This window comes from Cibotium barometz, chromosome 10 (assembly GCF_041138505.1).
Source record: "Cibotium barometz isolate CiBa-2024 chromosome 10, ASM4113850v1, whole genome shotgun sequence".
NCBI classification, from domain to species: Eukaryota; Viridiplantae; Streptophyta; class Polypodiopsida; order Cyatheales; family Cibotiaceae; genus Cibotium; species Cibotium barometz.
Genome location: NC_141055.1, coordinates 34447794 through 34519882, shown reverse-complemented (window position 1 = coordinate 34519882; position 72089 = coordinate 34447794). Strand labels below are relative to the sequence as shown.

The 72089-nt window shown below is 39.9% G+C and overlaps 1 protein-coding gene across 1 annotated transcript; it reads right to left on the bottom strand.

Moving 5' to 3' along the window:
• Positions 1 to 36574: 36574 nt before the first annotated feature.
• LOC147634826 (histone H3.3-like) lies at positions 36575 to 38266 on the bottom strand (the record flags this gene model as incomplete). The annotated part of the gene is made up of 4 exons (XM_086803305.1): positions 36575 to 36869; positions 37295 to 37385; positions 37549 to 37625; positions 38123 to 38266. Coding segments are annotated over 4 exons (483 nt in total), but the record flags the coding sequence as incomplete, so codon positions are not given.
• Positions 38267 to 72089: the final 33823 nt, after the last annotated feature.

Genomic DNA, 72089 nt, shown 5'->3' with positions numbered 1-72089 from the left:
GTCCCATCGTACCACTCACCCATATTTATGTGTATTAAGGCTTGCTTTTTCAAAAAGATAACTTCAAAAACAAAGTAGTTTTGTACGTCTTGAAGAAATAATTAAAAACTCACAAATTCGTCAAAGACTAAAGCATAGGCTTGCATCAAATTGATATGAAAGAGCAAAACATAGCATAAACAAGAGAGATAGAACAACATCACCATCAAGACAATATTGGGTGCAATCTCCCCTCTCATGCGTGTAGCTCCACTTCCACGACATGAGTATTTTGAGATTACTATTCAATAAATAGCGCATAGTTGTGCATACAAAATTGGGCTTTGATTTTCTACCTTTTACAAAAATAGCTCAAGCACTAGTGCTTGTTTCACACACTAAGTGTAAATAATCAAAACTCTTCTATCATATGTGTAATCAATATAGCAACGCCGTGAACAAGCGTGCATAAATAATTTGTACAAACATTTGGCATGTGGCCAACAAAAATAACTCATAAAATAACCTTGTACACATTCGCACATTCCATTAAGCTTATTTCTGCACACATTAAATCAAGCATATTTTTCTACGATCATTATGCATAAAAAATATGATAAATATATACATGTACCAGTCCTCCCATTTGAGGTAGCAATTGTCCTCAATTGTGTAGAAGAAAATGCTACAAGAATAAAACTCGTGCGACACCTAAATTGGTGAATATGATATAGACAAGATCCCTTATGTGCGACACACGCACTGCTCATCACTTAATTTCTATAAACATATCCCAATTAATTACCCTTCTCTACAATTAATCCCAATATGAAATGTTGATAGGCACAAACACAATATATATTCACCATTTGTTTCACTATGATGAGAGTATCATTATACATATCATCTAGCATGGTGTGAGTTACCACTTGTTACACTCCAATGAGCATGGCACATCACTTGCATAAACCAATTGTTTCACTTTGACCGTGTGTAGTTATCTAGCCTAGTCCACTTGTTTCACTTTGACCACAATATATTTGTCAAGCATGGTACTACTTGTTACACCTCAATAACATACACCCACCAAGCATGGTCTCAAGCCATGCCAATACCACTAGGTAATCAGTATTTAATGTGGAGTCACCCACGATACCAATTCACTAGGATGGTACACTAGCATCCGGGCGTCCTCGTATAACTAAAGGGTGGACATTATGTAACATCCCTTTTGCTTGGATATGCAACTAACCTCAGATGTGTGTTTTCTTATTCGAGCAAAGGAGATCAATTATCTTATGCTATATAAATTATGTAACATCCCTCTTGCTTGGATATGCAACTGACCTCAGATGTGTGTTTTCGTATTGCGAGCAAAGGAGATCAATTATCTTATACTATATAAATTCAAGTGTCTTCTCTAATTTATAACAAAAGAAATTGCATCAAGGACTTCTTTGTGTAATTAATTCTAGTGTCCCATACCACCAGAAATTATCCCACACGGATCTAGAGATAAGTATGCATCGGTATCCTTCACACAAGATTAATCTCGTGTCCCATACCACAAGACTAATACATAGTGAAAAAAAAATCATACAGTATAGTTCAAGATAGACAGGCCAGTTCCTTCAAGAAGTTTTACTTTTGATGCATAACAACTCTCCTTGAAATTTACAAAAAAAGTTAAATAAAATTTTTGTAGGAACAATCAAATGAAATAAATATGTTACCTCATCAAGAGTCCGATATGAAAAAGGATACAAATTTTTCAAATGGTCGAATTCATATGAAACTGGTTATTTGTATTCACGGCCACAAAAGAGACCTTCTAACAATACTATAAGAAATCGGTTTACCTCAAAAATTAGTCGATATAACTACAAACTTTTTTAATAATTAAATTAAAAATATTATACTTGTTAAATACAACAAGATTATATTTAAAGCATGCTCACTATTGCAAGGATAATAATGAGAAGCTTACTTGGAAGTGCTCGAATCCTTGTCTAAAAGGTCAAGCTTACGTAAAAATATTGGAGGAATTATTTACTAAGTTACAGAGGGTAGCAACTTACCTACAAGTGTCGAATAGCTTTGCTACAAAATACATCATTAAAAGGACAAAAATATCACAAGCATATGTGACATTTTAATTTGTTGATGATTAAAATTATGGAAATTGGAGAAACTTACTTAGGTTGGACTGCAAAATATTAGTTAAAAGAAAATGAATTGACAAACAACAATTTTTATTTTATGCAAGTAATCAAATTAAATCATCGAAGATTTTGCATATACTAATCTGCAGGTTAGTTTCAATTCATAGTATAATATCAAACTTCAATTGTTACTTTATAAAGTTTAGAAAGTGTACTTATTAATTAGCTTTCACGCGGAGTTCGTAAAAAAGTCAGAAGCTCGTATGTCAAAGAGTAAGTAGTGTCATTAAAAAGCCTTGATTTAATATGAAAAAAGCAATTCTAACAAAATAATGAGACATTGTTGATTTTATAGAGTTTTGATGTTAAGCCTTGGATATTCTGATATTTAATGAAGCTACAACTGTATGTTCGAATCTTCTTCAATAAGATTTTCCTCTTTTAAAGAGGATCGTGCATGGCTGCTCCCGTAGCTCGCTGAAGCTCCCGCCTCCACCCTGCACTGCACGCCCGCCTGTTCACCCCCCCTCCCTCTGTCGCCTGTTCGCCCCTCCACCCCCCGCCTACCATCGCCCCCTTCTTCTCGCCGTTGCGCCCCCCCCTCCTGCCTCGCTGCTGCGCCTCCCCCCTCCTCGCCATTTCGTCCCCCCCTCCTAGCCGCCTCTTCGCCTATTCGCCCCCCCCCCTCTTCGCCTGTTCGCCCCCCCTCCCCTTTGTCGCCTGTTCGCCCCCCACCTCTCCGCCTGCTCGCGCCCGCCTCCCTTCAGCAGCGCCCCGCCTCCCCTCCCTTTCGCGTTGTTGCCGCCCCGCCCTTAGGGCTTCTCCTTCGTTTTCGCCCCCTCCCTCCTCTTTCGTGCTGTTTTTCACCCCCAGGGGGTTTTGTTTTTCTTCATTTTCATCCGGTCTTCCGCCTCTTTGTGTGCAGCCCGCTTCTTGCAGGTTTTCCGCTTTCGCCTCACCTTCGCCTGAGCTTCAGACTCTGATGGAGACTCCTCCCGCCAGAGGGACTCATCCGCAGCCCCCTCGCCCGCCCCCGCCGAGGACATCCCCATCAGGCTTTCTCTTTCGCCGGAAGAGGAAGCGAGCCTCACCGCAGAGGTGAAACGCCTCCAGGCTCATTCCACCATCTGCCGTATAGTCGGCACTCGCCCCATTAGGGGAGATCAGGGATCTTCTTCAGGCTCGCCTTCTTGCAGATGTGGGCAAGATCCTGGATGTACAGCTCCTGGGCCGGGGTCATTATCAGATCGAGTTCGAGGCCGCCCAGAGCGTTGCCAAGGTCCTTGCCATGAGTCCTCTGGACATCAGGGGTGCTCGGGCTTTCTTCAGACCTTGGCAGCATGGATTTGACCCAGCAGCGGCGGAGCAGGGAGAGCGCCTCTTCCATATTACAGTTTGTTTCCCTGGTCTCCGCCGGGAGTATCTTCCGCTCCTCTCCAGGCTCGGAGCATTGGTGGGCTCGGTACTAGAGACGGGCCCCTCAGCAGCTTCAGTGGTGGCCAGAGCAGCTGGGCTACCTTCGGTTAGAGTGTTGGTGTCTGACATCTCCTCCCTTCCTAAGGTCATTCAGCTACCTAGGATAGGGGGGGTGGATAGATCAGAGAGTGGAGTTCTCGGGGCTCCCGAACCAGTGCTTCATTTGCAGGCAGGTCGGTCATCTGGCCAAGGCCTGCCCTCGCAGGAGACCTCGACCCTCACCACAGCAGGCTACTGATGGCCCGCCCACAGATTCGGCTCGGCAGGCTGCCTCAGGGACGCTTGCTCAGGCCACAGAGACCTCGGAGTGGCAGCCTGGACAGGGGCGCCGCCGAGGGAGACAGCCACAGCAGCACGCCCAGAGACCGCTGCAGCAGCAGCCATAGTCTCAGCCTCACTGGGTTCCCGTGAGGAACAGCTTTGCTCCCCTTCAGGAGGAGACCCTTGCAGCGACCGAGGACCAGGAGATGCCAGCTCCCCCTCCTTCACCCCCCCCACCCCCATCCCCTCCCACCGCCTCGCTTCCACCTTCGCCTCCTCCCACCCCCGGTTTCGGCAGCAGCTCCCTCTCCACCTCCTTCGCCTCCCCCTCCTCCCCCTCCGCCCGCCTCACCTTCCCGGGAGACCCTGGCAGTTCCCTGGCGCTCACCTGCAGTCCGGAGAGCGCTGAGCACTGACCTCGCTCGAGCATCACAGAGGAGACCTATGCCGATTAGGGCCTCACGGATTTCATCTATCCGCAGTCGGCTGAGTCGCCTTGGCATTAGACAGCGCTCGGAGGCCTTTGATTATACCTTTACACGGCTTTTTGGAGCAGAGGGCCCCCATGAGCCAGCACCCATTCGAGTCCATGTAGTGATACCTCCGGCCCGCGGGGAGGAGGCACTAGACTCAGCGGTGGCCTTCTCGTTCCCTCTATGTGGACCTTGTGATCGGGAGTGGACTCTAGAGCTCGCTCTCAGCACTTTGAAGACTCAGGCAGTTGAGTTTTCTCACCACATGAGCGATCTGGAGGTGACAGATGTGATAGGTCAACTTTGGGAGTTGGCTCATTTTTTCTTGGATCTCGGGAGTGTGGATACCTCAGGGATTCGGCATTTGGTCGTGCGCATAGTGGCAGACTTGGCACGCGACCCTGGATATGTGAGTATACACGAGGTTTCTCTGTCAGAGCAGGAGGCAGTCGCCATCACTGGCGCCTGATCCGGGATTCTTGTAGTACACCACCGGGTGGGCAGATTCGCAGCCGTTCGGATGGGGACTACTCTCCATCCAAGCCGCTTACGAAGGCCCGCCGCACCGCTGAGACAGCATCCACCTCAGCAGGGCATCGATGAGGATCATCTCATGGAATGTACAGGGCCTTGGCGGAGCACACTTTATACGCTATCGAGGTTGCTTGAGGCAGGAGCTTCAGAAATGTCTGGTTGGTGGCAGCATTGACATTTTGATGATGCAGGAGCATCACTTGGGTGAGAGCAGGATCCGGAGATATGGTTCGGTGATGCCTGGTAGATGGGACACTTTTTGGTCTGCAGGGTTTGGTCCCTTGGGTGGACAGGGAGGAGTATGCATGGTTATTGCATATGTATGGCGGCAGGCCATTGTGGATCGAGGGATCATTGTGCCTGGTAGAGCACAGTATGTCATTCTGAGGATGCATGATGAGCTATTGGGTGTGCTCAACATCTATGCGCCCAATCATGCTAGTGCCAGAGCAGAGTTCTGGACTCAAGTTACAAATGCATTGCCAGAGGCCGCACATTGGTGTGTTGGGGGAGACTTCAACATGCTTGAGGACCCGCCGGCAGATAGGGTGGGAGGCAGTCATGTTACAGTGCACGGCACGGAGCTTGCAGCTTGGGACCGGTTTTGCATGTCACTGAGGATCACTGATGCATGGCAGCATGGGGCTTTCTCCCGGTCTCAGGACAGTCTTAGTTTCTCTCGGTCGGATTGCCGGCAGGGAGGGACTAATCTATCACGGATTGATCGCTTTTATGTGGGCGATTGGTTAGGGGAGCGAGGGGGCTCCGTCGGCATTCTCGCTGGCACCTCATTTTCAGATCATGCGCCAGTTATATTGACATTGGAGGAGGGGACACGGGAGCCCACAGCTTGCAGTTGAGGATCCCAGAGAGGGTACTTGCAGATCCCAGTCTCGCTGAGGACATTGAGAGGATCTGGCATGATAGTCAGTGCTCTGACCAGGATGCAGCGGGCCCAGTGTGCCCAGGGACTCATTGATCTTAGCTCTTTTCTGCACGCTGCAGCTTTGACACGACTGGGAGAGATTCGCGAGCGGGAGCAACGGCGGCTGAGACGCAGCCTTGCTTCGCTACAGCGCCTTCAGGAGCAGCAGCCTGCATGTGAGTGGGTGGCGTCCCAGTTGAGCCAAGCACGCCAGGAGGTTAGAGAGGTAGAGGAGCAGAGACATGAGTTTTACTATCGTCGTTAGGCCTCTCAGTGGACGCAGCTTGGTGATAGAGTGACTGGGGAGTTTTTTGAGATCACTGGACCCCGTCATGCGCGAGCAGGAGTCCGCTAGCTTGGTAGACCGGATGGATCGGTAGCTACTGAGCTCGGGGAGATCAGAGCCATTGCCACTGCTTTTTATAGTGACCTGCTTTCAGCGGAGCCAGCCACTGAGGATTGAGATGTTTGCAGACAGACTGTGTGGGCCCATGTGCAGAGGAGGGTCACAGACCATATGCGTACAGTTCTAGGTGCGCCTCTGTCAGAGATTGAGCTTGCCGAGGCCTTGAGGATCCTGCCGCGACATAGTTGCCCAGGGGAGGACGGACTGACGCCGGCCTTTTTTATGCGCTATTGGGACCTTTTGGGGCCAGGCCTCCGCAGGGGCTTTCAGCATGTGTTGGACACTGGGGTGATGCCGCAGAGCTTTTCAGAGGGCTTGATCTATCTTATCCCCAAGGGGGAGGGAGTATCAGATGACATTCGGCATTGGAGGCCTATTACGATCCTCAATACTGTCTACAAGGTCTTAGCAAAGGCCTTGAGTTTGAGGATCCACCCTTCCTGGGGGAGTTGATTCATGCTACTCAGACAGGATTTGTCAAGGAGCGCAGTATCCTTGACAACATCTTTACTTTCTGGGAGGCGACGGCCCGAGCTAGATTTCTTGGCGAGGACTTGGTCGTGATGCTTCTCGATTTTGAGAAGGCATACGATAGAGTTGATTGGGGATTCTTAGAGGGCACTATGCTTTGCCTGGGCTTTGAGCCCGGATGGATCAGAGGGGTGGCAGATCTGTATTCCACAGCTCGCAGCCAGGTGCTGATTGCAGGAGGACGGGGGCCGAGTTTTGAGCTGACCAGATCAGTCCGTCAGGGGTGTCCTCTCGCCCCTTTCCTTTTTCTCTTCTTTGTGGAGGCTATGAGTATGTATTTGACGGCAGAGGAGGTTGGTTTGAGAGGACTTCAGCTCCCAGTCCGGGGGGAGGATTTGCTTGATGCTGAGTTTGCAGACGACACGGGCTTATTTTTGCATGGCCAAGAGGCCAATCTTATTTGGACTGAGCAGTCGCTCCAGGTTTTTAGTGCAGCTTCGGGAGCATTGATCAATTGGCGCAAGACAGTGGCCTTTTGGATTAGTAGTGCTCCCACTCCGGCATGGAGCCTGGACCCCGGTTTTAGATGGATTCCTCCAGGCACAGCAGTGCAGTATTTGGGATGCCAGATTGGCCTCGATTTGTCACCTGAGCAGCAGATTGCCCCGCTTCTTCTGAGCATTCGGAAGAAGCTATTGTATTGGAGTACAGCTCGACTATCCTTGGCTGGGAGGGTGGTGGTGGCAAATCAGGTGCTGTTAGCGACCATGTGGTACATTACGTCTTGCTGGATTTTCTCGAGCTCTTGCATCAGCCAGGTAGTACAGAGGCTGATCAGGAACTTTCTGTGGTCTGGGCGGGACGGTCAGCCAGCTCGGGCAAAGGTTGCATGGGCAGTTATTACACTTCCGCTGGCTCAGGGCGGTTTGGGCATTATAGATCCAGTCGATCAGAGTAGAGCCTTATTGGGGAAGCTTATTGTTCGGGGGTTGCTTCCAGGCGCTGAGCCTTGGAAAGAGCTCCTCTTGCAGTGACTGCAGGCTCGGGCGCCCCCTGCAGGGGGTACTTGGGCACCAGAGATTCGCTGGATCTTCATAGAGATGAGGAGGATAGGCCTCAGTAGAGGATGGGAGGACAGATTTGCTTTGAGTATCCTGAGAGCTTGGGAGCTGCTGAGACCGGGGCTCTCTCAGCGGCCTCCTTCTTGTGTTGAGGAGCGGGCCAGGCAGCCGCTCATCTGGAGCCCAGCGGTTCGTACGGAGCAGGGTCACATGCTGGGTTCTCGGCCTCGTCTAGCCTGGGGACCTTTAGCGGCAGGCCCAGCTCGTAGTTTTGGAGACTGGCAGGCTTTCTGCAGTCTACCAGAGGAGATCCAGGTGGAGAGGCTGAGTCACTTCAGAGAGGGGTTGATTATGAGGGATGATATTCAGGAGGCACTTACAGAGGAGTGGTTCACACCTCTCGAGCCAGTGGCCCCACGGTGGATGGGAGCCTTTACACAGTTGGAGATCCTGATTGCTGTCAGAGCTAGCACTGAGGATGGCAGATGCCTCTACTATGAGATTCAGGATGAGGGCAGACTCCAGAGAGTGGAGGTGGAGTCGCCTTTGGTTGCAGAGTGCACCTTTCAGAGGATTCGGGTAGTGGCTGTCGCTTCTCGGAAGTGGCATATTGACCCCGATCCTGCTAATGTGCTCCCAGATTGGCGCATATGGGCATATGCAGCGCGCCCCTTGTGGCCCGGCTACTACAGTGGGACCCCGGGGAGTACGAGTGGCATGATCCTTATGCATCCCTTGAGGCCACAGAGATCACCTTTTTCCAGTATACTATTCGGCTGGGACGGCATATTTTGATGGCAAGGAGGACGGTTTCTCCAGCGGCGGGACATTGGCGATTGCAGGGACTCTCACAGGAGTTCCTGGAGGATTTCTGGGCTCGGCTCTGGGCTAGTCGGCAGGCCCGCAGGATCTCGGCTTTTCAGTGGCACAGGGGCTCAGCAGTTGGCACTTGGCTTGTTTACAGCGGTCTTCAGGCGGCCTGCGTCCGATGCGGCCACCCTATGGAGACACAGAGACACTGCCTTTGGGACTGCCCTCAGGCACAGCAGATTTGGCTACGGATACTGCGTATTCTGGCCCCCCTCTCTCCAGAGGGTATGTTTACGTGGGGTGCCGCTGCTTGGTCGACTTCGTCAGGGCCTGCTATGGGCTATGAGATGGAGCAGGGCAGTCAGGCCATCAGATTTATTAGGGGCCAGCCTCGCCTGGTTCCGGCACTGGATTTCTCGTCCGCCAGCTAGACACAGGAGAGGGATTTACGATGGGAGCTCCCCAGCAGCCTCACCATCTGGTTCACCTGGAGGGCCCGGTGCTTTACGGCCTTTGAGGGGAGATTAGAGCCACCAGCAGAGACTGTTCGGGGGATTTGGCAGGAGTTGATCCATACCCTGCGAGGACAGTACGACCGCATCCCCGGGGAGACTCGGATGAGGCGATCTTACGACACCAGGCCTTTCACACCACTTGGCGCTGTGGCCCGTTCTACACCTTACACACGGGATCCCCCCGTTGGCACTACAGGCCACCTGTTTGGCTCTTCCCCCCCCCCCTATTGTATGATTTAGCCGCTCAGTTCTTTATACTGATGCTTGTATTTTGCAGCACCTAGGGAGAGTCTCCCGGGCTGCCATGATGTATTCACTGCTCTTCTCTCTCTTGGAGCAGGAGAGATCTTTTGTAGCCCTACGGGCGTTTTTATATAACTAATGAAAGGATCTTTTCTCGGAAAAAAAAAAAGATTTTCCTCCTTAATGAAGCACTATGGTGGTACAATTGAAATTCAAATAATAAACCACTTTCATACACCCTTTTTCATCTTTACTCATAAATGGAGGATTACAATGCAAGTAACCCTTGAATTAACTAGATTAATCAAGAAGATAAAAAGAAAAAGTATATGATCTGCACATTGATCTTGATAGTGAGGATGAGTCCATTCAAAAGCGCATAAAAAACTATGCAATCCTCTCATCAAACCATAAGGAAAACATGAGAATGGCAGGGTTGCCACCCATAGATCTTTGGTGTGATGGTTGAATTTACCCTTTCAACCCTATGACCACTTCCCATCCTCCTTTCTCAAACCCAACTACTCTGTTACAAATATAAAGCTTTAGAACATAAGGTTTTAATATGTGTGTGTGTGCGTGTGTGGAAGCTTTAATAATAATTTTTATCTATATATATATATATATATATATAAGTTTATAAAAAAACTACAATAGGGTCTATATGAAACAACCATGGTTAGCGTATAAAGGGGTTTTGTCTTTCTTTTTTTTGTTTACTCCCAAAATTTAAAACTTATAATAAGGCCTTTTAAAGCTTTTATAAGCTTATATATTATAAAGCTTATAATATTAAGCTTTCTCATCAAAGCTTATAAAGCTTTTAAAGAAAAGTTACACTCTCTATTAAGAACCCGGCCGCCTAATGGAGAGAAGGGGGGAAAATTCACGCAACCAGTAGTGCCGCAGTTGGAGAGGATGGACACGAAGGTGGTGAGAGTAGAGGGAGATAAAGAGAAAGGAAGGAGATGCAACAGCGCATGGTTCTCTATTTTTTAAAATAAAAATAATATGTATATATATAATTTAAAGCTGTTGCTTACAGATTTGGTTTAAAAAAGGGCGATTAGCGCTCAATGCAAAAGGGAGGAAGAAAAAAGATATGAAAAGATAAATTGGGAGAAGAAAAAAAAATAAGTATTCACAACCCTCATCCGTCCATGATAGATTTCTTGCTCTTTGAAGATCAAAGAGTGGGGGCTAAGGGTTTTGGCTATGGTGAATCCATCCATACGGTTGGATTTGAGGGAGATAGAGTAATAAAACCACTTTCAATCTTGAAGCGTGGTTTTCTACTTGTGCAAGGTGGTTTCAAGAAGAAGGTGATGATTTACTCTCGTCTCTTGATCAAGACCTTCATCGAAGGGTTCACACATTTCCCATGAACCTTCCAATTTTTGTCAAAAGGTCCTTGAGGCTTTCACTACTTTACCCCATGGATTCTTTTGAGCTTCTTGTTTTTCTTCAAGTGCAAGTACCCATGGCTCTCTGATACCACTATCACGGGACCTTTTTGTACTTCTTGAAGAAGTAATTGAAAGCTCACAAATTCATCAAAGACTAAAGCATAAACTTGTATCAAATTGATATGAAAGAGAAAAACATAGCATAAACAAGAGAGATAGAACAACATCACCATCAAGACAAGATTGGGTGCAATCTCCCCCCTCATGCGTGTGAATGATCGTATAAAAATATGTGTGAATCAATTTTATTTTAGATGTGCCTTTTATTTTTAACTCATCCTTGTGAATGCAATCTTCCACATATACCTCCTCCTTGTGTATATACAAGAAGCTCATCTATGTCAGAGGTAGAGCTTTGTCACAAAAGGCACGAGCACATAAGTATCCTCGATTGAAAGAGATAGCATACAAAGGATCGGTAAGGGATTTGCCGAATCTTAAAGGATAAGCATTGTCTAAACTCTGTGAGCCTTGTGAAAATGTAATGTCATTAAGAAAGCCTTTCAACAAAGAAGGATAAGTCCATCAAAATCCTTTAGAACTCATACACACGGATCTAAATGATCAACCCAAACTCAGAGCATTGGAGGAGCAAGATATTACATAGCCTACTTTGATGACTATTCAAGGAAGGTTTGGATATATATTTTGAAGGCTAAAAACGAAGCTTTTGATAAATTTCAACAATGAGAAGAAGTGACAGTGGAGGAGTGTATATGTCATAGGAATTTTACAAATACTTGAAGCAATAAGGTATCACAAGGAAGTTGAATCCAACACATGCCACAAAAGAATGGAGTGGCAAAAAGGAAGAATCGGCACATTGCAAAGATGGCAAGATCCATGCTATATGAGAAAATATGCTAGACTACTATTAGGCAAAGGCATGTAATTATGTGGTCTTCTTAATTAATCGATCTCCTACATTGATTGATCCAACCACCAATCCGAAAGAGAAGTTCATTAGACAAAAGCCTAATGTGGAAAACTTGAAGATCTTTGGTTTCTTGTGTTATCCACATGTTTTGGATAAGATACGAACAAAGTTTGAGACAAAAGATTTGAGATAAGTTTTGGATAAGATATGAACAAAGTTTGAGCTAAAAGCTTTGAGATAAGCTTTGAGATGTGTGTTCATTGGAGTTTATTCACAAAAGGGTGTCTACAAGTGCTATGATCCAACAAACAAAGAGATGTATATGAGTAGAGATGCTGACTTTGATGAGATGCAGTGATGGTATGACAAGCATGAAGAAATATTCATCAAATATAAGCCAAATGTCACACAAAGTAGGAAAAGAAGAAAAAGAGGAGAAGATGTCTCCATGGAAAAGAGGACTTCGCATTACCACTAGTGAACCAAGCACAAGTGGTACTCAAGAAGTGATCCCCCAAATTAATCAAGGAAGTGAAGATATGGAAGAAATTCAACCTCAAAGGTCCAATTGAAAGATTGACCTATGACTCTTTTATGGTCAAACATTATGCTTACATGACAAAGGTGACAGAGTTGGAGGAACCAAAGAGGTTTGAGAATGTTGTACAAAGGCACGAGCAGAAATGGATGAAGAGATTAATACTCTTCAAGAGAATCAAACATGGGATCTTATCCCACATAAGGATATGGCATGAAAGCCATTTTATGAAAATGGGTTTACAAGATCAAATACAACTCAGATATGGAAGTCTAAAGGCAAGACTTATACAAAGGGCTATGCATAAACACATGGAGTAGACTATGAAGCAACCTTCTCACCCATTTTAAAGAGGCTAAAATAAGAACCATTATTGCTTTAAGAGAAAATCAAGGATGGGTGTTTCATCAAATGGATGTGAAAATGCCTTTTTCAATGGTTACTTAAAGGAAGAGATTTACATGGAACAACCACATCACTATAAAGATTTACATCAACCAACATATGTGTGTAAGTTAAAAAAAGCTTTCTATGGATTACATAAAACACCGCAAGCATGGTTTCTCAAATTCGAGAAACATTAGCTTCAACAACAGTTACGCAGATCCTTCACTCTTTATGAAGATAGAAGGAAGCAACAATATAATTTTGGTGCTTTATGTGGATGATCTTATTTTAACATGTAATGATAAAGAAGAGAATGCTAAAGCAAAAGCATAACTTTATTGAGAGTTCAATATGAAAGACTTGGGAGAGCTTAGATATTTCCTTGGAGTAGAGATAATCAAAGGTGAAAAAGCATACATGTTTTCACAAAGAAAATATATCTTGGGCATGTTGAAAAAATATTGTTTGATAACTACAAACCTATAGCCACACCTTTGGATGTGAATGTGAAGCTTGAAGTAGACAAAAGAAGAGAATGCTAAAGCAAAAGCACAACTTTATGCAAAGTTCAATATCAAAGACTTGGGAGAGCTTAGATATTTCCTTGAAGTGGAGATAATCAAAGGTGAAAAAGCATATGTGTTTTCACAAAGAAAATATGTCTTGGACATGTTGGAACAATATGGTTTTATAAATTACAAACCTATAGCCACACTTGGGAGAGAATGCTTAAGCAAAAGCATAATTTTATTGAGAGTTCAATATGAAAGACTTGGGAGAGCTTAGATATTTCCTTGGAGTAGAGATAATCAAAGGTGAAAAAGCATACATGTTTTCACAAAGAAAATATATCTTGGGCATGTTGAAAAAATATTGTTTGATAATTACAAACCTATAGCCACACCTTTGGATGTGAATGTGAAGCTTGAAGTAGACAAAAGAAGAGAATGCTAAAGCAAAAGCACAACTTTATGCAAAGTTCAATATCAAAGACTTGGGAGAGCTTAGATATTTCCTTGAAGTGGAGATAATCAAAGGTGAAAAAGCATATGTGTTTTCACAAAGAAAATATGTCTTGGACATGTTGGAACAATATGGTTTTAAATTACAAACCTATAACCACACTTGGGAGAGCTTAGATATTTCCTTGAAGTGGAGATAATCAAAGGTGAAAAAGCATATGTGTTTTCACAAAGAAAATATGTCTTGGACATGTTGGAACAATATGGTTTTATAAATTACAAACCTACAGCCACACTTTGGAGGTGAATGTGAAGCTTGAAGCAGACAAAGGATCAATATTTGAAGATGAAGCTATATATTATAGACAACTTGTGGGAAAACTAATTTATCTCACAATTACAAGACTAGATATTGCTCATGCGGTCGGAGTGGTAAGCCAATTTATACAAAGACCGAGAAATCCACACATGGATATAGAGACGAGAATCTTGAGATACATTAAAGTGAATGAGTTTGAAAGTCATACATATTGTGATGCAGATTGGGTAGGTGATCCATCAACAAGGAGAAGCACCACAGGCATATGTTGCGCAATTAGGAATGACTTTGTTTCTTCGACATTAAAGAAACAACCCATAGTAGCCTTAAGCACTACAGAAGCAGAGTATAGAGCTTCAGCAAAAGCAACATGTGAAGTTACATGGATGCAACAATTATTTGTAGATTTGGAAATAACCTTAAAAGTGTCAGTATATATAAACAATGATAATATGAGTTCCATTCAATTGGCCAAGAGTCTTGTGTTTCATGCCCGTACACTGAGGCATATTTTCACTTTGTGAGAGACAAAGTGCTACAAGAACAAGTTAGTCTAAGGTTTGTGAAGGTTGAAGATCAAATTGCGGATATCTTCACCAAAGCATTGGTAAAAGAGAAATTTGAAAAGTTTTAAAGATTATTATGAGTTGAAGACATGAACTTGATCTTGAGGGGGAGAGTTGAAGTATACAAGCTCAAGCAGGATGTGCAAAGGATGTGAGCACAAATCCAACACATCGATATAATGAACGCAAATGGGTGCCTAGAACAAGAGATGTGAATTTTTGTGTTGTGTAAAAACACTCTTAGAATATATTTTTAGTTTATGTTCATTAGGAAAATAAAAACAAAGTGATAGAAAGTAATTATAGATGCTTTTTGGAGTTGTATATAAGGGCATTGAGCCTCAATTCAATTCAAGTCGAATTACATGCTTCTGTTCATTGCTTGTTAACACTAGCTTCAGAAAGGGGCAAACCATTGAGGTGGAAAAAAGCATGTAATTCAAAGCAAACATGCTTTTTGGAGTTGTATATGAGGGCATTGAGCCTCAATTCAATTCAAGTCGAATTACATGCTTCTATTTATTGCTTGTTAACACTGGGTTTTGTGAACCATCGAGGTGGCAATAAAAGATTGGTAGAGGAGATGTCGGATTGAGAGGAGGCATTCACAAAGGGTGTAGGTGGGCTTACATTGAGCCTCAATTCAATTCAAGTCGAATTACATGCTTCCATTCGTTGCTTCTTAACACTAGTGGGTTGGTAGAAGAGATGTCGGATTGAGAGGAGGCATTCACAGAGGGTGCAGGTGGGCTTGCATTAAGCCTCAATTCAATTCAAGTCGAATTATGTGCTTCTATTCATTGCTTGTTAACACAGGGTTCACAAAGGGGTGAACTCCTTGTGAACCACCGAGGCGACAAAAAAAGATTGGTATAAGAGACGTAGGATTGAAAGGAGGCATTCACAAAGGGTGCAGGTGGGCTTACATTGAGTCTCAATTCAATTCAAGTCCCTTTAGCTCCAAGTTTTATAAGCATCCATGCTCAGACCCACTAACCGCCTCTACAAACTTCGCAATAGTTCCTTTGACCCTCCCACTTAAAAAAAATCTTTCTAAGGTTTTCAATACTAAGGGTTGAGCCCCTCTCAAATTAATAGCACCCATTTATATTTTGCAAATTCTCATTTTTACATGGGTAGCATAACATCATTTGTAGTGTTCAGATTCAGAAGGCACCATATTCAGCCACGTGGAATTAAAAAAAAAGCAACCTCAGCCAAAAGCAAGCACCACAACTCAACTTAAATATCTGCAAAATTACGTTGAGCCGACAAAAATGTTTTCTTGAACATTTTCGTAGACTAGGCTAACTGCCATTTTCGTTTGCCGTCCATGGCAGGTCTGGGCACGTGCGAATTTCCCACCAATTTACCAAATAGTTGGAAGCCTGATATCGCTCCATCCTTCAAAAGCAGCAGGATTTGTCAGCCAAGAATGCTCCATGCAACATATCAACAGCAGCAGCAGCAGCAGCAGCAGCAACAACCACCACAAAACGGAGGTTCCTCTACGCTGCAGGCCTCTCTTCCTTCCCAATTGGACGATGAACTTCACCATCTACTGGAGAAGGGGCAACTGGACAAGACTATGGATGCCCTTTTGGGCATGGACATGACCCCTTCTGTGGATCTGTTTTGGGCTCTCTTGAAAGCTTGCAGAAACAAAGAAGCCCTGAAGCATGCCAAGCTGCTTCATGCCCATCTTGCCCTTCATGGGTTTGAAGCTACCCGCTTCCTTGGTGAGTCCCTTGTTATCACCCTTGCCAAATGCCATAGCCTTGATGACGCCCTCCATGTGTTTCATAGATTGTCTCATCGGACCACATCATCATGGGCATCCATCATCTCCGCATACAACGACCTTGGCATGTATCACGAATCCCTCACGTTGTATCAGTGCATGCTAGATGATGGTGTCCAGCCAAACAAATACATTTTTGTCTGCTTAATCCAAGCTTGTGGTAGCATCCCCAACTTGCAACAGGGCAAATACATTCATGCCCAAGCAGTAAAGTACATGTGTGAATCTGAGTTATTTGTGGGTGCTTGTCTTGTTGACATGTATGCCAAGTGTGGGAACATGACCAGTGCACATACTGTGTTTGACAGGCTATGTCAGCGTGATGTTGTGTCATGGAATGCGATGCTGTCAGCATATGTTGAACAGGAGCACGTAGACAAGGTTTTGCAGCTGTACGGACAAATGCAAGGTGAAGGTGTGAGCCCAAATGAACGCACTTTTATGTTCTCCCTCCAAGCATGTTGTTTGCTTGCAGAGAAACAAGTTATCTTTCTAGAAGATCGATCCACCAAAGATAAACTTCTTGAGATCGGCCAGGCACTACATTCTGATGCTGTGAGTCATGGCTTTGATTCAGACATCTTTGTTGGTAGCACCCTTGTGAGTTTCTATGGCAATCATGGGCACATTGCAGAAGCGGAGAGTGAGTTTTATGTATTACCTCGACGTGATGTTGTGTCATGCACTGCAATGCTTTCAGCTTATGTTGAGCAGGGCCAAGGAGGCAAGGCTTTAGAGCTTTATGAACAATTACAAGCAGAAGGTGTGAGTCCGGACGAGCGGACCTTTGTGGCTGCCCTTCAAGCATGTTGCATGTTGTCTGAGGAGGAGGAATTAGAATTTGTAGCAGGGAAGTTCACCACATTAAAGTCTTTAAACATCGGCCGGTCATTACATGCGAGTGCTCTCAGGCAGGGATTCCATTCAGATATCTTTGTTGGTGGCAGCCTTGTGAATATGTATGGAAAGTGTTGCAGCATTATGGATGCACAGCATGTGTTTAGCGGGCTGTGCCAGCGCAATGTCATCTCATGGAATGCGATGATCTCAGCACATGTAGAGGACGGCGATGGAGAGAAGGCTTTACAGGTGTATAGGTTAATGCAAGAGGATTGTGTGAATCCTAACGAGCAGACCTTTGTGATTGCCCTTCAAGCATGTTGCTGGGTCGCAGACAAGGAAGAAGCTGTCCTCGTGGAAGGGCAATCAAGAAAAGTAGTTTCTCAGGAGATTGGCCAGGCATTACATGCAGATGCCCGGAGGAGGGGGTTTGATTCAAATGTCTTTGTTGGGAGCAGCCTTGTAAGTTTGTATGGGAAGTGTGGGGACATATTGTATGTACAGCATGCATTTGATAGATTGTCTCAGCATGATGTTGTATCATGGACGGGGATGCTCACATCATATCTTGATCAAGGTGAAGGAGAGAAATCTTTACAGCTCTACAAGTTTATGCAAGACAATAGTGTGGGTCCAAATGAGCAGACATTTGTGATGGGCCTTCAAGCATGCTGCAAGCTTGCAGGGAAGGAAGAAGCAGTTGTGGAGGGGCATTTGAACAGTGTGGTGTCATTAGAAGTTGGCCATGCATTACACGTTGATGCATGGAGAAAGGGCTTTGGGTCAGATGCCTTCATTTGTAGTGCCCTTGTGAGTATGTATGGCAAGTGTGGGAGCATTACAGAAGCAGAGAAAGTGTTCAATGGGCTACGTCTGCTGGATGTTGTGTTGTGGAATGCAATGCTTTCAGCATATGGCGAGCAGGGAAATGGAGAAAAGGCCTTACAGATGTACAGGATAATGCAAGATGAAAGTGTGACTATGGATGACACTTCAATTGCTTGTATCTTGCAAGCATGCTGCAAGACAGGATGTTTGGAAAGCTGTAGGCAAATTCATTTTGGCATGGTGTCTTCTGGATACGATCTCAGTTTACTTCTTGTCACCACTCTCATTCATACATATGGAAGCTGTGCAAGCATGTTGGATGCTCAGGAAGTCTTCGACAGGCTATCTCATGCTGATGTGGTGTCGTGGAATGCATTGATTGCTGGCTATGCCAAAGAAGGAAATCTTTTAGCATGCATACAAAGTTTCGCAAAAATGCAGCGGGCAGGGGTCAAGCCAAATGAGGTCACCTTTCTCTCTCTCCTTTCTGTTTGCAGTCATGCTGGCCTCTCAGACAAAGGTGTTGAATTTTTGGAATCTATGAGCAGAGATTATGGCTTAGTTCCGGAGATTGAACACTATGCGTCTGTGCTAGATGTTCTTGGGCGTGCAGGAGACTTCAGGAGAGTAGAGGGCCTGTTGTCAAGAATGCCCATGCAGCCTGATCTAGCCATGTCGTTATGTTTGTTGGGTGCATGTCAAAAACATGGTAATGTCGATCTGGGCAAACGTGCATTTGGTCATGCAGTGCATCTACAGCCTCAGCAGGATGCTGCATATATCTTGATGTCAAACATTTATGCTGATGCTGGGCTGCAGGAATGTGCAGCTGAGGTCGATAACCTTAGAGAGAGAGGCAAGTGGAAGATGCCTGGACTACAGAGCTGGAGTGTCCATAAGGGGCGCATTGACTCCTTTGCTGGTATGCCATCCCTAGCACTGGTCACGTGAACACCATTATGGACATTCTGGGTGAAGTTTCAATGAGAGCTGAGGAAAAAGAGCATCCTGCCTGCCGGCAAAATGCTGACAAGCTCTGATGAAATCCTATGCCAGGCAAATAATGGACAGGGAGACTTTTGTCTCTCATTTCGTGCCTGCCAAAATCATTTTTTAGTCTGCAAAGAGCCCATAAGTGTGCTCTGCTGCAGTTCCTTGTAAATGTCTTGTGCTCTTTCATGTTGCTCATATCTTTTTGTGACTGTAGTAGAAAGGCATAGGCGTTTATAGAGGATGAATTTGGCACAGCAGTGGAGCTGTTATGCCAATGCACTGTAGCTACGAGAATGTGCCCATCGCTGGTGAGCAGCTTGTTTCTATCAGGAAATATTTTACTACAGCATTTCATCATAGGTTCTGTATGCATGTAATTGGGCCATGAGTCTAAATGATCTGTTCTCTTAAAGCAGACTGGCTGGGATGGAGGACACACCCTTCTGTTAGGTATCACAAGCTGGAGAGAGTTGTGGGGGGGCTGGAGCATTGTGCTTGTGCGCCACCAAAGAATTCTTTTTTATTGGCTTTATTAGTGCAGCATGATGTGGGAGGGCAAGAAGAGAGGAAAGCATGAGGCTACTCGAGTGGGTCTTTTGAATTGTCTTACTGGGAAGCTGCATGAATGCGAATAGAGAAGCTGAAGCTGTTTTGATAACAGCCCTACACTAATCCTGGCAAGCATGCTTGTCGGTTGTAAAGGGTCGAACCAGCGCATTATGGTGTGCCTTATATTGAAAAAAAACATGTGAAACTGGAGCACAAGTCTACCTCTTAGGTAGTGCTACAATGCACAATGGACTATCATTGGAAGCCTTGCTTCATTAAAATGGTGCAAGGGTTGAGGATTGACAATAGATAGCTCCAAATGGCTGCTTTTCTTACAGAAAATCACAGTTTTAAAAGCTGATCTTGACAATCTACTCCTGTTCCTTGAAGTCTTCTCCTTCCTTAGGTATTGTAATCTAGTTTGCTGTGTATGAGGTTGGCACTTCCCTTGCTGCACAGACTTTGAGGAGAGGTCTGTGCAGCGCTTCCCTTGGTACACAGACTTTGAGGAGAGGCCACAAAAAAAGGAATCCTTTAAAGACCCAAAAAAAGGGTAAGGTGTTTAATTAAAAATGAAATTTAGATTAGTTAGTTATGATTTTTTGTTTGGTTTCCATGTATTTGAGCTCTAAGCTTGCACTTGTCAATTATGTAAAAAATTCCTTAAGATAGGAGTAGATTGGAATGTGTTGAAGCTTGCTTTACACTTCCCAAATTACTAGTAAAAGAGTAAAAGAAAATTGCATGTGTTAAAGCTTGCTATTCACACTTGATAATTTACTAAGAAAGGTAGAAATGATTATTGAAGCTTGTTTTACTACACTTGGTAAGTTACTATAAAAGTATAGAAGTAAAGTGCTAAAGCTTGCTTTACAGTTGTAAGATTCTTTCATCCAGTTTTTGAGATGTAAAGGTGTAAGAACCTCCCCTTCAGTCTCTGTAATAATTCATTAATTCTGAATGCAAGAAAATATTGTTTTATCCTGTTTTAGTCTAGAGAGAAAAAATATTCTAGAGAGGTAATACAGTATCCCCTTGAAACAAAATTTTAAAAAGAGTTTTTCAATGTGCATTAAAAATTAATTGAATATGTGAATTGGACATCTTGGCCTAGGGATATAAAATTTTTAAAAAAATCTTATTAAGGTCCAAAGAGTGTCAAGAAAGACCAATAAGATTAAACTAAGTGTTAAAATGAGAAAAAGGTAAAGAATATAAAAAAATCTCTCAAAAATGAGTAAATTCTCACATAAGATGAAGAGTTGACTAGTACAGAGTTTATTGGTAAAAAATGATATTTCTTAATAAAAAAATAAAAATTTTGACACCTCAGAATGGGGAGAAGAGCTCATGAAGGAGGTGCCTAGAAATCACATCAAGAGGGTATTTTTTAATTCAAAAAAGTGAGATATTTCATCTCTCCTTTCTTCTTCTTCAAACCAAATCAAATAAGTGAGCCAAACTAGTCTAAACTTATCCAAAATGGATCAAACTGAAGGAGGAAGCCTCTAGATTCTAGTTGGACTTGATTGGTAGCCTCTTTCACTTATAAATAGATCCCTATTTTTTTGTATTTTTATATTAAAGTAATTATATGCTAGTGTAATTTTCAGTTTATTATATTTCTATTATTGTGAAGTTTTGGAGCTTCATTAATCCTCTTCTTCTCTTGGAGATTACCCTCTTTTACTTGGTGGCCAAGCTTCTTCTTTGAGGAGGGCTTCACATTTCCCTAAAGTGTCAAGCCAAAAACCAAGGGTAAGCTTACACGATGGTGTTTTTTCTAAATGGTAATCTTCTTTTCAATCCCTCTAATGCTTGGGAAACATTTTAATCTATGGGTTTTTCTTTTAAAACCATGTTTTTATTGATTATATTGTTAAAAATGAATTAATGCTAATCTTTTAAGCTTAAAAGTAATGTTTTGATTTGTAAATCTCTCTTTTGGTAAGAATACTCACCTTTATTGGATTAATCCTTCTTGGAAGGATAGATCTTAGTTCTAATTTTATTTTTTAAACCAAATCTCTAGGTCTAACAAGCTAGAGATAAAGATTAAGCTTTTTTATGATTTTTTAAAGGTAATTAAAACGAGGATTAGTTCATTTATGCTTGTTTTATGTTAGGAAAAATTATATTTATTCATTCTAAAGTGAAAGAGAGCTTAGGCTAATATTCTTATAATATAAAAGTCATATTGGATACTTTTCTTGAATAAATAATGTGTTTATGTTTATGTTTAATCTTAGACTTATGCATAAACTAATTTTTATGTTAAAAGTATAATTTTAACCATTCTCATTTCATAGTAAATGCAAGAAAACTATAGCAAAATTTTATCATTAGAAAATGAAGGATTCGCATAAATAAATTTTTATATTAAAAGCAAACCTTTGGGCATTTTTATTTCATAAAAAATGTGAGAAAACTATGCTGAAAATTTTATTATAAAAAATAAATTTTATGCATAATTAATTTTTATGCTAAAAGTGAAATTTTTAGCATTCTCATTTCATAGAAAATAGAAAAAGTTATGGTAAAATCTTTATCATTGGAAAATCGAATTTATACATAGGTAACTTTTATATCAAAAGTGAAATTTTGAGTATTATCATTTCTAGAAAATGTGGAAGCTATGGAAAAATTTATATCATTAGAGAATGAATTTATGCAAAATAAATTTTGTGTTAAAAGTGGAGTTTTGAGCATTATTCATTTGCTTGAAAAATAAAGAAGGTTATGCACAAAATTCTAGATGAATTATGAAAATGTTCATTTAGATAAAAATAATGTGAATAGATGTGAATGGATGTGAAATCATGTGATGTGAATAGATATGGATTGATGTGGGAATGATGTGATTAGATGTGGACTGATGGAAGATATGAGAAGATGTGGATTGATATGGAAATGATGTGATTAGATATGGATTAATATGAAAAGATGTGAATTGATGTGAATTGATGTGGGAAGATGTGAATAGATATGGATTGATGTGGGAATGATGTGATTAGATGTGGATTGATGTGGGAATGATGTGATTAGATGTGGATTGATGTGAGAAGATGTAAATAGATATGGGAAGATGTGAATAGATGTGGATTGATGTGGGAAGATATGAATAGATGTGGATTGATGTGGGAATGATGTAATTAGATGTGGATTGATGTGGGAATGATGTGATTAGATGTGGGATTGATGTGGGAAGATGTGAATAGATGTGAATAAATATGGATTGAAGTGGAAATGATGTGATGAGATGTGAATAAATATGGATTGATATGGGAATGATGTGATTAGATATGGATTGATGTGGGAAGATGTGAATAGATCTGGGAATGATGTGATTGGATGTAAATTGATGTGAGATGATATGATTGGATGCGAGTTGATGTGGGAGTGATGTGATTAGATGTAAATTGATGTGGGATAATGAGAAATGATATGGAATGATGAGAAATGATATGGGACGATGAGAAATGATGTGAAAGAATGTGTAATGATGAAAGATAAAAATTTTGTTGGGACTGTAATTATATGTGAAACCTGTTTTTAAAGATTATTTTATGTCACTAATGCTAGGGAAGCATTTTGACTATCTTGTGGAATGAGGTTGGTGATCTAAGTGAAATAGTTGCAAAACAGTTGATGGAGAGTCAATGAAGGACGTCTCGCGTAGCAAGGTCGACCGAGGTCCAGCCCTGGTTCGATTAAAATGGTGAGCTTCCAGTACGATGGATGAGGGACCAAGGAAGCGGCCTATAAGTAAAGCGCTAAGTGACCTGCGAAGGAACCTAGAGGGTGTTAACCATACAGTGCTCAGGCTCTGGGTCACCCAGGATACTGGAGAGACGGAAGACTCTCTCACTTGTAGCATGAGTAGTATGATCCGTGTGTAGCTCAATCCAATGGGATTTGCATCCCGTTCGAAGCTAGGGATTCAACCCGTACCGGTGCACAAAAGCTTATCCACGAATGGAGAAAATGCTATGAACACCACTACCTTGACATAGACTTTACACACACAAGCTCAATCTTGCCATAACTCATTCACTCATCATTCCACTCATTCATGCATCCAATACAAGAAGAAAGCTAAGCTAATGCATACACAAGCTCAAAGCATCCTTCATTCTCAAGCACATGTAACTTCCCTAGCATGCACATAAACCTTGAAGCTTAATGGAACTTGAAAGAAACATGCATTCTCATTCACTACTCAAGCATTGCCTTGCCCATGGATAAGCTACAAGCTATGGAGAAGCTTAAGCTTGAATCCACTACCACACAAAGCCTAATAGAGAATCCACAAACATCAACAAAGAAACATGCACACTAGAGAATAGAGATGAGAAGAGAGAAAAACATCATCTCATTGCATTGAAATAGAAGAGCATTGCTCATACAATAGTGTAGATGGGGAGAGAGAAGAGCTTGCACCTCTATGAACAAGAGGGAGAGCTAGTCTCAAGAGAGCTCAAACATGAGTGTAGCCCAATGTGTCCTTAAGCTCTCAAATGAGCCACTTTTTATACTAAAACTCCTAAAACTCCCAAAACTTCCCATGTGGGATTATTCTCAAGCCCACTCCCACATTCACCTACAACTTGGAACTCTCTACAAGAGCCCTAAATAAGAATGTCAAGTCTCTTGTTTTCCTGCTTGCATCTTTGTGTTGCATCCTTGCATTGATCACCACTCGTCACGCAACACTCCCCCCTTCCTATTTTGCGCACGTCCTCAAGCGCGTAGATGCCAAGGAAGAGTAACATCTCTGCAAGCATAGGTGGTTTGTGTTCTTTTTTTCTTTTTTTTCTTTTTGAAAGCAAAAGTACTGACAGACAATAATGAAACAAACAATTTTACTGAATAAGACATGGCAATAAACGTCCAATTAGCTAGAGGAAGGAAACATTGAAGCAGTGTAGAGATTGAATAGGTTTGTTCAAGCCTTAATAATTACTACCTGCTGTTAACTAAAGTAAAGAATGTTTTATGCCAAATGTGCTAGATCCTCAACTTGTTTTTGCACTGCTTCCCACATCTCCCTTGCTACTGCTTCCTCTATTTCAGGAATTTCATCTCCAAAATCCGCGGTAGTCAATGGTTTTGACTCGTCTGCATTGGTATGAGGTAAATCATCTCCTTCAGGCATTTCTGGGAAATGTAGAGATACAACTTCACTTCCCTTTTCCATGCTTGGCGTGGCTTCTAGTATCGTCTCTAAGTTAGGCTTCAGAGAAGCAGGTCCTCTTGCGTACATAGGTGGTGGGCCGTCTATTAGAGTCTGAGTATCCCTAATCAACTGCTTATGGATAGCCAAGTTGATTGTCTCTTCACGAGGGTTGGGATATTCTTGCAGCTTCTTATAGGCAGCTCGGTCAAAGCTGTGATCCTACTATTATACGCTTGAAGCACTGCATCTAAAGGCTCGTACACCTTGTCCACAAGGACTGATCCTCCTGAGCTTTCCTCTCAGACTCACATGCTTTTCCCTTTTGCTCATTTTGAGTTTTCTCTCCGATTTGTTTCGTTTTCAACATTCCTTCTAGCTCTTTTGGGATAGAGTTTCCTCCATCAGAGCTCTTCTGCTCCTTCGACTTCTTACTCCCCTTGCTGCGTGGTTTACGTCGAGTTGATTTCTTTCTCTCTTTTCCATCTTTGGATAGAACCTTAATCTCAGAGGGTTTCTCAACAACCTCTTTGACATTCTTTTGCGCTTGGGCTCTAGTCACTACTCTTAGCGACACTAGTTCGTTCTCCTCCTCAGATGTCGTGGGTGATGGAATCACTTCAACATGGTTGAGGGGCGCTTTAGCTTTTTGTGCTGTCGGATCTGCAGGCTTCAACAAGCAATCCTTTGGTAGATGGTCAATGCTACACCCTTGGCAAAACCTCTTTATAGGTGGAAATGTAGATGTTGTGCCTATGTTAGCTAAGAGGGGTCGTTTCTTGTTTGGACATTCTCTCACCCAATGTGGTCCACCACATTCGTAGCATGGTCCTGTTTGTTGCGTGGGGTATAGTCTCTTTGTAGGATATGGTCCTAGATAACCTTGAGTCTTGGTTGGCTGAGATCCTATAAGCATCCAAGAGCTTGGGTCTCCATTAAAGTCATGCACTACCGGTTGGGTTCTCAAAGTAGGGTTCGACAGAAGGATGCTCCACTTCGATGTAGTATGGTTGAGAGCTAACCATTTCCATACCTAATTCAGGATTCTCATATTCCACATATCTAAAGGAAGCTGTGCCAGGTGGAGGAGGTTGAGCTCCTAGCACCGGCCGTGCTTGCTCTTGAGCAACTAATGTTCTCTCATGGTTCACAACTTGCTGCCTAGGTGCAGAGTTGGCTGCTTGTTCCCTTTGTATCCTTGCAATGTGATTGCAGTCCGAAGTCACATGTGTGTAGTTCCATTTACAAAGCTGGCACCACTTCTTTGTTGGTTGATTGCCAACCAATGGAGAGAAGGTTGGGCACTGCTCGGTTTTATGGCTACCTCCACATCCTCCACAGACGTAAGAGCCTGTAGGTACAATATGCATGTATGATGGTTGGGGTCGGTAGGAAGGTCTGTAGTATTGCCCCATCTTTTTCAATACTATCTCGGCAATCTGATCTGGATTAACTAATGGCACACTAGAGTCAGAGCCCTTCCCAGAGCTACGTTTATCATCCAGATGACTATCTTGGTTTTCCATGCCAGTCATGTCAAAGTTGTCATCGTAATCCATGGCATCCATGCAACACTCAGATAACATGCTTCTTTGCATACAAGTGAGCGTGAAGTGTCTTGTTTTGTAAGCCTTCCAGGAAGATAGAAATTAATCTCCCTTGGCTTGGCTTCTCATCGTTAGGGCATCGATTGATGTACTGCTTTAGCCTATTTACACAATCTCGCACAGATTCTTGATCTTTTTGCTTAAAGGCGTAAATTTGAGCTACCGCATTGTGCTTAATTCCCATTTTTGAAAATGCAGCTATAAAGCTCTTTTCCAGCCCATCGAAAGACCGCTTTGCCTCAGGCTCTAAAGTCTGAAACCATGATAAAGACACTCTCTAGCGTCAAGCCAAATCCTTTGATTTGTGTATGCGTATCCGTGACTTGCTCCGCATGTATAGCTTGCTCAAAAGCTGCTATATGGTCATATGGGTCACCGGATCCGTCATACTTCTTGACAAGCTTTTGCAGTGCAGATGGTCTCACTTTTCTAGAATATTCATCGTCATGTCTCCTATATGAGTCTCGGCCTCTAAATCTAGGCTCTTTAAATGTCAGTTCACTTGGTCTCTATGGGGTTCTCTTTACATATCCACTTGCTCGTGGTCTTTCTTCTCCCCTAGATTCTCAAATAGCACCGGTTCTCCTCGTGGGATCAATCATTGGAAAGACTGGTCCTTTAGCAGTTGTTCCCATGGAAGGTGCTGGTCATGCCACACTTGGGGTTCTAGCCCATGGTGGTGCTAGTGTTTCTCCTCGAAAGGCAGATTCATCTGGACGTGCCGTGTCTCAGGTAGACACCTCAGTGAAAAGGGGCCTTCCTTTCCATGTCATTTCCCTAACCTCTGGCCATTCAAGGGTTCTAAAGTCGTTCCCCCATCTATCATGAACACGCTTAGTGAAACCATCTAGATGCTCTACAGTTATTGTATGAGTGACTGGAAGCTCTAAGCTCGGGTGCTTAGTGGTTGCATAGTAGGTTTCTACCATATCCCTATACACCTCTTTAATTGGGTTGTCTTGATAGATTTTGACTACTGGAATTTCTTTTACTATGTCCCATGGGTTTTTCTTGGTCTCTTTTTCTTTTCTCGTTTTTCTATCCTCCCAATTCCGATCAGAAAACAATTCTTCAAGTAAAGAAATGGACGTACCAGGTCTGCGTGATGTTCCTGGCACATTTGGGTCTGATGGAAGCTCCTTTTTCTGCTTTGCTTGTGCGCTAGGTTGAAGTACACCCAAAGCATCCACTTGTTCAGGATTTTTGGTGACCTCGTAGCATACTCCATTTCTACCCATGTACATATCGTCTTGGTAGTTTACCCATGGTGTTGGTTCAAATGTAGAATGAATGTCTGCAATTTTAACAACAAACCGACTCATTGGATCTTTGTAGATCTCACCGCCATGCGCGTTTGTATACAAGAAATGGAGTCTCATGTTGTCAATCAACTCCCCATTTGGGATTTCAAATGGATTAGCAGAATCTGCCATACCAATGGGTGTGGACGGTCTATTCATGCCAAATGACTCGTTTATGTCCATTGAAATATCACTCTCAGTTCTTGAGAGGCTCTCTGTTTGAGACTCCGAAGATGTCTCGAGAATGCTCTCCAAGTTGCCAACAACCGATTGAGTGCCGCTCCCTTGAGTGGTTACCCTAGATGGTGCACTCGTGTTACGTCCCCCTAGTATTGTTCCCGAGCGTAGGTTCATATGCTATTTTTAGCACATTGCAGTGTCCAGTTTTGATTTTTTTTTAACAAATATATATATATATATATATGTGTATTTTTTTAAATAAACCCTACCTAACCACTAAATGCAACTAACATGAATATGTGTGTAACTATCTATTTTTTTAATTATTATTTTTTAAATAATTACACAAAAAATAAGAATGATGCTAAAAATACTAATTATGTAGATCACACTAATGCAAAAAAATTTACAAAAATTTAAAAAAAATGCAAAATATGCAGAAAATATAGACTCAAAATAAAACACATAATTTATAGAATTTTTTTTTCTTTTCTTTTCTTTTCTTTTCTTTTCTTTTTTTTAAAAATTATTTTTATTTATTTTTATTATTTTATTATTTTATTATTTTTATTACCTAGTATGTAGAAATTAAAGATTTTTTTTAAAAAAAAACTAAAGACTAACACAACAAAAAAACAAAAAAACAAAAAATAAAAAAAAAGAACACTTACCTTTTTGGGCCGGCCCTTATCGTCTTCCGAATTCCTCGCCGGCCACCTCACGTTCTCCTCGCTTCCACAGCTAGCGAAGCCTTATCTTCTTCGACCTTCTCCTTCTGCAGTCTTCGCTTTTTGGCACGTTCAGCGGCCTACCGCCCTTGGCTTCCACACCGGCCACTCCACCGCCTTCGCTTCTCACCACTGCCTTCGCTTGCCGCCTACGCCAGCCCCTTCGCTTTGCTCTCTCTAGAGCTTTTTCGCCCGTGCCCAGCTCTCTACTCTGCTTCTCGCCTGCGTCTACCTCCGCTTGCCTGCCTTCCTTTCCTTGCTGATTGCTTCGCTTCCTGGCCCTTCGCTTCGCCTGAAGCTGAAGCTCGGCCAGCCCACACCTTCGCCTCCTCTTCTTCGAGTGAGGCAGAGACGGCAAGGTGCCTTCCTTTCCTCCTCACTCACCTTCGTCTTCTTCGGACGTTGCGCCACCTCCTCAGCTGTCTGCAAAAAAGCGGCACTTCTCCTTTGCCGCAGCCGCCTTCACCACCTCTGCTACGACCAACTTCTAACGGGAACTGCGGATCGGTTTTGACCCGCTCCCTTCACCCTTCTGCCAGCACCTCAGTCAGTCCCCTGTCAACCTTCACCTCCTCTCGCCTCCTTCACAGCCTCTCTTCCTTCGCCTCCCCAAGTTCTCTTCGGCGGGCTCGGTTGGGGTCCTTCACCAGCTGCTTCAGATGCCGCCTCACCTCCTTGCGGCCACCTCCGCCCGCTTCGCTGTCTTCCACTGCTTTCGCCAGCCGTCGACGTCAACAACACCTGGACCTCCCCTACTTTGTCAAGTGATTGTACTCAAAGAGTGATTATCCACCGCACAATGTAATTATCGTTGGAATTAACCATATTGCCTTTTGGCTTTGCTAATCAACCTTTAAAAAAATTCAATCAAATAAAATAAGTAAGGGTGGGTAAACCCCCTACGGCCTTATCCGGCACCTCTCCTCCTTATTCACTAATCTACTTTTTCTATTCCACACTCGTGCTAACCCTAAACCTAAAAACAAAAAGAATTAGGGTAGTAATGCAAGCTTCTCAACCAGTTTTGAGTCTTTTCCTCGGCAGCGGCGCCAATGGAGAGACGGAAGACTGTCTCACTTGTAGCATGAGTAGTATGATCCGTGTGTAGCTCAATCCAATGGGATTTGCATCCCTTTCGGAGCTAGGGATTCAACCCGTACCGGTGCACAAAAGCTTATCCACGAATGGAGAAAATGCTATGAACACCACTACCTTGACATAGACTTTACACACACAAGCTCAATCTTGCCATAACTCATTCACTAATCATCCCACTCATTCATGCATCCAATACAAGAAGAAAGCTAAGCTAATGCATACACAAGCTCAAAGCATCCTTCATTCTCAAGCACTTACTTCCCTAGCATACACATAAACCTTGAAGCTTAATGGAACTTGAAAGAAACATGCATTCTCATTCACTACTCAAGCATTGCCTTGCCCATGGATAAGCTACAAGCTATGGAGAAGCTTAAGCTTGAATCCACTACCACACAAAGCCTAATAGAGAATCCACAAGCATCAACAAAGAAACATGCACACTAGAGAATAGAGATGAGAAGAGAGAAAAACATCATCTCATTGCATTGAAATAGAAGAGCATTGCTCATACAATAGTGTAGATGGGGAGAGAGAAGAGCTTGCACCTCTATGAACAAGAGGGAGAGCTAGTCTCAAGAGAGCTCAAACATGAGTTTAGCCCAATGTGTCCTTAAGCTCTCAAATGAGCCACTTTTTATACTAAAACTCCTAAAACTCCCAAAACTTCCCATGTGGGATTATTCTCAAGCCCACTCCCACATTCACCTACAACTTGGAACTCTCTACAAGAGCCCTAAATAAGAATGTCAAGTCTCTTGTTTTCCTGCTTGCATCTTTGTATTGCATCCTTGCATTGATCACCACTCGTCACGCAACAGATACCCACGCGTGCGACAAGGAAGAAAAATGAGTTGGAGCTTTTTTCTGAACACGGGCATGGATCTGGTTGATTGGCCTTGTTGGTCTTAACGAATAAGTTCATGGCTCTTTTACATGGACTCGGGGGGGTCACTATATGTAAAATATCCCTATCGCGTGCGTTCAAGGCCTATATTTTAAATCCCTTATTTGTGAAATTTTTAATCTATATAATATCCCCTTTTCTTTATGAATCTGTATTTTTTTTTGAAAAAAATTTAAATCATACCCTTATGTAAATATATTTCTGTAAGTTTCATAAATTAAAATTATGCTTCTGTTGAACGCACGTGATATTCGCATTTTTTTGTGAGTGACCCCCCCGAGTACATGGATCTTGTTGGTTGATCTTGCTGATCTCCAACTGAGAGTCCATATGGTTTTTATGTGATTAAACTCCTAGGTACTATAGGCTAGAAACTATTGAAAAGACTCCTGAGTGAGTAGGTGGTGAGCATTCTGGTTGCCGATGATGCCATAGGTACGCTAAGGAAGAAATGACTGAAATTGGATTTTATGGTTGGAAAGTGGAAAACATGGAAATTGAATCTGGAAATGGAATACTGAGGATTAGGATGGAAACATTGTGGTTTTATTGCAAATCTGTTTTTGGAGATAATCAGAGAAAAGACAATTTCATATTGGGTGTGAGTGGTCTGTTTATTTAATTTTTGCATGAGAGCCGACTAGGGGGCCTAGGAACTCTTTTCCCTGGTACCCCGGACAAAATGGATCCTATCAATACAGTGGTTGGGCGGTTGGCTAACCCATGGGATTGGATGGGTTTAGGGACTGATGGATTCCTATAGTAAAATTCAATTATGTTCAAGTTACGATAGTTGAAGTAAGTCACATGATAATCCTTGTTCTATGGAAATCAACGGCTGTACCTCTTTGATGGGGAAAAAGCGTTGGTCTCTATGAAGAACCAAGTGTGAAATGAAGAAATGCATGGTCTTCTTGATCTCACCTAAAGTAATGCAAAAATATGTAATCATGACAAAAATGGTTACTTGACTTGTGAACCAATGCATTGATTGAACTTCATTTTGTTCTTTCAAGGATTAGTTCTCCGCAAAGTCTACTACAAAGACCACATTAGGAAGTGAATGGGGTCTTCTTGGGCCCTTTAATTTGCCTAACCCTAATCAAGGTGATTAAGGAATAGCCAAATGGGGGGTTGCCATGTGGACTGAAATGTTGGGTTTGTAAGAGAGGTGTAAGAGTGGTCAAAGGGTGTAAGAGAGGTGTAAGAGTGGTCAAAGGGTGTAAGAGAGGTGTAAGAGTGGTCAAAGGGTGCACTTTTTTCCCCAAAAAGAGGGGGAGGCAATTTTACAATTTTCGGACCTCCATAACTTCTACATACAAGCTCCGATTTGAGCGGAGATTATAGATCCGTGATCTACGCATCAAGAGCTTTCCATAGATATGTTACATGATATGGTTTTGTCCGCTAGATTTTAAATTCCATTTTCCTTCCAAAATTCAAATTTGAATAAAGTAGCCGTTTTGAAGCTTCTAATTAAAAAACGTTTCTTCTTAAGAGAAAAGGTTTGACTCCTTAAACTGCCAAATAAAAGGGCCCAAGAAGCCTTCCATTGAGGTCCTAATGCAACATTGTTAGGAAACTGTGATATACATTCCTTGAATTGATGGGCTTGCCACACCTGTATATAAAGTTATATGTATAATGAATTTTTGTAGGTGTTCTTTAAATAACTGAGAAGATCTCTAAGAAACATTTTCTTGTGAACAATATCTTTACATTTTTTCTTCTTCCCTTCCTCATCTTGCCCCATTTCTTTATCTTCAAAAACCTTGACATTTAGATGCAAATTCATGTACACAACCTCTCTAGGACATAGGCTCAATTGTGTCACACCACATGTGTCACATGTTCCCATTACACATTTATATATATGAAAGGAAGACCCATTAGGCATGGGACACAATATAGTCTCCCAAAGAGATGTAACACTCGCATATGTGTTACATAAGGTAGAACAACCATTAGTGGCTCTCTCTACTGTAAGATATATCGACGAGCAAGTACATCCACATGATGCCCCATGGATTCCAAACTGGTGATGGTGCATTTGATTGACTACATCCTTTAAAAAAATCATTTATACATGTACAATACAATAGGTGTCACAATCTTTCAATTTTCGAGCAAAAAAAGGCATTAACCTTTCAAAACAGCACTATGAGATCTTTAATTCTGGATATGCTACCTTGAATCTTAGAAAAAGTTCAACCTGCAATATCCATATATGACTTAAAGCCCTTGAAAACCATAAAATGAATAGAAAGTAGCATTTTCAACACAACTCAAAATGAAAACACAAATAGAAATCTGCATGCTACTTCTCACTAGATACCAATAGACAGTTTCCTCACCTGAGGCTCATCAAGAAGATGAATTGGATGCTTCACATATGTAGATCTAGTCAATATTTTACCAAAAAACATCTTTCTTTGGGGGGGAGACCCTTGTCTCGCTTGACCAAAAAGCACATACAAGGTCCTTTACCTCTTAAGTCATATGGGTGTTGCGTCCATGTGTTTGGCATGCCGATCATAAAGGCATTAATCCATCTTCATCAATTAATAATTGGGATAAAAATTTCTCTTATGTGCCCCTTAAACCTTTTCAACTTATGGAAGACTCATGTCATATACTTCACTACCTTCACCATTCACCACCTTCATAAGGGCTGATTTCTTCATGAAAAGCTCAGCTGAGATGACCTTGGCACCTTCACTCGGTTGAAGGTGTTGCGAACATTACTTAGAATTGTAGCTTCCATTTTTGAAGAATTTTCTTGAAGAATTTTCTTGCATACTCACAAAGCAAGGTTGGCAAAGATGTTGTTGCAAAATCTCCTTTCGAATACTTGAGTCCATTCCCATAGTCTCTTGATCAAAGCATTGCACCATAGCCCAGCATATCTTACGTCTTCTTTGCTCATCTACCACACCATTGTCTTGAGTCACCATATTGTAAAATCTTGCTCGTTGCTTTTGTTTTCATTTTACCCAATATTGCCTCAAAGTCTTCCTTTTAGATTTAGAAGCCTCATGGTTTCATTCTTCTACAAGTTCTTGAGAAATACCCATATTTGTAGTATTTGCACAGGTCATATCTTTGTGCAGTTATTGTGATGGAGATGTCTCTATTTCCTTGTGCCAATACATAACCATTTTAATAAAAAGAGTTAATATTTTCTCTAAGTATCCACCACAACTTCCTAGTAATTATGTAATTAAAATCTAGTTACCTTTAGGAAGTCATATATGTAGCTACACAATTCGTATCCATGAGCAATGCTCAGTAAGAGAGGGTTATAGAGAAGACCTTCACAAAAGTGCTTGCTTGCATAGAGAGGCTTGTACATGTGCATATCTGAGAAAAGTAAATCCTAAACGCATAAAGAGAGGGAGAAAGGGGGGATTGGGAGGATGATAGGAAGTAGTTGGATGGTGAGCAGGAGGTCATTAACACGTACCAGTGTTTGTCAGTTGTTGGCAATTAAAAATGCCAATAATATGCTTAAATTTTAAATTTCCTTTTCTTTTAATTGTATTCTTAGTCACTTTTAAGCACCAAAAAAGCAATGTCCTTGACACTACTTTCAGGGCCACCTATACGTGCTTTCACCCTTCTACTTTTGCATAGATTTCTTCTATTACAATAAAAAACTCTGATTTTCCTTAAGCTTTGCTCTTGGACTTTTCCTTTCAAGGCTTCAAAGTGACATTCTTCTTATCTGCTTCCTTCAACTAATGTTGTGGTGGACATTGATGACCCACCTAGGTGATAGTATTCCACTTGCATGATTGGTGAGATTATGGTTGATATGCTGCCAGTGGACGATAGTATGTGTGACAACCACTTAGGAGTACTAGAGTTATGGCATGGTTATAGCACCAACTTATATAGTCAGGTTCACACTATTTGTATGTTATTATAGGAGGGTACTTTCCCTTTATATATGTACTCTTATGTTTTAGTTATATGATTGTAGAGAAGAGAAGAAGATAGTAGAAAATTCAGCCATCCATCGCTCTCTTGTGTCTTGCTCGCTCTCTTGTGTGTGTGTGTGTGTGTGTGTGTTTTTTCTTGCAAGGAACACAAGCTCTCCCTCTCCCCTGCATTTATACACCCAATATCAATAATACATGTGCAAACACTGTCCGCACTCCCAAAATGTAGTACTACATTGTAATAACTAGGTTTTTTGACCAGAGACATTTTTCCACCCGAACCTCCTGAGCCTGTCTCATCGAAAATACATTGCAATGAAGAAACAGAGACCGAAACATGCCCCAAAACGCGATCTTTGCCACAATACCTAAGTATAAAGTACTGTGTACCACACTCGCACCTCCAAGCCTGCGAAGATAGCTCCTCAATCAAAGATGTATAGCTCTCAAAGCCACCGAGGGGGTGTTGTACCTAACCAAGAAGAAGGTAAAGAGATGATGATGCTCTTACCCATGTATCTCTTCCTTGTTTGCTTGTTATTGACTCTTGCATGCCTTATACATGTACTCTGGTCAGATCTCGTGACATGCAAGTTGTGCTGAAGTACCGTGTGTAGCAGTTACAAAAGTTATTGCTGTGTTACAGGCTACATATAGAAATTTTCTATTTGTAGGTTTCTGATTCTTGTAGGAAAACATGTCTGACGGACTCAATTAGATTATCAATGAGAAGCTGAACAAGAATAGCTTCCATGCTTGGAAGTTCAAAATGACCAATTTCTTAATGGCTAAAGGATTTTGGGACTATGGAAACAATGAGGAGCATCCAGAGTTGTTTGAAGAGAGTGCCACTCTAATAGATATAAAGGCATTCAAGAACTGGAATCAAGTTTCAATTGGCTTTCGATCAGTGTCATATACACAATTATAGGACACATACAAGATGCCAATACTCCAACAGTTGCATGGCAGAATATGTGCAGATGTTCCAAACCAATATAAAGGCAAGGAAACTATAGCTAAAACAAGAGCTGCTAAAACAAGAGCTGCTAACAAGAGCTGCTAAAACAAGAATCTGCATGGAAGAATCTATATAAATGTTCCAAACCAATACAAAGGCAAGGAACTTTAGCTAAAACAAGAGCTACATACAATGAAAAAGAAAAGCATGTCTATCAATGAATATACTTTAAAGATCAAAGGGAATTGATAAATCCCTTAGGTCCATCAATGTATCGGTGGAAGATGGTGATTTGGTGAGTGTTTGTTTGAATGGTCTTGGCAAAGATTACAAGCCATTCAAGACCTCCATTACAATATTCCTAACTTTCGAGACTTGGTGTATGCTGATCATAGAAGAAAAATCTCTAGGTAGTATCTCATCCCCAAAGAGGCTGCAAGGCTTACACCTATGGAAATGGTTAAGAAAGAGACACTACTGGGTTACACTCAATGATACCTCATGATGGACTCCCACCCCCGGTGTTAAGATACATTGAAGCCACTAAAATACATGAAGAATTCTCCAAGAATAGGGGACAAGAGTTGAGTCAAGTTGCTTACATGGGAAAGCAACAAGTAATAGGAGAAAATAAAATTGAAGGCTAAACCTCAACTTTCTAGATCTGAGAGATGGAGAAGAAATAGAGCTTTGTTGGAAGCTACAAGGGAAGCTAATAAGAAGATTAGGACTCAAAAGGAGAAAGAAGATGAAAAAATCGTGATATAGGACTAGTTCTCTAGAGCATTTGAAATCATACAACATTGATGAAAGGACTATCGTACGCCTCAAATCATATAACATTGTCCCTCGCAGAGTTTAAGTTCATGGCATTCAAACACACTCAAAAGGTAGATGCATAGAGTGACAATTTGTTTTTATGATTGTTCTTTTATGAGACTTCATAGTTTGTACTTCTTTATAATTTTACTTTTTATGAGACTTAATAACTAATAACCCCTACATTACTAAAGATTTCTAAGGACAATGGGTCATATTAATGTCCATATGAGTTGTTGAACTCTTTTGGTTATTGTGTTTTTTCTTTTCCTGACTCTCTAATGAATGAGTCTTGAATTTACTTTGTATAAATTAGCCTGAAATCTTCTTCAAATCTTATTCTCTAGTTAGAAATTAACTTAATATCAAGTGTATTTTTGAGAATTGTTTTGAACTATTGTAATGGATGCTTCATAACCTAACCAAATCATACAGTATTTTAATCTTAAAAAGAAAAGAAATATAGTTAATAAAAAAGGAGCATAGTTAATAAAACAAATCTACATTATTGAGAATAGATGGAAATTTGGAGATGAGAAGTTCAAGATCTCTCTCCCCTAATACGTCTTGCAAGCTGCATGTCTTTGGGCATGATGGTGACACGTTTCGCATGGATAGCGCAGAGGTTTGTATCCTCGAAAAGTGAGACTAGGTATGCTTCCGAAGCTTCTTGAAGAGCAAGCACGGCATGAGTTTGAAAGCGTAGATCAGTCTACATGGAAAGCAACATTGCCACATAGTTATCAATGGACAATATACATACATACTACATATGATACAGACACCCACACACATCCATATACATATACACTATGTGTATGTGTTTAATACACTTCATGAAGAGCAAGCATAGTGTGAGTTTGAAAGCATAGATCAATCTACATACATGGAAAGCAACATTGTCACATAGTTATCAATGGACAATATACATATATACTACATACATATAATATAGAGACACACACACATATCTATATACATGACACTATGTGTATGTGTTTGATACACCGCACACAAATGCATGTATCATGGGTGTGTGTACATGTGCACGTGCATCTACATGTGTGTGTGTGTGTATATATATAATTTCAATATTTGTGTTATAAAATATGCATGTGTAATAAAATAGGTACATGCCTTGTAGTCCTGAGCGATTTCTCTAACTAGCCTCTGGAAGGGTAGCTTTCGGAGCAAGAGCTCCGTGCTCTTCTGGTACTTTCGAATTTCGCTACGCAACACATGTCAACACGATCAGCTAAGATTATTCATTAATCATTAATTATTCAAAACTTCTTGAGGAAAAAGGTAAACTCTTAAGATTCGTTTCTAATCAACAGGCAGCTGCTACGGCATAACATGATCATGATCATCCTGTTTGATTTAAAAGATACCGGAGTGCTACGGTTCCGGGGCGAAAGCGATGAGGTTTTTTTACACCGCCAGCGGTGGGAGCCGATTTCCTAGCGGCCTGTTAGAAGTAGCAGTACACAGTCCACGACGTTACCATAAAATGTAAGCAAGTGCTGTGCGTAGAAACGTCTGTGTATTCTCTATACACACACACACACACACACACACACACACAATATAAACGTCTGTGTATTCTCTACACACGCACGCACATGCACACACACAATATAGACATTCTCTGCATTGCTTGCGTAAAAACGTCTGTGTATTCTCTACACACACGCACGCACATGCGCGCACACACAGTATAGACATTCTCTGCATTGCTTGCTTAAAAACGTCTGTGTATTCTCTACACACGCACGCACGCACGCACATCCGCGCACACACACAATATAGACATTCTCTGCATTGCTTGCGTAAAAACGTTTGTGTATTCTCTACGCACGCACGCACATGCACACACACACAATATAGACATTCTCTGCATTTCTTGCGTTCAAATGGGAAGCCGTGATTATTCTGCATAGTTCTGAAGCAGATTTAATTGATCACCTTGGTGGCCAGCTGCTTGCGGGGGGCCTTGCCGCCGGTGGACTTGCGAGCAGTCTGCTTGGTACGCGCCATGGCTGCGTCCTTGGTTGATATCGAAGCAAGAATGGAGAAGAACGGGATGTTAACTGACACCGCGGGCGTATTTTATAGTGTCCCGAAGAAACGCGGACTCTTTACGCTTCATGTTCCAACTTGCAGGGGTCCCCTTTTCGGACTGTTCGAAAAAAATATATATTTTCCAAAAAAGTGAAAAACCTTCATCTAAAAATTGTGTGAAAATATTTATAAAAGAAAATCTTAAAATCTGAAGGTTTTTGTTTGTAAAGAGCTTTCCTATGATACTTTGCCTTCCCCACGATTCCTAGCTCATGTACCTAAAGCTTTGCATTCCCCACAATTCCTAGCTCATGTCACCTTGCCTTTGCAATGTCTCAAATTTTATAAGAAAAACCCCAACTATGTAGATTTTTTTTTTTACCCCAACTATTCCGATTTTAGCAGTGTTGGGAACACTTGGCCAAGCTCCTTAACAATTAGGAAGGCCAAGTTATCATGGTAGTGGGATGGCCCTCTTAGATGAAAATTCCAAACAAAACTTTGTATGAGCTAAGGAAGGTTTTTGTGGAAGATGGATGAGACTACTCGTCCATGAGAATTGGGTGGGGAGTTCTTACCCTTCTTTATGGGTGCTAACTAAAAAGGTTGGTGAAACTGGGTGTTCGTGTGACAAGTGCCTAAACCCTCGCATATGTTGACTTTGTAAATGGTGACATTATGTTACACCCACTCTATGCTTCATGGAAATGTGCTCCATCCTTTTCATCCACTACCATTGAGTTGCACCTAGGCTTCCACCCTTTCACAAGGGGCACCTAATACAACCAAACAATTTTCAAAATCTATGTTTAACCTCATGAGGTAAAAAATTGCTCGAGGATGCTTAAAAAAGATATAGTCGTGCAAATGTGGACATGCCATTCCTAGTATTATGGGGTGGTTACAAGCTAAGGGTGCCCTGTTTTGTACCTCTTTGGCCTAAGTGGGACATAACAAATATAAAGGATTACCTCATAGCCTCACACAGGCAACGGGCAGCTTGACCTCAATCAATGTTTTAAATAAATAAGAAAGAGACACTCAGCATGCATACGAGGTTCAAGTTCACCATGACCTCAATCAAGGTTTAAAACGAGATCCTTCCACGTTAGTAAAATGTCCATGTAAGTTGACACCTATAAATTCTTTTTGGAACTCGTCCAAGGTCTAGGGTTCCTTGTAACACCATATTATGAAACTTTGGACAATCCCTCGATTTTGGGATCCAAATGTTAATCTAAAAGGATTAGTCATGAGCTTAATCATTTACTAAGTAGCATTTCAAGCCACAAAGGTGATGCAAACAAGATAAGAAACCATTCATGAATTTTGACTCGAATAATGCATAAGTTTTGGGACCATCTTGGTTATTATGAGATTAAGATAGTAATCATGATTAATGTAAGGTCTAAAACATTCTAAATTTTATCTCTCTAGTTACAGAAAAGATGAGCACTATCTTTTGGATCCATCTTAGTTAGTACAAGATTAAGATCATAATCGTGATTAATGTAATCTCTAAAACATTCTAAATTTGATCTCCCTAGTTACAAAAAAGACGAGAAATATCTACATCATTTCTCTAGACTAAGGTTATTCTATTTTAGCATTCATTTGTGCCTTCTCACTTATTTTTTAACGTCCATGCTACCATTGAAATCTTGATCTTTTGCTTATTTTTTGGTGGCTTTAAAGGTGTACAAGCTCCATAAATGTGAATCTATATGATCCCATTGAGGCAGCTCACTTCTATTACACCACCAATACTTGTCCCAACGACCTTTATACCTCATTGCATCACTACATCCTCCTCTCACAACAACAGGGAATATTGCACTTTGACTTGTTTATAACAATTGGACTAGAACTCCATGCCTACATCAAACAATGCAACACCCAACCATATTGGGTAGCTATCATCACTTGGTCTCACAATGTAAGATTCCTCCCTAGCCTCTCAAAATGTACAGCATCTTCCCCTGTAATCAATCCCCTCTTCAGAAATATAAAAGATCTTGTTTCTAACTGTTTTAACCTAGAGAGAGAAAATATTCTAGAGAGAGAATATTCAGATTTTTAATATTTTTGGATAGAAAATTATCTCATCTTATTAAAATAAGTTTTCCTGAAATAGAAATTCAAAAAGAACTTTCCAATGTGCAATTGGAATTAATTGGAAATGTGTATGAAGAACCTTAGCCTAAGGGTCTAGATTTTCAGAAATTTTTGGATTATGGTCCAATTAAGGTTCCTATGAGCCAATAAGATCAATCCATGTGTGGGGAGGAGATAAATCCAATTTTGTAAAAGAAGATACCCAAAAATGAGTAAATACTCACATAAGATGAAGAGTTGACTATCTACAAGGTTTATTAGTAAGAAACTATGAGTGATATTATAAAATGGTCAGCCATACAAAGGAGGTTATGGCAAAATTTTTAGAAATTAGTGAAAAAAAATTCATCTTTTATTATTTAAAAAGAGTAATCCTTATGGTTTCTATATTCTAAAGTATGATTTTCATGCATAGAAGATGCATTTTGATTATATGCATAAAGGATAAATTTTTATATAAAAGTGTTACTTTTATCATTTTTATTTTCATGCATAGAAGTATGCATAAAGATAAATTTTTATATCAAAAGTGTTACTTTTATCATTTTTATTTTCATGCATAGAAGTATGCATAAAGGATAAATTTTTATATCAAAAATGTTACTTTTATCATTTTTATTTTCATGCCTAGAAGTATGCATAAAGGATAAATTTTTATATCAAAAGTGTTACTTTTATCATTTTTATTTTCATGCATAGAAGTATGCATAATGGATAAATTTTTATATCAAAAGTGTTACTTTTATCATATTCGAAAATCATGCATAGAGGTATGCATAAAGATGATTATTTTATTATAAAAGTGTGACTTTTATCATATTTGAATTTCATGCATAGAGGTATACATAAAAGTTGATTAATTTATTATAAAAGTGTTACTTTTATCATATTTGGATTTCATGCATAGAGGTATGCATAAAAGTTGATTATTTTATTATAAAAGTGTGACTTTTATCATATTTGGATTTCATGCATAGAGGTATGCATAAAAGTTGATTATTTTATTATAAAAGTGTGACTTTTATCATATTTGGATTTCATGCATAGAGGTATGCATAAAAGTTGATTATTTTATTATAAAAGTGTTACTTTTATCATATTTGGATTTCATGCATAGAGGTATGCATAAAAGTTGATTATTTTATTATAAAAGTGTTACTTTTATCATATTTGAATTTCATGCATAGAGGTATGCATAAAAGTTGATTATTTTATTGTGAAAGTGTTACTTTTATCATATTTGGATTTCATGCATAAACACCATATTGGATAATTTGGAAAAATTCCCATTCCCATTCAAAAAATGGGATCATGGTGAACTTGGTTAAAATTTTGTCAAAACCCCCTCATGTAACGTATCGTTAGAAAGACCTTGAAATCCAAATCTGCAACCTCCGACAAATTTGGAGTTGATATGCTTGAGATATATCCAAAACAATATAAATAAAATCTTTTATTCCCAAAATATGAGATTTTTTCCAAATTTTCTAATATTGACTTCATAGAGGTATGCATAAAAGATTTTCTTTTTATACTAAAAGTGTGATTTTCATCATAAATGGATTTTATGCATTACTTAGATGCATAAGAGAAATTCTTTTATTCTAAAATTGTAATTCCTATCAAATTGAATTAATGCATAAGAAGATGTATAAAAGATTGATTCTTAATTCAAAGTGTCATTCTCATCTAAATTGAATTTATGCATAGGAAGATGCATAAAAGAATGGAATTTCAATTCAAAAGTGTTATTCTCATCCAAATTGAATTTATGCATAGGAAGATGCATAAAAGATGGATTTGTAATTCAAAAGTGTTAATTCTCATCTAAATTGAGTTTATGCATAGGAAGATGCATAAAAGATTGAATTTTAATTTAAAAGTGTCATTTTCATTTAAAATGAATTCATTCATAGGAAGATGCATAAAAGATTGATTTTTATTTCGAAAGTGTTAGTCTCCTTAAATGGAATTTATGCATAAATAAATGTGTAGAGAAATCTTATATCAAATATAAGAATTCTCTTGTATTCTGTAAATAGATAATTGAAGTGATAGGATGTGATAAGAGGTGTATGAGATGTGATAAGATGTGATAAGATGCATATGAGATGTGATAGGATGTGATAAGATGTGTATGAGATGTAATAGGATGTGATAAGAGGTGTATGAGATGTGATAAGATGTGATAAGATGCATATGAGATGAGTTAGGATGTGATAAGATGAGTTAAGATGTGATAAGATGTGTATGGGATGAGGTAAGAAGTGTATGTGATGGGATAAAGTGTATATGGGTTGTGATAAGGCGAGAATGGATGTGATGTAAAAGAATTGAAGTGAAGGTGTATGTGGTTATATAAATGGGAATGTGAAAATGGATGTATGAATGTGAATGTGGATGTGTGGATGTGGAAATGGAAGTGTGGATGTATGAATGTGGATGTGGATGTATGCATGTAGATATGTATGTATGAATGAGAATGTGGATGTGGATGTAGATGTACGGATGTAGATACGGATGTGTATATATGTATGTGGATGTGGATGTATGAATGAGAATGTGAAAATGGATGTATGCATGTAGATGTGGATGTATGGATGTGAATGTGAATGTAGATGTGGATGTGGATGTATGGATGTAGATACGGATGTGGATGCATGAATGTGGATGTGTATGTATGAATGTGAATGCGGATGTGGATGTGTATGTATGAATGTGAATGTGGATGTGGATGTGGATGTATGGATGTGAATGTGGATGTGGATGTGGATGTATGGATGTAGATACGGATGTGGATGTAAGTATGTGGATGTGGATGTATGAATGAGGATGTGAAAATGGATGTATGCATGGATGTGTATGTAGAATAATGATTGTGAATGTGTATGGGAAATAATGTGTCGTCGATATGAGTGAATGGATGAGAATGAGTACATATGAATGGAATGTGGAATAAGTAATGTGGAATGAGGAGGATAATGTGGAAAGACGAGAGTTCGATACAGAAACTGTATTTTGTGACTGTTTGTAAATGATTGTTTTATGTCAAGAATATTGGGGAAGCATTTTGACCGTATTTATGGATTAAGGTCATGGAGACCTAACTGATAAAGTTGCAACGGCTACTGACGGAGAGTCAATGGAGGACGTCTCGCATAGCAAGGTCTCGACCAAGGTCTTGACCAGCCTCGGTACGATTTAAATAGTGAGCTTCCGGTACGGTGGATGAGGGACCAAGGAAGCGGCCTATGATGAGTGAAGCGCTAGGTCACCTGCGAAGGATCCTAGAGGGTGCTGACCATACGGTGCTCGGGCTCTGGGTCGCCGAAGATACCCACACGTGCGTCGTGGAAGATATTGGAACAAGGAGTAAGAGTTGTTTTCTGAAATCGGGCATGGATCTGGTTGATTGACTTTGCTGGTCCTCAACGGATGAGTCCATGGCTCTTTTATATGGATCTGTGGGTTGATCTTGCTGATCTTCCACAGAGATTCCATTTTATTATGTGAATATATTGCCGGTTACTATGAGCTAGAAACTATCGAAAAGGCCCCTGAGTGAACAGGTGGTGAGCGTTCTGGTTGCCAATGATGCCATAAGTACACCGATGAATGAATGATTGGAAATATGGATTCAACTAGAGAATTGGAGGATTGTCATCAGTGACATAATGGTTTCATTAAAGGATTGTTTTTAAGTTAGTTGATGCTGAGAAAAAGGCAATTTCATATCGGTGGTGTGACTAGTTTTATGTTTGCATGAAACTTCCGGCTAGGGGACCTACGAACTCTTTTCCCTGGTACTCGGGACAAAACTTAACCAAATTCCTAGTTGGATCCTTTCACTATAGTTGTTGGGCGGTTGGCTAACCCATGGGACTGGATGGGGTTAGTAGGCTGATTGATGGATCCGTAAATCGAGACTCAATTTCTGTTATTATGATAGATAAAGTAAATCCCGGATAGTAATTGTTCTATGAATAGGAATCAACGGCTGTGCCTCTTGATGGGAAAAAAAGCATTGATCCCAATGATCCAAGTGCAAGTTTCTTCCTTGATCTGACCGAGTATCTTTATAGGTGCAGTCGGATCAATTTCATCAGTAATGGTCTTGACTACGTTAGAGTAAAAAGTTATCTTGGAGGAATCGCCCGTGCTTTCCGGATAAGGAAAGTTTTTTTCGGGTTCGGTTTTGGAAAAATCAACGGATTAGTCTCTTGTCCGGATATCCGTGGGCAAGGCCCCGAGTGTGGGACCCTGGCCCGTTGAAGATGTGCTACTTCCGCTGCTAGCATCCGAATCTGTTGCGTGGTGGGGACAGGGATCTCACAGTTAGTATCAAAGCAAATTGGCTAATAAAAATCAACTCTCAGAAGCCAAATATGTCAAAAATTTATCAAGAAGCACAAAAAGGTTGTAATTGTGTGATATAATTCATACAATTTGATATTCAAACTGAAAATTCATAAATTAGTAATTGGGTCTTCAAATGGAAGTACCGCAATTATATGGATTCCCGGACTTGCTTGAGACCTAGACATGATGGTATTTACTTTATAGTTCCAAGTACCATGACTACCCGTATATACCGAGGGTATAACTACAGCTCTTTACCATCGGCAGTATATACGAGTAAATCTAAGACTTGAAATTATAAGCATTAATGCTATCTAGTTGATGAATTCGAATGTGGTTGATATGATTTTTAATTCTGTTTGGGAACTGATGAATTGAATTGGATTCTGATTTAAAAATGATGATCCCTGAAAATGGATTGAAATGTAATAAGCTGAGCGAAACCACAATGTGGATGATTGGGACGAGTTCCTGTGATGGATAAATGATGATAATGATTTCAACAAATCACTATGAGATTAGTGGATTGTGCTATCAAATTGCTACTGTTAATACTTGACACGGTAGATCAAGTTAAGGGATGACAAATTGAGAACTTGCTTAACTGAAATTCCCGTGGAGGAATGTTCAGAAGGAAATTTTTCGGTCTAATGGACCATTTTCATGTTAAAGATTTGAATGATATGATCTGAATGAATTGCTATTTATTGATGAGTTCTATATAAGGGATATTTATCCCCATATTCTGTTGGGTTGACCAGAATATAAGGAACCCCATAATAAATTGGATCTTAAGAAAAAGAGTTGTCCTCTACTTTGCGAGATGAGGACATCTCGCACCTTTTTAAGTGGGGTAGAATGTAAGATTCCTCCCCCCAGCCTTCGAGGTATGCAGGAGTAAGAATCTCCCTTTCTGATCTTATAATTATTCTCTCTCTAAAATAAAAGAAAGATTCTGTTTAAAAAGGGAAGACACTTTTCCCAGAATACTTTCTCAGAAGCCCACCTGTTTTTAAAGATTCAGAACGATGAGTTCAGAAGTGAGAACCAGTGTTTTGGATGCCAAGGTTTTGGTTCATCAGTTAAAAGACTGCCCGACTCCTGCCACGACAAGGGCACAGGGAAGTCAAGAATCCAAATTCAGAGACCAATTCCTTCATACCAATCTAATCAGGGTCCGTCGGACAAGATTGCTTAACTCCCGTTAACTAGGTCCGACCCATTGATTAGGGTCGAGATGACCAGCCAAATGCTTGACGACATGGAGCAACAGATGCAGGCAATTCATAAAGATAAAGAAGCTACCCAGGATCGACAGAAACAGTATACAGATAAGAAGAGGACAGTTAGAGAATTCAAAGAAGCAAATATGGTCTTCATTCGAGTACGGCCCAAAAGAAGTTCTTTATCTCTTGGGGAGTATAAGTAGTTATCCCCCAGATATTGTGGGCCATATCTGAATTCAATGAAAGTAGGTAACTTAGCCTACGAGCTTCTTTTACCTCCTCATCTCAAGGTTCTTAATGTATTTCATGTAAGCCTTCTATAGAAATTTGTGCCAAACCCAAATCATGGAGAGACGGTAAAACTTCAGTGGCAAGATACCCCGTTGGCTTCTAGGTTACGCTAGTTCCTTCTTTTATATAAGTCGTAACTCTTACTTGTCGCTCGCAGTATTCTTACTTCCATCAATCTCCTTTCTTTGTTAATCTCCTTTATGGCTTGGCAGCAAGAATTGGTTTTATCCATGATGATTTCTCACCTTCAAGACGCAAGCGAATCTGTGAAGAAGGATTTTATAGAACTGTATGAGCGCTCACTTTTCCCTCACTTGGGAACTTCTGTAGCTCAGACCAAATGGCGGACCTATCAAGACATAACTAGGGTAACACCGTGGGGTCATCAGCACTTTCGTAACAATGTCCGCTTGGCTATGGTTATTGAAGCTTTGGGTTTGGGTCCCCGATACTACTGCATGATGAGATCAAGGCATATTGGGTTTTCTGAGCGGGTCTTCTTACTAGCGTGCTTTCTTCCTCATCAGAAGATATGCCTTTATCCCGTTTTTGGCTTACCTCTCACAGGTCCTTTTAATAGGTCACCTCATACTAGTGAGATAGGTGCTGCAATAACCGGCCGAATTATTCCCATAGATGAGTTACCTTATACGTGTGCAGCTTGTGAGTGCTGCTTTTGTGACCATATGATGGACGGGCTTATGGAATTGTAAAAAGTTCTTCTATCTTTACTGTATATGTTCCAAGAGTGAATAAAGTTGAAATCTTTGTTCTTGTCTTGAGTCTTGCTCTCTTTGAGACTTTTCTTGGTGGTTAATCTTAATTAAATTTTCTCTAAGTCTCATATTCGTGCATCTTGCAAAATTATCCCAAGTTTGCGAGATGACATCTCGCGTTTTTCAAGTGGGAGTGAATGTAAGGTTCCTCCCCAGCCTCTCAAAATGTCCAGCATCTTCCCTTGTAATCAATTCCCTCTTCAGAAATATAAAAGATCTTGTTTCTAACTGTTTTAACCTAGAGAGAGAAAATATTCTAGAGAGAGAATATTCAGATTTTTAATATTTTTGGATAGAAAATTATCTCATCTTATTAAAATAAGTTCCCCTGAAACAGAAATTCAAAAAGAACTTTCCAATGTGCAATTGGAATTAATTGGAAATGGGTATGAAGGACCTTAGTCTAAGGGTCTAGATTTTCAGAAATTTTTGGATTATGGTCCAATTAAGGTTCCTATGAGCCAATAAGATCAATCCATGTGTGGGGAGGATATAAATCCAATTTTGTAAAAGAAGATACCCAAAAATGATTAAATACTCACATAAGATGAAGAGTTGACTATGTACAAGGTTTATTAGTAAGAAACTATGAGTGATATTAAAAATATGAGATATTTTGGGTATAATGATTTCATTTTGACACATATGTAAGGAAGGGAAGTCCCTTCAATTCTCACATAAGATGAAGAGTTGAATATGTAGTACAAGGTTTATTAGTAAGAAACTATGAGCAATATTAAAAATATGAGATATTTTGAGTATAATGATTCCATTTTTGACACATATGTAAGGAAGGGGAGGGCCTTCAATGAGGCGCCTAATTCACATGCTTGAATGAGTTTTAAACTCATAAAAATTGAGATATTTCATCTCTCCTCTCTCCTCTCTCCTCATTCAAGTCTAGTTCCCAAAAGTTAGCTTAACTGACCTAAAAATGGTCAAAAATTGACCAAACTGATTTGGAAAATTCTAGAATCAGTTTGTTTGGTTAGGAGCTCAATTTTTCCTATAAATAGAAGCCTCCCCTTTGTTGAAAAATAATAGTGTTTTATGCACTGTTACTCTACTCCACCCAAGCCAAGAACTATGAATTCATTAATAATTCATTAGTTTTTGACATTTCCCTCTTCCAAATATTGGTGGCCACTCTTGTTCAAACAAGAGTTGAACCCTCAAACCATCAAGCCAAAGGAAAGCGATCAAAGTCATTAGTAAGTTGGTGGTGATTCTTCTTTTCTTTCAATTATTTTATCGATTTTTATGATTTTAAATGGTTTTTATGCTTTATGCCTTCTCTGTAATGTTATGCCTCATTACAAAAGGCATTCCCCTCTCTCCTCTAGCAAAACCAACCATTCTCTATCCTAGGTGAATGGTTAATTGATTAATGTCAAGTTTTTATAATGTTTATCTCAATTAAGTGAAAAAATGTTTACTTTAGGATAATTTCAATACTTTGGTGCACTTCCAATTAGTTTTAAAGACATAAAAATTTTAAAAAATGGTCAGCCATACAAAGGAGGTTATGGCAAAATTTTTAGAAATTAGTGAAATAAAATTCATCTTTTAATATTTTAAAAGAGTAATCCTTATGGTTTCTATATTCTAAAGTATGATTTTCATGCATAGAAGATGCATTTTGATTATATGCATAAAGGATAAATTTTTATATAAAAGTGTTACTTTTATCATTTTTATTTTCATGCATAGAAGTATGCATAAAGGATAAATTTTTATATCAAAAGTGTTACTTTTATCATTTTTATTTTCATGCATAGAAGTATGCATAAAGGATAAATTTTATATCAAAAATGTTACTTTTATCATTTTTATTTTCATGCATAGAAGTATGCATAAAGGATAAATTTTTATATCAAAAGTGTTACTTTTATCATTTTTATTTTCATGCATAGAAGTATGCATAAAGGATAAATTTTTATATCAAAAGTGTTACTTTTATCATATTCAAAAATCATGCATAGAGGTATGCATAAAGATAATTATTTTATTATAAAAGTGTGACTTTTATCATATTTGAATTTCATGCATAGAGGTATGCATAAAAGTTGATTAATTTATTATAGAAGTGTTACTTTTATCATATTTGAATTTCATGCATAGAGGTATGCATAAAAGTTGATTATTTTAATATAGAAGTGTTACCTTTTTCATAGTTGGATTTCATGCATAGAGGTATGCATAAAAGTTGATTATTTTATTATAAAAGTGTTACTTTTATCATATTTGGATTTCATGCATAGAGGTTTGCATAAAAGTTGATTATTTTATTATAAAAGTGTTACTTTTATCATATTTGGATTTCATGCATAGAGGTATGCATGAAAGTTGATTATTTTATTATAAAAGTGTTACTTTTATCATATTTGGATTTCATGCATAGAGGTATGCATAAAAGTTGATTATTTTATTGTGAAAGTGTTACTTTTATCATATTGGATTTCATGCATAGAGGTATGCATAAAAGATTTTCTTTTTATACTAAAAGTGTGATTTTCATCATAAATGGATTTTATGCATAACTTAGATGCATAAGAGAAATTCTTTTATTCTAAAAGTGTAATTCCTACCAAATTGAATTTATGCCATAAGAAGATGTATAAAAGATTGATTTTTAATTCAAAGTGTCATTCTCATCTAAATTTAATTTATGCATAGGAAGATGCATAAAAGAATGGAATTTCAATTCAAAAGTGTTATTCTCATCCAAATTGAATTTATGCATAGGAAGATGCATAAAAGATGGATTTGTAATTCAAAAGTGTCAATTCTCATCTAAATTGAGTTTATGCATAGGAAGATGCATAAAAGATTGAATTTTAATTTAAAAGTGTCATTTTTATTTAAAATGAATTTATGCATAGAAAGATGCATAAAAGATTGATTTTTATTTCGAAAGTGTTAGTCTCCTTAAATGGAATTTATGCATAAATAAATGTGTAGAGAAATCTTATATCAAATATAAGAATTCTCTTATATTCTGTAAATAGATAATTGAAGTGATAGGATGTGATAAGAGGTGTATGAGATGTGATAAGATGTGATAAGATGCATATGAGATGTGATAGGGTGTGATAAGATGTGTATGAGATGTGATAGGATGTGATAAGAGGTGTATGAGATGTGATAAGATGTGATAAGATGCATATGAGATGAGTTAGGATGTGATAAGATGAGTTAAGATGTGATAAGATGTGTATGGGATGAGGTAAGAAGTGTATGTGATGGGATAAGATGTATATGGGTTGTGATAAGGCGAGAATGGATGTGATGTAAAAGAATTGAAGTGAAGGTGTATGTGGTGATATAAATGGGAATGTGAAAATGGATGTATAAATGTGAATGTGGATGTGTGGATGTGGAAATGGAAGTGTGGATGTATGCATGTAGATATGTATGTATGAATGAGAATGTGGATGTGGATGTAGATGTACGGATGTAGATACGGATGTGTATATATGTATGTGGATGTGGATGTATGAATGAGGATGTGAAAATGGATGTATGCATGTAGATGTGGATGTATGGATATGAATGTGAATGTAGATGTGGATGTGGATGTATGGATGTAGATACGGATGTGGATGCATGAATGTAGATGTGTATGTATGAATGTGTGCGGATGTGGATGTGTATGTATGAATGTGAATGTGAATGTGGATGTGGATGTATGGATGTGAATGTGGATGTGGATGTGGATGTATGGATGTGAATGTGGATGTGGATGTGGATGTATGGATGTAGATACGGATGTGGATGTAAGTATGTGGATGTGGATGTATGAATGAGGATGTGAAAATGGATGTATGCATGGATGTGTATGTAGAATAATGATTGTGAATGTGTATGGAAAATAATGTGTCGTCGATATGAGTGAATGGATGAGAATGAGTACATATGAATGGAATGTGGAATAAGTAATGTGGAATGAGGAGGATAATGTGGAAAGACGAGAGTTCGATATAGAAACTGTATTTTGTGTGACTGTTTGTAAATGATTGTTTTATGTCAAGAATGTTGGGGAAGCATTTTGACCGTATTTATGGATTAAGGTCATGGAGACCTAACTGATAAAGTTGCAACTGCTGATAGAGAGTCAATGGAGGACGTCTCACGTAGCAAGGTCGACCGAGGTCTTGACCAGCCTCGGTTCGATTTAAATGGTGAGCTTCCGGTACGGTGGATGAGGGACCAAGGAAGCGGCCTATGAGTGAAGCGCTAGGTCACCTGCAAAGGATCCTAGAGGGTACTGACCATACGGTGCTTGGGCTCTGGGTCACCGAAGATACCCACACGCGCGTCGTGGAAGATATTGGAACAAGGAGTAAGAGTTGTTTTCTGAAATCGGGCATGGATCTGGTTGATTGACTTTGCTGGTCCTCAACAGATGAGTCCATGGCTCTTTTATATGGATCTGTGGGTTGATCTTGCTGATCTTCCACGAAGATTCCATTTTGTTATGTGAATATATTGCCGGTTACTATGAGCTAGGAACTATCGAAAAGGCCCCTGAGTGAACAGGTGGTGAGCGTTCTGGTTGCCAATGATGCCATAAGTACACCGATGAATGAATGATTGGAAATATGGATTCAACTAGAGAATTCGAGGATTGTCATCAGTGACATAATGGTTTCATTAAAGGATTGTTTTTAAGTTAGTTGATGCTGAGAAAAAGGCAATTTCATATCGGGTGTGTAAGTGGTGTGACTAGTTTTATGTTTGCATGAAACTTCCGGCTAGGGGGCCTGGGAACTCTTTTCCCTGGTACCCGGGACAAAACTTAACCAAATTCCTAGTTGGATCCCTTCACTACAGTGGTTGGGCGGTTGGCTACTAACCCATGGGACTGGATGGGGTTAGGCTGGACTGATGGATCCGTAAATCGAGACTCAATTTTTGTTATTACGATAGATAAAGTAAATCTCGGATAGTAATTGTTCTATGGATAGGAATCAATGGCTGTGCCTCTTGATGGGGAAAAAAGCGTTGATCCCAATGATCCAAGTGCAAGTTTCTTCCTTGATCTGACCGAGTATCTTTATAGGTGCAGTCGGATCAGTTTCATCAGTAATGGTCTTGACTACGTTAGAGTAAAAAGTTATCCTGGAGGAATCGCCCGTGCTTTCCGGATAAGGGAAGTTTTTTCGAGGTTCGGTTTTGGAAAAACCGATGGATTAGTCTCTTGTCCGGATATCCGTGGTGGGCAAGGCCCCGAGTGTGGGACCCTGGCTCATGCAAGATGTGCTACTTCCACTGCTAGCATCCAAATCTGTTGCGTGGTGGGGACAGGGATCTCACACACAAGAATACAATCACCTTTATGCACATCAATGTCTCGACTATATTCTTCTTTGGGCTTATTACACATTGATCCACAATAATCACAATAACAACCAAGTTAAATGTATCTTGAGCCAAAAATTTCAACTCCATTCTTATTTGAATCATGAAAATTATTCGATTGGATTTCATTCCATGGGCTTTTAGGCCAAAAGTCATCCCTTAATTCCTCACGATGAGCTAAAGTAGGTGTTTCTTAGTTAGCAATGACTCTCTCTCTCTCTCTCATCAATAATCTATGGCTGGGGTTATGTCCTTCATGAATTCCCATACCTTCAAGGCTTTTGGTTGCCCTTCACGAAGGATTACCTTTACTATCCAGCTTCCAAAGTGTTGAAATATACAAGTGAATAGGGTGTGTGTGGGAACAAGCTCTTGGATAGAGGCTGTAAAAGAGGAGATGTAATTGTGAAAGAACCTGTGAAAAGGTTAGGAGAATCTACTGGGAGAGAATAATGGGTAGCATGAGGGAATTTAGGAGTGTGGAGTTATTCTGGGAGATAATCAGGGAAAAGAGAAGAGGTGGAGAGAATCAGGCAAGAGGTGGAGATATTCAGGGAGTGAATCATGGAGAAATCAATGGGATTTGATGCTTGATGTAAACTCTATAAATTGAGGCATAGCCCTAATGAGAATTTGCTGGTTTTTGAGTATCCATGCCTACATTAATCTATCTGCTAATTATTCACTAATTACGTCTTAATCATTTCTTAATCACTTTGTTAATCATGTTGATTCTAGTGTATGATCCACCCTAGCTCATCATTATGCTCAAATTTCAACATGGTATCAGAGCCATGCCTAGAATCAACTAGATTTATGAGCCCATTAGTGAATTAATTAGGATTAGTAAAATAATTAGCAAAAAATCAATTTTTTAGTAAGCTTTCACTTCTCCCCTTCACCCCCAGCCAGTGGAGGGTCTCTAGCACTTAGCACACATCACATTAGGTCACAAGCTTCTAGCTCAAGCTAGCTAACATCTCCATCTTCAAGCTCAGCAAGACGGCGTGGCAAACGGCGCAAAAACGAAGCAGAAATTAGTGATTTCGCCGGCGCGTTTTTTCTGGAGGAGAATTGAGATTTCTTCAAGCTCAAATCAAATTGAGCTAATTCCTCTTAGCACAAAGGGTAATAAAGCATGCTCTACAAGCTGGTGAAGACAGAATTCAGTTTCATCAAGTCTACATTGAGATCAAAGCTCTTCATCAAATCTGCAGGTGACTTTGGTAAAACAGAGATTAAGCTTTCATTATTTGGTCAAATCTTGTGTTTCTTGGCTTAATCCTCTACTAGACTCATTGCTATTGATGCCTTTGAAAGCATTTGAGCTCATTTGAAGTGGAAGGCACCAGATCTGGGCTCCCCGCATACTCTGTTTTCTGCACACAAACCAGAGCATTAATTTGCTAATCAGTGATTAATCAGTGCTAATCACTGTACTTTGGTACAATTGTACTTTGGTACAATTGAGGGTTCAAATTAACCATTAGGTATCTGATACAGATCCCTATAACTTCAGATTTCAAATCGGAGTTGATTTGATACTCCAACCATCCCGTACAAATTGGTTACCCTTAATTTAGTGTAATTTCTGGAAAATTGTGCTGATAAAATTTGTGAAAATCATCATTTTGCATTTAACCCTTGGTTAATGCCTGTAAATCTCACTCAAATTCAAGATTATTCACAGCCAGAATTGCATTTGGAATGTGCATGAGAATGAATGCTATACGCATTATGTATTGGGCACATTTTATCAGTGTAAAAATGGGAATAGACACTGCCCTTGTCCAGATTAAGGCAAGAGGTAAGACCTCCCGCATAAATTTGGGTTTGCATTGCATAATGATAAAAGATGAACATCAAAAGCCCAAAGGAACTGTCAGCAAAACATTGAAACATGTTGCTCACATGGAGCAAAATGACCTGACGGACGAGCTCATGGCCCCAGCCATGAAAGAAGAAGAATATCTCTTCCCAAGAAGAGGATCGACACCAAGAAGAAAAGCTGAAGGAAGACATGGACACGAGAAGAGAAGCTGCCACAAGAAGAGAAGCTGCCCCGAGAAGACTGGAAGAAGAGACGGACGCGTGGAGAGATGCTACCACGAGAAGAAGACTGAAGAAAAGAGAAGATGTGAGGCTCCAAAGAGTGAGGAGCCATGTGAAAATCTCTGAGAGAGAGAGAGAGAGAGAGAGAGAGAGCCCACAACCCAATGTAACCTGCCCCAATAAAGTAAAACCACCTCTGAGCCACCGATGATGTAGGCCACGTGGTAGATGTATGTGTGAGCACTTTAGTCAAGGTCGCGGGCACTTATAGTAGCCTTGGACACATAGAGAGAGAGAGAGAGTGTCAAGGACTATGGAGTTTAGGGACTTGAGGCACTGGTCGCGGACTGTCAAGTAAGAAAGAAACTTGATACAGGGTCCAGGTGTGCTGAGATAACTTGAGGGGAGGAGTAGACACTGGTCGCGGACTACCAAGTAAGGGGAGGCAAACTTGGTATAGGGTCTAGGTGTACTAGGAGTATTCACTTGAGGGGAGGTGTTGAAATATACAAGTGAATAGGGTGTGTGTGGGAACAAGCTCTTGGATAGAGGCTGTAAAAGAGGAGATGTAATTGTGAAAGAACCTGTGAAAAGGTTAGGAGAATCTACTGGGAGAGAATAATGGGTAGCATGAGGGAATTTAGGAGTGTGGAGTTATTCTGGGAGATAATCAGGGAAAAGAGAAGAGGTGGAGAGAATCAGGCAAGAGGTGGAGATATTCAGGGAGTGAATCATGGAGAAATCAATGGGATTTGATGCTTGATGTAAACTCTATAAATTGAGGCATAGCCCTAATGAGAATTTGCTGGTTTTTGAGTATCCATGCCTACATTAATCTATCTGCTAATTATTCACTAATTATGTCTTAATCATTTCTTAATCACTTTGTTAATCATGTTGATTCTAGTGTATGATCCACCCTAGCTCATCATTATGCTCAAATTTCAACACAAAGTCAGATTTCCTCAACAAGACTCGCCATTCAGGTGAATTTGGATGCATCATATATTTACAAACAAGAATTCTATCTTGCATGAAAAACCAAAATTGTAAGGGCTTTGAATGTCCCACTATCTTGTCTATTGCATCACATTAGAACCCTTTCACAAAATTCTTAAAATGTGGCACTTACTCAATCAAGAGTGGTGTCAATTTTATTGATGCACAAAGATTAAACTCTTGAAACAATTGTGGCAATGTGAAGAGTCCTTTTGCAACTCACAATTTCTATAAGAATCTACTAAACATTGCATTAATATCCTTATGTGTGATCATTAAGAAGCCAAATAAAACCATTTGAAAAACCCCACCTGTGATTAAGAGAGATAGGTATGCCTTGTAGCATGTGGAAGAGGAACATGTTTTACATTCACATTTATGCCTCCAAGTGTCAATGAAATTTGATTTTCGTCTTTCATTTCTTCCTTCTTGAACTTAATATGGTAATGCAATACATCCTTACATCAAAGGAAGACAAATATCTCTTGAATTATTACAAATATATTTTGAAACAATAGAAGTAAAATGAAGACTTTGCAATACCATGCATTTTATACCAAGCTGTTGCACACTCCAAACCAAAAAATGAGTAGCTTTATTGCCATGTCAAAAGCCATTGAGAGATTATCAAAAATAAAAGTTACCCGATCACTATACGTGGTGTTGGGTGGTTGATAATGATTATTCTTCCCTTTGGGTCTTTTAGCTTGTTTTGCGATCGTGGTCTTCTCATATATCTTCCCTTGCAAGAGATTACTTTTGGTTGACATCAATTCCCTTAAAACTCCCATGGAGCTCACTATTCTTTAGTGTACTCTAAATTCTCGCCCTTGTTGGCTCCAAATTAGGTTGTCCCATTTTAACCATGCTTTGTAAGAATCAATTTCCGGCCCCCATGTCAATTAATGCAATGCAGGATTTGTAATTTCCTAACATATACTTATCCTTAACCTTACTAGTTCAATTTACCGATCATATTCCTTTATTAGGGTACGAGTAACCATGCTTATTTTCAGGGCGTTTTAGCCTTCTTGGCCTCCCTAGCCTTGGCTTCTTCTTGAGCTTCTCATTTCAAATTTTATTTATTTATTTTCTTATGTTTCTTTTTATTTTGATGAGCTATCATATCTAGACTCAAAGGGCCCTAATAATTCTTTGTTTTGCTTGCATTGATAAAGGCTTCCATTTCCACTCCATCAATGGTATTGATCCATATTGACCCAACTCGATACCTATAAATGGTACTAGCCCTCACAATCTTAGTTACTTGGATTTAATCCCCTTCCTTAAGTTTCTTTGTCTTAAGGTTGTGGTCAAACCATCACTTGTGTCTGCTTCTCCACCATCATACGACCATGCATGGCTAGCATGTGAGTTTCATCTAACTTTTCTAAATCCAGTATCCTTTCAGCCCATCAATGCATTTTCATTCCATCTCTCCCTCACTACCACACTTAAACTTGGCACTAGATACTCTAGAGATGTCACTGCCTCCATTTCATATGCCAGTTTAAAAGGTGTTTTGGTGGCTACCTCTTGTATGAAGTTTAGTATGCCCACAGAGCTACAATTGACATTAGGGGGCATTTGAGCATAAAAAGGGCCTTGTAAGAATCCCTAACTTTAAGGAATTAAGACTAGTTTTGTTGTGGCATAAGGAGACAGCTCATAAAGAAGCATACTTTCTTGCTAAAAGTAGGGGATCTCTCTAGGCTCCCCCTCTAGGCTCTAGTTTCCCTCTCTAGGATTTTTATATCTCTTTCTCTTTCCACATCATCAATCTCATCCATTAGTGGGGCCCGAAAATGGGAAAATCCATTTACTTTCAATTCTACCCTTTCAATCTTATTTACGACACTTTAATGACATATTTGAAATTCCTACGAAATTCCACATCAACCTCAAAAATCGTTTTCATTCTTATCCCAACTTTCCACGCCTGCAATATGATTCCCTCTCGTTCTCCCATTCCTGCAGTATCTGAGCCATCTGTTTGAGTCTCTCCCAAGATCTCCTTTTTCATGTGAAGATATTTTCTCCCGTCTTAGAGTTACTATTTCATCCATACATATTCATAGACCCCCAATTCTTGTTGTAATGGCACTCAAAGAAGTAACAAACACCTTAGATAATCCATCACGAGTGAGGAAGGAAGACTTGCATGTTCCCATATTGAATGAATATGCACCTATCAAAAAAGAACGTCTTAATGCACAGGACAAGCAAGAAAGAAGACAATAGGGTCAGAGTAATGTGCATTGTATCTTGTTCTCCCTTCGATGGCAGTACCTGTTGTGATGTTGTTTTAGATGTATGTATGACAAACTCAGATATTAAGCAAGCTTAAGTTATTTCATTTACCTTTTTGTTGTTCAGAATAAATGAGAAGCTTCCTGAAACATTGCCTACTGTCTCCATGAGCACATCATGACGTAATTGTGTAAGTGTGCAGCACTATCTAAGAGATATAACACCTAACAACAATCCATCTTCGTAAACCTTAATATCAACCAATTCATTTTCATCACCAAAAGATTTTAGGTCTTGATCCATTGGGATCAACTGATTTTGAATAAGCATGCTGCATTTGTAGTAAAAAGAGAATATGAAATTATGAGTCGCAATCATATATTTGATTGTAATTGAGTTTGGTACCCCTTCACAATAGACTTTATTGTAGGTTTTTATGTCCCAACCATCAGAAAGTCAAAATTATCTACAGAAGAATTGGCTTTGTAGCTAAGCATTATTCTACATACCTTCACATCATATTGTCCGAACTCGCTTATCACACCGTGGAAGGGAAAAGGGAAATTTTGTGTGATTTTTATCTCTACTGCATGCTTCTGAAAGTCACCTCCCACAGTGCGATAAGGAAGTTTGTTCTCTGTCCGAACATGCTTATCGCACCGTGGATGGGAAATTTTTTTGTGATTTCTATCTTTACTACAATGCACCCTTTTGATCAATGTCCACTTACGAAAATCCTCTTCTTTAATGATTTCAGTATCATTGATGATGGCTCGTACAAAACAGATAGTTAGAAAAGTTCCTTTAGTTCCCCTGGTCGTCGAACCCATAGGAAAGATCATGACAGTTGTCAGCAAGGTCAGGTATAGGTTTGATAAAATTATTACTCCCTTGCTTTTAAGACATAGAAAGGTAGCTAAGATCCTAGAAGAAAAGAATGCCTATGCATTCACCTTTTAAGCATTTTATCTTCAAGCAAGGAACCCCTGAGAAGGTTGGCAAAAAGGGTACTCCGAAGAAGAAGCTTCGATTTGCAAGCAAGAAGGCTTCTATAGAAGAGACCCGGCAAAAGATGTGGATACAGGGCCAGAGACAGAGAATCCTAAGGGCATGGATCTCCCACAGCCCTAGCTTGTAGATCTTTATTAGTACATTTCATTTTGTAAAGTTTCTTCTCAATATACGAGCTTTTTTCTCATATCTGTGTTTTTTTAAATATCTAGAATTCTTATTGAACCCCTCATCATTTTAGCAATTAAAGAGAGCTTTAAAAACAATTTATGAAAAAATATATATATATAGAGAGAGAGAGAGAGAGAGAGAGAGAGAGAGAGCAAAGTATAATACGAGTACACAAATAAATTGAAATGTCCCAAAATATTTTCCATTAAAGTAACATTGAGATACAAATTCTTTTCAGCCCAAGTCCTCAATACAAAACATTCCTAAAATTCCTAATCATCCTGCTGAGTAGGCTGTTCTTCAGTTGGCTGGTTTTGGGTCTTCTGAAGGATTGTTTGATACACGGCTTTGGCTTCAGCTCTATCAGTTTTTCTGCATCTTCAAGGTCTTTCTGTCTGTTTTCAGAGTACACGACATATTTATCATCTATATCCCCAACAGAGGAATATACCGAGTCATCTTTGTGAGACTAGAGGGGGCATAGCAACCTTGCTAGGAGCATCCTTATCGTAAGAAGAATTTGCATCCATGGGAGGGTGGCTTTTGTTATGAGCTATGAGTAAGAAATAATGTCACAACTTTGATATGTAGGATGTCTTTATATACTGCTGAAAATCATGTTCTACAATCTTGTGTGCCATAAAACCACCCTAGTTTATCATCTGCAATCCTGTATGCCATAAAACCATTTTCCCAGCCTACAATGAATTGACCATTCATGTGTTATAAGAATTAACATCCATGGGACAGCTTTCTACAATCCAAGAAAATATATTAAAATACACATTGCACTTTTGATTGGTAAATCATAAAAGATTTTACAAAAATGATTTGAAAAGGAAGCTTGGAAGATATTGTTCTAGAGAAGTTCATTAACTCATTGATATACCCTCAGCCTCCCAGCAGTCGATATCTACCAAGGCCATCGGCTCCATTCGCTTATGAATCTTCCTATTATTCACCTTGAATTGTGCCTTGCTAATATCCTCACCTCCTATGATTTGAAGGTGCTCCCTAACATTTAGGAGGCTCCAATGTCTACTTGCACTTACTGTCTTGATTGCTTGCCTAATTCAATAAGAGCTACTATATGCTCATTGTGTATATGTGAGTGCACGTTAGAGAGGGAGATTGAGTGAGGAGAGAGTCAAGCTTCCATTGGAGTGAGGCGGTGGCTTTGGAGTGTGGCTACACGGCAACATCATCTCTTACAAGAATCCGAGTGTTCACGAGGTGAGTGACACACCTTGCCCATGCAATTGTGAGCTAGGTTATGAAATATTAGCTTCTTGGTTTGATCTATTTTAGGCTCCCAAATGCAATTGGGAAAAGCTCCACGACCTTGTTAGTTTCCACACTCTTTCTATGGTGCAAGAGCTTCCCATAAATGGCACTGCTATACTAGGGAATAGCCCTACCGCATAGCCACAATGCATTTTGAATGTGTGTATGTGTGTGTGTGTGTGTGTGAATGAATTTTGTTATATTTCTATTTTTTGTTTTTTCAAGAACGGTAGAAATGAATTACTAAAAATCTGCTCATTTTGTGGCATTGTTGTTGAAATCTGCAATTTTAACATGTTCAATTTCTACATATTTCTGCAATTACTACATGTTCATTTTCTGTCTATGTTTTTCATTTTCTGTAAGTTCTGCAGTTTGTGCATTTAGGTTAATTCTTCTCCCACATATCATTTACAAGTTCAATTTGTGATTTTTGCATTTTATGGTTTTTTTTTTACATTTTTTCAATTTTGAAATCAAAAAATTGTCAATTGAACATGAAAGTGAAAGAATTAGGTTCAATAGACCACAAAATTGGTTTCCGAGCATAGTGTTCGTCCCAATTTGACTCCTTATGTAGAGAAATCGGAATTAAAAACTGAAATTAGGGGTGGATTTGGCACACAAAAAATTATATATTTTTTGCACATTGTGCGTTTTTGCATTAGTGTAATTAACGCAAGTAAATTACACTCGATCCTCTCTCTAATTTGGAATGCCTTGATTTGTTGGCCGCATTTAATGCATGCAAGGTTTTAGGCCAGTAGCCAAAAAAGTCCAATAATCTATTTTGAGTGGCTGGACGCATTTAACGCGTATAGGCTCCAAGTCAAAGATTCTAGGAAAACCCCTTTTTGGCAAAACCAAAAATTGAAACCGTAAAAAGTAAACCAAAAATGTAAAAAGAAAAAAGAAAAAAACGTAAAAAGTGAAAGGTGAAAAAGCAAAAGGTAAAAGGTCCAGGAGCAAAAAAAAAAAAAGAGAGTATAGAAATTTTTCAATAACTGCTCACACATTGCCCAATATATGTTTTAGTCTGTTGTTGCAATCGTGTTGACGCAACTTGTGTGACACCCGAAAAAAATTGCATTTTTACATAGTTAAGGAGTTTTCTAAACTATGAGAGCTAGCGTCTATAGCGCTTGAATGACCTAGAAAAAATACACTATTTCTGGTGCCAGGCACATGGGTTAAGAAACACAAAAGACGTGTTTTGGAAAAACTTTGGACAATCCAAAAATTTTTCAAAACAAATAATAATAAAAAACAAAAAAAGTCTAAAATTTCTTGAACTTGTTCAGGGCATCTGTAAGACCTTCTAACATAGCATCTATCAAGCTAGGTGCGTACTAGCCTACACATTGGGCTCAGGACCTTCGGTCGGAACCCAATTTAGCATTATACAAGGACTTGTACTAGGGGCCAGTGATACTTCGCCAGATTTTGAGTCAATGGAAGGATCTCCAGTCCAAAGAAGTGAGAACCCTAACTAGGTCTCACCAGTCAAGCTAGCTACTAGTCTTCACTACAATACATCGGGAGCGTAGTAGCATTTTTAGAAGAAAAATATTAGGGGTTTGCAAGATGCTCAGCAGCGATCTATCGCTACTCCACAACGCTTTTTCACTGCTAAGAAGCGCTTTTAGTAGCACAATATCACTACCCAGTCTCGGGGGGTGCACTATATGGAAGCCCCTCCTACGACGTGCGTTCAAGGGGTATTTAAAAAACCCCTTATCTGTGAATTTTGAGCTAATAAAACTACCCCTTTTTCTTTATAGACTTACGGGTTTTTTTCCAAAGTACAATTAAAATACTCCTCTTGTAATTGTATTTCTGTAAATTTACCCAATATTTTGGATTAAAAAAACCCCACCTGATGATCGCACGTGGTAGACTTACATTTTTTGAGGTGCAGCCCCCGAGTACCCAGTAGGCAAAAAAGCGTTGCTCAACAGTGTCTATAGCAATGAAAAAACGTTGCTATACTGTAAAAATATCTCACTTTTTTGCCGTTTCTTTTGCCACTACATAGTTTTATCTTTTGAATACAATAAACTTGTACTCTGAGTTTTTTTTGCAGGTTTTTGCCTTTCTATCACTTCTACCTCTCCTACCCTATCAAGGTATGTCTACTATTTTTATTTATCTCCTATGCAAACAAGCTTTCCATGAAAGCTATCTTTTGAGTATTTCCTTTCTCTTTTCTCTCTTTTAAGTTTTTCTTTTCTTCTTTTTTTCTTCTTCTTTTTTCCTAATTAAGAGATCTCCATTGAATCTTCATATGGTAAGAGATCTTGATTTTTCTTCATACATTTTGTTTCTTGACTTGGTTTAATTTTGTACACATACAAGACTCGCAAGAGATCTCTTTCTTGTATGTTTCTTCTTTCATGCTTTTGCATGTTTATAGGGTTTGTAAGTTTTAGGGATTTTAAGATTAGGGTTTATTATTAATACAATTTTTTTTTATTTTGGTTTGATTTTATATAGGTTTTCAACACATACAAGACTCACAAGGTAAGAGATCTCTTTCTTATAGGCTTCTTCTCTTATGCTTTTACATGTTATAGGGTTTGTAAGTTTAGGGTTTTAAGAGTAGGATTAGTTTATTTTCCCATGCTCCATGCTCTATGCATGCCGATACCTTCCTATGCATGCCGGTAGGAACCTATGGAAGCCAGTAGCAACCAATGCATTCCGGTAGCTTCCTACACATGTCGATAGCTTCCTACGCATGCCGGTAGCAACCTATGCATGCCCGTTAGCAACCAATGCATGCAGGTAGCTTCCTACGCCACATGCCAATATCTTCCTACGCATGCCAGTAGCTTTCAACGCATGCCAGTAGCTTCCTAGGCATGCCGGTAGCAACCTATGAAAGCCGGTAGCAACCAATGCATGTCGATAGCTTCCTATGCATGTCGGTAGCAACCTATGCATGCCAGTACGCAACCTATGGATTCTGGTAGCAATCTATGGAAGCCGATAGCAACCAATGCATGTGGGTAGCTTCCTATGCATGCCGATAGCTACCTATGCATGTCAGTAGTAGAAACCTATGCATGCCGGTAGCAACCTATGGAAGCCTGTAGTAACCTATGGATGCCGTTGGCAACCTATGGAAGCCGGTAGCAAAACCAATGCATGCCGATAGCTTCCAACACATGCTAGTAGCAATCTATGGAAGCTGATAGCAACCAATGCATGCTAGTAGCTTCCTACACATGCCGGTAGCTTCCTACACATGCTGGTAGCAACCTATGGAAGCTGGTAGGTAACCAATGCATGCCGGTAGTATCAGTAGCTTCCTATGCATGCTGATAGCTTCCTACTCATGCCAGTAGAGCAACCTATGCATGCCGATAGCTTCTTACGCCGCATGCCAGTAGCTTCCAACCTATGGAAGCCGGTATCAACCTATGGATGCCGGTAGCAAAATGCATGCCATTAGCATCCAACGCATGCCGGTCGCTTCCTATGCATGCTGGTAGCTTCCTAACGCATGCTGGTAGCAAACCAACACATGCCGGTAGCATCCAACGCATGCTGATAGCTTGCTATGCATAAGAGTTTTAAGTATTATGTTTTTTCTTGGATAGATGGCAAATAACTTGAGGCGTGATGTTACACGTGAAGGAGGAGTCGATATCCCAATAATATTTGTAAGTATATATTAGCCTCAAATTGTATCTTATCTTTTAATTAAAGAAGGTTATCTTAAATAACAACTTTCTAAAATGTTCATTTGTTTTTACGTCTATAGCTTGAAGCAATGGACCACCCCCCTATGCAAGATAAATATGAATTTTGCATTACAACGGGGTTTGCAAGCTCTATTTGATACGGTAACACTATTGCAAGCAAAATAGGTAACTGATGAGGGTTACCTAAAAAGATTCCCTCCCAAAATGTGTGAAATCTCAAAAATGGCTTAAAAGCATAGTTTTTTGAAAACACAACTAGAATTCCATGTCATGAATTTCGCTATTTTTTTTCAAGATTAAGAACATGTGTGACCATAGATTTATAAATTGTTGCTGTTTGTGACATAAAAATAAACTTGACTTACAGAATGACATAGGAGTCTACATAACTTAAAGAAATATCAATCTTTTTCAAATGAAATTTTAATCTATAAATTTCATGAATGTAAGACACTTTTTTTAATGGACTTTCTTGGGATAAAGTCTACCACTATGCATAAATATGCATAAATATGCACATTATTTGACAAGCGCTTGAAAAATATTAGAATACATAACAACATAAGCTCCATAATTTATGCAAAGTTCTACAAACATCCTTAAGTTTCTACAAAATTTTTAAACCCAAATAGCAAAGCCTTTAGTATATACTTACATTGACAGTTTGCATGACATAATTATTTGCTCTATTATTTATAAGCAGATAGTGGACATGATAAACAACCAATGCTAAGACTCTGAGTTTAAAGAGGTCAACTTATAGGTGTGTAAAGGTACACTTCTACTCATATATATATATATGTAGAAGATGGTAACTATGGAGGCTCTAAGTAAACCTAAGCATGTTAAAAGAGTAAAAAATTGAAATATTTTTTCGGCGGGACAATTTTAGAGGTAGACATCATATAGCCTATGGGTGTAAATTTCGACCCACATAGGCATTTGTTTTCATGAAGGAAATTCTTGTTATGCAATATGGATAAGGGTGGCGGCGGGGAAAGAAATTATAGCCTATATCATGTACATATGTGGTGGTGGCCAAAATTCATAGTATGCATATGTTGATATTTGATCCAGATAGCCATTATCATGAATGTAGGTGATGGTATTTTTACACGAAGTTGGGGTTTGGACTTCAGTCACTTCTTAGAATCAAAAACACATTTGAATGAAACCTCACAGCCTCCTCACCTCCCTTTCTCTCCCTAGGTTAAGATAAAGATATACACATCAAAGGTGAGATCATAATTCATGGAAGGAAAGATGAAAGGCTCCCGAGAAGTAAGAATTTCTACCAGTCTTGCAGCTCCAAACAAGAGGGCGATTCTTTGTTAGAAGAAAACCTTCCGACTCAGGATTATGTGAACGGAAACATACGAGGAATATTGGTAAGGTTCATCCATTCGAATTGGGAAATTTGGCCGGAACATATTAAAGAAAATGAATATAGCAATCACTTACAAGAGGATAAGAGACATGGGGTTTGCCTTTTGATAAGAGATTAGGAGGAATTAATCATGATTAAGAAGAAAGAATGGCCAAAAGTCTATAAAAACAGAGATACACAGAGAATTACAGTTTTGAATCCATAAAGGCTATGCAAGAGAAGATTAAAAATATGTGTAGAGCTTGAAGAGAGCTTCGTGTCTATATAAAAACTTTCAAAAACGGGCAACCGAGCGAAAAGTTATGAGCATTTTACTACAAGACTATAAAACTGCCAGAATTCTATGAAAATAGAGATACATAGAGAATTGCAGTTTTAAATCCATATAGGCTGTGCAAGAGAAGATTATATAGATGCGTAGATCTTGAAGAGAGCTTCGCGTCTATATAAAAACTTTCAAAAACGAACAACCGAGTGAAAAGTTATGAGCATTTTACTACAAGACTATAAAACTGTCAAAATTCGCCTAAAAGTTAGTAACTTTGGGAGAAATTCTGATCATCAATGAAGTAAAGGATTAAGAAATTAGTTACATGAGTGGAAAGAGCATATAAAGAGCTTCCTAGCCATATGATCAATTTTAGAAATCAACACCCAAGTGATGAGTAATTACCGGTTGAAATTTGGGTATTGGACCACAAAAACTGCACTTCTCTCTCTTTGCATGAAACCTCAATTTTCACATAGCCTCTTGCCATTCATCTCCTTCATGATTCAAGCTAGAGGGTAAGGGTTAACATTGCTCAGCAGACAATCGTAAAGATTTACCTATAGTCCCCAAAGTCTTTCCACATGCTCATTACTGCTAAAACCATTGGTACCTCCAAAGGAGGGCGGCAATAAGGCAAGGGCTACCTTGAGAAGTCACAGGCCCGCCAAGATAATAACTCCTTATCCCACTTATCATGAATCATCAAAGAGGTCCAAAATTGGGTTAAGCATGAGGAGCTAATGCTAAATGAGAATTTCACATGTAAAGAGAGTGTTTGAATAAGGGTTTGAAAGATAAGAGAATGGCAATGACACAAAATGCTAAATTGAGGAGGCTCATTCCTTGATCTGAAAGGGAGAGGAGGGCTCCTTTTATAGGTGGAGAATCACCCTCTCTTCCATTGTTACAAATTATAACATAAAAATCTTCAACCCTTCAGTGACATAAGGGTAGATGTCACCATCAATTGTCCTCTTAGGCTAAGTCTTCTATTGATTATTAAATTGAAGACTTTTTGACCTTGAAAGTGTGATGAGATAATAGCCAAGTCTAAGTGGCATGTAGGTGGAGATCCCACTTACACATGGCGGAATTCTCCTCTTCCATGTAGGCATTCTAGAAGAATCTTTCCCAATTATGCACCTACACACACTCCTCCACATGCCTTCCACACTCCCCAACTTGTAGCCTTATGGTGAATACCATATTAATAATATAATAAAAATCCATGTGAGTATGAAGGCCCACTTTTATTTTCCACATCACTAGCCTATCTACCATACCTAAGTAATTATCAAGCATACTTGTGGCATTTACAATGTGTGCACCCCAAATCAAGTAAAACCATTATATTTGAAGATAGAATGCTGTTATCGGGGTAGCCACCAAGCCGCCGCATCACCACGCCGTTATTCCATTATGGGCGCCGCAATCTTCTTTGACAAGATTCCACCTTATTACCATTGCGAAACCATCAAAATATGAACAAAATTGACAATGAAAGATATCAATTTTTCACGTCACATCTTCCCCCCCAGTAGATCCTCCATGCTTGTCTGGGGGGTCTACTGGCCATGGTGCTCGAGGGTAGAATATCTTTAGTCGGTACTCATTTGCACGTCCGAGAACCTCCTGGCCACTTGCATCCTTTAGAAGATAGGTATTATTTTTGAACTTTTGCTTTATCCTGAAGGGGCCTTCCCAGCGTCGAAGAAGCTTCTTATCTAGCCGTTTCTCCACACGGCCATCATACCTCATGACTAAGCTTCCTTGCTTGAGTTCTGGCTTCTACTTCTTACTCGTGAGAGTGTCATGCCTTGCCTTGTGTCGTTGTTGTGCTGCCTCCAAATTTTGAAGTGCCTAAAGTTGCCTCTCATCCAAGATCTCCAGTTGTGCTAGGCGTTGGGCATGTGTTTCTTCTTCATTATTCAAGCGTGCAAAAGATGTGTGAAGGCTTGTGATTTCCAATTCTATTGGCAAAATAGCCTCCATTCCATAAACTAACTGAAAAGGTGTGAAACCAAGAGAGAGTTTGTGAGTTGTCCTATAGGCCCATAGGACCTCTGGCAAATGCACATCCCACTTTCTCTTCATAATATCCACTAGCTTAGACAAAGATCCACAAAGCAGTCCACCATTAGTTTTTTCTACTAAACCATTACATTGGGGATAATAGGGAGTTGACATAGCATGCTTTGTTTTTAATTTCTGCACCAAAGCTCCAAAGCTTCAATCAAGTCATTCCTGAAAGACCTCCCCCCATCTGTAAGGATTTCTAATGGACACCCAAACCGGGCACATATGTATTCCCTGAGAAAGGATGCCACAGCCCCACCACTGCTTTATTATTGACCACCATTGCCTTTGCTTCTGCCCACCTTGTTGCATAATCTGTGGCCACCAATATATAATACTTCCCATGTGAGAAACGAGAAAGTGGGCCCACAAAATCTAATCTCCACCTTTCAAATGGACCATATGTTGGGATAGGGTTTAAGGGTCCCGGAACCAATTGCTTATGCCCATATGCCTGGCATACTTCACAGCTTCTACGCCACTCATAGACATCTTTGCTGAGTCGAGGCCAATAATACCCTGTGTTAAGGATCCTCCGAGTTGTGCTGGCTGAGGCAAAGTGACCTGAACAGTCATGACATAATTCCATAATCCTTTTAGATTCTTCCAGGCTCACTACCCTCCTAAGAATCTTATCCTTACCTTGCTTGTAAAGAACATCCCCTAGAATTGTGTAAGGATGAGCTTTCCTGGTAAGTCTTTGCTTCTGTTGAGGATTCAATCCAGGAGGGAAGTATCTTGTATCTAAATAGTGTTGAACATCTTGGAGCTTAGGCCAACCTGTATCCATTAATGCAAGAGTAGCTACTTTGAAAGAAGCCAAGGTTTTAGTAGCCAATTCATCAGCCTTTTGATTATCCTTCCTGTTAACATGCACAAATTTACAAAACCCAAAAGCTTCTTTTAACTCCATTGCCCTTTTATACAATTCTTGGAGATTAGGACTCCTTGCCTTATATTCTCCTCTCATTTGTCGGATGACCAATTGTGAATCCCCTTTAACCTCTACCTCTTTAATTTCATCTTTTATGCAATCTTCTAATCCCCAAATCAATGCATTGTACTCAGCCACATTATTTGATATAGCCTTTGGAAATTCCCTACCCTTGGCCCATACCTCTTTTCCTTCTGGATCAAATAAAACTATCCCCCCAGCCCCACATTGCCTGGAAGGGCTAAAGGCTAAATTAATGCATTGTACTCAGCCACATTATTTGATATAGCCTTTGGAAATTCCCTACCCTTAGCCCATACCTCTTTTCCTTCTGGATCAAATAAAACTATCCCCCCAGCCCCACATTGCCTGGAAGGGCTAAAGGCTCCATCAAAATGCATAGTGAAAGCAATTGGTGGTGTCTCCAAATCTTCAGACACTTCTTCCTTTGCTCCTGTTCCTTCTTCCTCTTCCTTCCTGGTAAGCAAATCTGCAAGAGAGGCCCTAGTGGTGTTTTCTGTAATAAAACTGAAAGAGAATTCTTAAAGCTCACAAATCCACTTTGCAAACTTCCCTCCTGCAAGATTGGGTTTACGGACCAAGAATTGTAAGGAAGGTTGAGATGTGAGGAAGAAAAAAGGGCAAGGTAACAAGTATGACCTAAACTTCTTTACTGCAAAAACAAGAGACAAACCACCTTTCTCCATTTCACCATACCTCTCCTCGGCATCAGTGAGTTGTCGGCTTGCATAATACACTAGTTGCATACGCCCTTGCTCTCCCTTTTGCAAGAGTATAGCACCCACTGAATGTGATGAAACACTTGGGTTCACATAAAAGTCCTCCCCCCACCTAGGAGGCTACACAATTGGACTTTGACTCGTGCATTCCTTGAGCAAACAAAAAAATTGAATTTGATCGGGGCCCCATTGGAAAGAAACATTCTTCTTTGTCAACAGATTTATAGGATACATCTTCTCAGAGAACATGTCAACAAAGCGTTGGTAATACTTTGTTTTACCCAAAATCCTCCTTACCTCCGGTACATTGGTAGGTGGTGGGAGGGCCACAATTGCCTGCACCTTCTCAGGATCCATCTCTATGCCTTCTTCTGAGATAACATGTCCCAAGAGAACCACCTTTCTTCGTGTGCCAAGCGACATTTTCCAGGATTAAGACACCCTTTTGCATCATCAATACTTTGCAAGGCCAACCTCAACTTTTCCAAGTGATCCATGCGGCTTGAATAAATGCAAAAATCATCCAGAAAGACCCTTATAAACTTCCCCAAGTAAGGTGCAACAAATACCTAACTCATGAAGCGTTGAAAAGTTGTTGGTGCATTGGTCAAGCCAAATGGCATCACCCTATAGACATACACTCCCCAAGGGGTGATAAATGAGGTTTTCCTTTGATCTTCTTCACAAATCCGGATTTGAAAGTATCCAGAGTATCCATCACACACTGAATACAACTCATGACCTGCAACTTGATCCAAAATCTCATCCTGAAAGGGTAGAGGATAATAATCCCTCTTTGTGCATGCATTTAGAGGGTGAAAGTGCACACACACATGCCATTTTCCACTCTTTTTGGGAGTGACTACAACTGGGGAAATCCACTCTGAATTCTCTACTGGAAAAATAAAGCCAGCTTCAAGCAAATTAGTTACCTCCTTCTTAAGCACCTCTGCTTGCACTACTCCCAAATGCCTTAGCCGCTGTACCACTGGCTTACTTTGGGGCTTGAGATCAATCTTGTGCTCTACTAGGGTAACTTGGCGTACTTGTGAGTAGCTGTTTGCAAAAAGGTTAGGAAATCCATCCAACATTTTTAAGTAATTCTCCCTTTCAGTACCTGCTATGGACTCATCAAGAAGAAGTTCATTCTGTTGGTGAAGACTAGTGAGGTCCACATCTCCTTTCTTGCACACGGTTGAAGAAGCTTCCCCTTCCAAGGCTCCATTGTCTTCAGCATCCCCTCGATCCCGTCCCAAGGAAAGACCAAATGCAACTCCCTCCACCTCCCCTTCTGAGATGGAATCCTCGGAGCTACCACTTGTCTCTTCTTCATCGGATGACTCTGACTCTGAACTTTCGGAAGTTGAAGGTTCACCTCTTACCACTTTCTTGCGACGACTCTTGATGTTGTAGTGGACCTTCTTATTCTCACCTTGTAGAATAAGATCACCTGTCTCCCACTTTTGAATTGCCTTCACTTGGCGAAGCCATGGCCTACCCAATATCAATGGGTAAGCCCTAGCATCAGGCTTTGTAGGAATGACCTGGAAAGTTGTAGGCACAGAAATACCACATACATCCACTCCCAAATTCCTGACAATTCCTAAGGTTTTCACCCTAGTATTATCAGCAAGTTTGATGCGATAGGGAGAGTTAGTAGAAGACAACTTTAAATCAGCATCTTTCATTGTTTTTTCACTCATGACATTGATTGACGCACCTCCATCAATGTATGCATTAGAAATTGTTTGCCCCTTAATGATGACATTAATCACAGGCACATCATCTCCTACATCAATATCCACCTTTTGAACCATAGGAGTCCCATTATCCCTCTTCTTCTTTTTCTTAGATTCCCTTGTGCTAGCCAGCTTACCCCATTCCTTTCTGAGCTTTGGAGAGAGTGCCAAAAGCTGCCCAAATGTGATTTGTGTTGTTTTCTCCCTAAGATCTGTTAAGAGGTCATAACTAAGAGATCCTTGTCCAGATTGTCCAATTTTTCTCCTAGATGACTTCTTCTTCTTCTTATTTTTCTCCTCTTCTTCTGATTTATCTTCTTGTTCTTCTTCTTCCTCATGACTCCTAGTTTTACGACCCCTTTTTGCCATTAATGGCATCAATGTTTCCTCTTCTTCTTCTGAGCATGTTTCCTCTAAAAGTGCTAAACTTTTATCCTCACTTTTCCTCAACTTTGGACACTCAGTGCGATAGTGCCCCTTCTCTTGACATTCATAGCATGTGACACTACTTCTATCCCTAGGTTTATCCTCAGCTCGTGGAACCCTAGGTGGCCTTGCATTGACTAAGTGTAACTTCAAATCAGCAAATTCTACCATAAGTTGTGCAATGTTATGATCCAAGGATGGAGCTTGTACCTGAGATGTTGAGGCTATCTCTACTCGTGGTGGGGTTAGCACACTCGGAGAAGATTGGAATGTGGACTCAATATGAAGAGTGGCCTCCTTCTTCAAAGCAATACGAAGAGCCTCTTTAAAACTAGTGGGATCTTTGCTAAGAACTTTTCCATGCAAGCGGGGATCCAAAGCCCTGATAAACTTGTTCATCTTAAGGTGCTCCATTGCTAAAGAACTCTTTGAATCTTCCATAGAAGGTGAAGAAGAAGAAGCAACAACATGTAAAGCAGCTTGTTGATATTTGATGAATAAGGCTTCATACCTTACTGAAAAGGCAGAAATTGACTCTCCATCCTTTTGGAAAATTTGATCCAATTGCAATAGTAAAGCATTTGGCGACTCCACTGTCCCAAATCTCTTCTTCATTGCTTTGATCAACCTTTCCCAATCATTCTTGGACTCCTCTGGCAAAGCCTCGTGCCAAGTTAAGGCCATACCCTCTAAGAA